The sequence below is a fragment of the Gymnodraco acuticeps genome, unplaced genomic scaffold, assembly GCF_902827175.1.
Source record: "Gymnodraco acuticeps unplaced genomic scaffold, fGymAcu1.1, whole genome shotgun sequence".
NCBI classification, from domain to species: domain Eukaryota; kingdom Metazoa; phylum Chordata; class Actinopteri; order Perciformes; family Bathydraconidae; genus Gymnodraco; species Gymnodraco acuticeps.
Genome location: NW_022990947.1, coordinates 2,578,348 through 2,649,553, shown reverse-complemented (window position 1 = coordinate 2,649,553; position 71,206 = coordinate 2,578,348). Strand labels below are relative to the sequence as shown.

Below are 71,206 nucleotides of genomic sequence, written 5' to 3'. Positions count from 1 at the left end.
GGAGTCGACAATCACAGTGGAGGGAAAACACACAAAGGGAGGAAGTGAGGTAATCTGCAACAAGAAGGAAAGATTACTACAAAATAAAACAGGATACAAGACTGAACTAAAAACATTAACTTAACAGATCTTACGAGACATAACAATCTGCGCAAATGGTTGACATTGAACATTAAAAAGATAAGGCAGTTCAGGGAGAATCAAAGGAAGGCAGGCAGCTTTGCATGACATTCTTCTGGACGTGTTTCATTGTGGTGATAGTGAGGGTAGTCAATCCCTTTTTTGGCAAGACAGTAGTGACGGCCATCTTGGTGACGTGTGTTGTTGTGCGAGACCAGAGATGTAGTTCATTGAGCGTTTCACACAAAAATGTGTTACTTCACAGTTTTACGACACATAATCTTTCTCTCTCCATTGACTTCAATACATAATTTTTCCGAAATAAGGTCCCATGGAGGTCCACCGGAAGGGGAGGGACTTCGCCTCTCTATTATAACTACTTCAGGCACCTTCACTCAAAACAAGTCATTTGTTGTTGTAAACCCTGGCTTCTAATGAACTGATACTTCAAAATAACCAGTAAGAAACATATTTTGTAAAGAAAAAGCACGGCTATTAAAATGTAGTGTAGGCTACAGACCAAATGTTGGTATCCACAACTATCATACTTATGCCTGCTGTTCCCCAATTTATATGTTGTCTTTTATTGCAGCCAAAGAAACTAAATGTAAATGTGGATGGAATGTTTATTATTATTATTAGCCTGCCGGGCAAGTAACCACTGCAAAAAATAGTTAGCATGAGTTTTGGTATTGATAATCCTCTGCAAAAACCCAAATTGATATATGTATGATATTGATAAAGACAACATTATTGCAACATACACACACACTTCAATTCTTTTTCTTGATTTTGAAATTATCACAAGGCTGAAGGCTTTCAATCTTCTAAAGCGGTAAAGTAAAACTATTTTGACAAAATACATCCTGTGGTTTCTATGATGAAAAGAAGCCCATCCCTTAAAACATGTCCACCTTCATATACACATGCTGACGCAGTCACACACACAGTGTATACACACTGTCACATGGAAGAAGATCATTTATCTCTGCGGTTCTCTCCATGAAAGACATCTATGGGTGAAGCATGGTCTCCCAGGGCTTTGTTATGGGCAGGGTTCGGCTCTTTGTGTGCGCCACCTTCAAAGCAAATGTACATGAACACGAACATGAGGCTTCTTGGGTAACCGGCCCATTGAAGAGCAGCACAATAGTGCTACAATTATCCACCGTGCTCAATGCTTCTGCGGAATCAGTTACATGGCTTTGTTTGTGTTTGTGTGGTTTGGTGTGTGTGAGTGAGTGTGTTTTTGCATGTTTGAGGATGTAAAGTTTCATGTGTGTGCATAGCTTTCTGTTCATATTATTCAATATTAATTTGTGTTAGGGTGAAACACCGATGGACCCAATCATCTTGTAAATAATTTCCCTGAAACGTATATTTTATCTTGGTGTGATGTTTTATCCTTCCTTTTTATTCTCATATTACAATATTAAGCTAAAAATATCTTCTATATTTTGATCTTGTGCTCTTTTCAGCTTTCATTTTCGTTTACCTTGTGCCATTTTCTCAATTTACTTTCGGCAATGGGTGTGTGTGTGCATGTCTTGTATTTTTGTGTAAGTGTGTGTAGGTTACTTATACCTCCCAGTAGGAAACACCTTAACTGCAAGGCTATACTCCCTTTTGATTGTGTGATCTCAAGCAGGGTCAGGTTACCGAGAGCGTGCAGGCGGCCCTCCTCAGCTGAGGAAGAGATCTTTCCTCTGACTGACTCCACACACATAAAAAAGCAACCTGTAGGAGCTTCGGATGTGATTTAGCTGGAGGTGCTTCTCCATCTTTTTCACACCCTGGAACATGAGAGGTGTGTGAGAGGGTCAGAGTGCAGACAGGTAGGTTGTTCTTGTGTGTATGTGTGTATGTCCTCAAACACAGGTGAGTATTCCTGAGTGTGTCTCCACAATCTACACACCCACCTACTCACTGAAATGTGTCATTTTCCCCACACGTAACCTCAGCTGGCCTTCTGTCAGATTCGCATATGAATGTACGAGAACACACCCCATATGTCACTTTGATAAGGAACCAGTTTTGTGCATGCACACAAAAATGTAATAATTAAATTAATTAATACTCTAATTAAAACCAAATAGGAAACAACATTTGAATTCATAGGTGAATCAGTCACATTCTAGTGTTAAATAAAGAGAACTCTCAATTTGTACCTACAGGTGCATGGAGAAGGGGTGGAAAATATGCCAAACAAAAGACTCCTTACACACTGTCCTCTTCAGTTGCAGAAGTGAAACTTTATAAAAAATATCTCTGAATATCTCTGCAGCTCATGAGGACAGTGTGCTGGGGTAATTTGTTCAACATTGTTTTCTATCAATCTTAGTTAAAGTGTTTGTGAACTTCTTATGAAACCCACTGTACTATGAATAATTGGCTTAGAGAATTGGTATGGTGTTGCATGATCGCTCGCAAAAGGGTATGAACACACACCAATGGCCTGTTTGAGAAGGAGGAAACTCAAGTGCCCACTTTTGAATCTTCTGCATTTATGTTGGTGCAATGGTTGAAATCAGAATATTTTGTAGCAGAGGAGGATTCTCTTTCCTCTCCTTTCTCACTAAATCTTGCTAGTTTTGCCCCTCACCTGTTAAGTTAACTACATCTCTCCTCTCCTCTCCTTTCCTCTCTTGTCCTCCCCAGGCCTATTGTACAGTTGCCCCCGCAGATCTCCTTTCAGCTAGCTGCCCTACTCAGGTGAGGGATACAGTATATTGAAGGAGATTTTGCTTGTATTTGATTCCGCTTCTTTTCATAGTGGCTGAAAGCCTGGCCTCCATCCTGCCCCCCCTCTCCCTCCCTGTCCTGTCCAGTTCCCAGGGGACCCCCACTCTCTCCCTGGCTGGCCTGGGTGGAGCGGCCTCAGAATGGGGCAAGTAGGGATCAGACAAGGGTATCGCTTACAGCCTCCCTCCCGCACTCACACAGAAAACAGAGCACAGACAGCGACAGCGCACCCCCCAACCTTGCCTGTCTCCCTCTCACAGGTGCACATAGACACACAGAGTGCCGTCGGTGCACGCTCACACGTACTTGCACATGCACATCTTTTCCTCCATCTTACCAATTAGAGATACATGTACTATCGCACTCCCCCCCCCCCCCCCCCCCCCCCCCCCCCCCCCCCCCCCCAACCCCCCCACCCTTCTTTTCAATCTGTCCCTTTGAACAAGTGATCCAGGAAAGAGGCAGTGCACAATGAGATTGTGGAAAGCCATTTCTGAGCACTGAAAAGCAAGTAATTGAGATTTGGCGACTGAGAGCGGCACAGGAGTTTAGATGGAAAATGGCACAAGTGCATTTGCATGGACAACGACTTGATGCATACACATTGATCAGATAACATCCTGGTCAAAAGTTAGACAATGCCAAAGTCTAACTTTCTGGCTTCAAGTTCAACTGGTTCACTGATTTAATCCCAAAAGTTTCAGGAATTTCCCTTAGAAAGTTAGGCCTGGACTGTTTTTACAATATTTTTTAATGAACTGCAATTGAAAAGGCAAGACAGGATATACAGTATTGTAATGTAATATTTTGATATGTCCATATTCGGGGATCACCTGTGACTTGAACTTTTTCAACAAAAAATGTTTTTGACATTAACTGCCTTAACAATCTGTTTAACAGGTGTTTATAATATTTGCTGGATTATCTTCTTAAACTCTAGCTGTTACTACCCACTGTCAAAACTATAAACAGCTACTGAAATGATGATAACAAATCATTGCTGTGTATTTAGGGTTAACCAATTATGTTTGGACAGTTATTGCCTGTTTATCAGTGCCCTGAGTAACCAGAGTCTTGAGGAAAAGCCCACCCAACTGCAAACATCACCCACCATAGGAGAGGTCATATCATGTATTTCTCCATGGTCTCCTTACGCTCAACAATAGCTGCAAGGCACTTTCAGGAACAACAAGCCCCCTGCTAGATTAAGACAACAGCACACTACTTCCCGCAGTGAAGGAATTGGATTAACACCGAGCTTTGTCAATAGACAGGAAATGTAACAGTGGGTCTATGAACCTCAACCCTCCCAAAAATAACTTAGATACCTTCACTCAGGGTTTCATTCATCAAGAGCTGCTTAAAAATTGTATTGTATAAAGTATCATCACAATATCTCTTAATCATTAAAACACAATTAATTGTTTGGTTTTTAAATGGAAATGCCAGCCCTAAAGTTTATATTGGGTGAGAAAGACTTATTTTATGGTCTTAACTTTATCCATTTCAGTATGCTGTATTTGTTGTCTGTTGGTTGGTTATGCCTGTGGGGCATCTTTAAGCGTAAAGGACCCTCACTGAGATACAAGATCCCAGCAGGATAACACAGCTAATATAGCCAGACATTTCCTACTGCTGTAACGGATTAGCAAGCCTCTCTGCAGGGAAACACAAACACATAGACAATAGTCGTTTGACTATGAGATCAGGCTCATATTCCACCTGTGGCATTCACTATTCCTTTTAATTAGTTATTTTCTCTTTCTCTGTTAATTGAATTGTATTTCCCTATTGCATAAATACTTATTTCAGTGTCATTAAAAGTGATTAATTAGAATTTTTATTTTTTATTTTGTGGATTTTTGAACTAAATTTCTTTCCGACCATCAAATTACAGGCTGTGAACCATAAAGTGGTGACATCGAATAAATCACCCTGTGGTTAAAGTCAAATGTGCCACTGAAATGCTAATCCATTTTCATTGTAAACGCGAGAAATATCCAAGCTCATGGATTCTTGTTTGTTTGTAGCTTATTTGACTGTCCTTATCTTCCTCTTCCTCCTCCCAGATTGGTGCTGCACTCTGACTGTTTTCACACCATTAAGGCCAATCCACATCCTCTTCTATGGAGGGAGGGCAGGCTCCCCTGGAGATCAGTGACGCCTCACTGACCACATCAATCAATCATTCTCCCTCTGACTACCTCTCTCCCGCTCCCTTTTGTGTCTCTCTGTATGTCTCTGTCTCCATATCTCTCTGTCTCGCCTTCACAACTTTAATATCTGTCTCATTCCTCTTTCCCACACATGACATGGGAACTACTTATCATAAAAACACAGATAAATGTAGAGCAATACTTTCACAGGAGTCTGTCTTGGAAGCTTATGGCACAGGAATTTTAACTATTAACAAGTAGCTGTTCTTTAAAAAAAAAAAAACATTAATCGATAATTCACATTTTGTTTTAAAATGATTGACCTGTAGACATTGCTGTCTTCGTCTCTGTTCATTTGCTAATTATCTGATATGTCCTGTATTTTGTACAGGTGAATCTTTCACGCCACAGCAAGTTGTTTGACTTGCAAATGTCTGCCTCAGGCAGTCATTCATCTTGCAGTCTTCCAGAAAACTCTATACTTATCCTAGTAATGGGGTCAACTACGCAAAATGTGAGAGAAGTGAGGCAACAATAGAGATCGGTTGAACTTGTGCGCCTTGTATAGCAAAGGGTTTTTGTCCATACATTGCCCTCATGGGAGGTAATGTACTGTGACACAAAATACAGGCCACATATGTGTGTCCCTTATACTGTGATCATTATATGGACCTTTTCAGTCCTTTTGTGAAAGGCTTGGTTCAGTCAAAGTTCACTATGGACCCTCAAGCTAAGATTGTAGTTGAGGTTACCATTGGGAGGGGGAATAACACACGTTCTGTATATGTCCACTTCTCTTTCTGTCTGCCTATATCTGTGTATGATAAGTCTTGTGATAACCTATATTTTCAGTCAAAAACTCCAGTAAAATACAAAACCAACAGTGAATTTGTCCTATTAAAGTATTGTCTGTGAAGCCAAATCACAATTTGTCTGCCACAGAGCTCCGTTATTGTGAAAAATTGTAACCCACTGCCGTAAATGACTGCCCTCGCTCCACAATCTAATCGGCATAAAACAGTCCCCCGAAAACGTATATACTGTATTTGTGACCCCTAAAATGTAAGTGGGATTAAATCAACCCGGGGCTTAAATGTTTGGAAGTTTTGAAAGTATTATAAAAGTGGACCAACACGTTATGGTTTTGTTCCTCTTGCCTGATCTCTCGACAATAAGAACAGTGTCGATTATAACTCCAGCCTTACCCTTTAAATGTGCCTCTGTTCAAGTTGGCACATTCATAGATATGCCAATCTGGTTGTCTATAAGTCTGCTTTCCCAGTTTTACTTTTCTGCCTTTTAGCAAATGTTGCTTCTGGAGTCTTAACCTCCAGCATCCCTACAACCTGTCACACTGTCTCTCACCTGTCTGTGTGCACACCATCTTGTCTGCTACCCAGTGTGCCTTTCTCAATCTATATGTCTGCCAGCAGGGGAAAGGTCAGTACCCAATGGGCCGGGTGAAAACAATGCCCTCAGTACCCAGGACAGGGACAGCTAGTGTCCCATTGCGGACATGCTGCATGTGATGTGTGGCAACCCCCCCTTTTCATCTCTCCCTCTTCCTCATCTCTGCTCTTGCTGTTTCTTTCTTCTCTTTTATGCCGCCCCTTTCTGCTCTTCGCCTCCTTTTTTGTTCTACTTTTGGCCACTTCTCGCTTTTTTTCCTCTACCTTGTTGTCTGTCCTTTCCTGCCTTCCTTTCCTCCCCTCCTATCCCCATCAGGAGGAACCTAATAGGAAATCAAAGTTTCTGGTGGAAGAATGGAGTGGGGCTTAGCATTACCATCCCCTGGGTCCTCCCTGCTGAAAGAGAAGTGCAGAAAAGACTCCACACTGGCACTGTGGAGCGGAAGGTTAATGCAGCAGATAGTCTTTCCCTTACTCCCCTTCCATTTGTCTTTATCCATTATTTTCTCTCTCAGACACACATACTCTCCCTATCTTTTAATTCATACTGCCTCCACACACATATGCACACACACTCACAAGGCACATGCACTTTTCCACTCAATGAGCAAATGAAATAGCAGGTGAACTCAGCTGCCCCCTGCTGAATGGTGTTTAGCCGGGTCGGATTTGCAGCCTGCTGCTGCACCATGCGTCCTTTGGGATGCGGTGTGTATGGTTGTGGAATGGACTGTGTGTGTGTGTGTGTGTGTGTGTGTGTGTGTGTGTGTGTGTGTGTGTGTGTGTGTGTGTGTGTGTGTGTGTGTGTGTGTGTGTGTGTGTGTGTGTGTGTGTGTGTGTGTGTGTGTGTGTGTGTGTGCCACCCCCAGTCCGGCACGGCACGCACCCCTGCCCTTCAAAGCACTGCCTATGTGTAGCAATTGACTCCATGGCCCCTGTGAGCTCAGGTACGGCTGCCTTGTCAAGCATGACAAGAAGCATTTACAAAGCCTGTCCCTGAGCATTACATACAACATTATGTTTCCCATATTGAGAAACATCATTATGGGAATGATGTTTGGGAATCACAGTGATATTTCATATTGAATATAAATCATTGTAATTGTGGCAACACAAATTAGTTGGATAGATAGTGTTTCAAAGCCTTTTATGCTTAAACGTTGTCTTGGAAAAAAATTATCTTTGTATTAAGGTAAGATTACAGTTAGAAGAAAAAGAACAGAATCCATACTACAAATATATTAAGATTAAACATATTGTTATATCCATTTGTGGAAGCAACATAAACACATTTTTAATTCAATGATTCATTTTCAGCATTTATAAATGAGAAGATGACTTGCTTTCTAACAAGACTTTTATACATTTGAAAACTTTACTGAATACATTTAGTTGTTAGAAGGACATGGTCCTCCTGCAGTGCCCCTAACCATCAAGGGGTGTCTTGGTGGTCTTTTTGTATGTTCTCTCTCTTTTTTCGTGCCCAAGCTTAAAAGAGTAACCCTTAAGTAAAGTTGACATTTCTAAAGCTTGTAGGTAGAAGGTGTTTAGAATGATTTAGCAGACACTTATGTTATGAATGTAGGGCGCCACACAGATAAATAGACTGTCGGAAAGCATCACGTAAAAGTACGGGCTTAACATTAGTCTTGTATTAGCTTAAGCATCAGCCTATACTGTAGGCTGAACAGTGATGGGCCTGCTGTGTCAAGCTGCTTAAACACTCCGAGGTGGAAAAGATTAAACAGCGTGAATGCCTTGGGGCACGAGGGAGCGCTGGAGGAGAGGGCAGGCAGGGTAGAGAGCTGTATGGAACAGGGTGGGGCAAAGGAGGCAGAGCAGGAGGGGGTGGCAAAAGATAAAAAAACACATGATTTACAAAGGAGTCAGGACAGAAAACCATGAAAAATGAGTAAGACTGAGAAAGAGATGATGCTGTTACTGAATGCAGATTAATATCAAATAAATTCCAACCACCCAAATTTCCTACTTTCTGGTCCCTTCATAGCTCCCCTCTGCTGCCTCTTCATCCGCCCTCTGTACTCCCCCACAGAAGAGTTCAGATTCTTGGAAGGTGTTGGGTGTCTACAGTGTCACAACTAAACAAAACCATTTGAAAACAAAGTGGGCCGGTGAATGTGCCGGCGCAATCCGACCCCTTTCCCTTTGTGGCCGTAGAGAAAAACGGCCTCTCAGAATCAAGGGGATTGAGGGCAGGCAGGGGGAGGCACACCATTTCAATCCACAGGTTACCCCCCTATCCACCCACCCAGACCCACTTTTACGGCCTCCTCTCCACCCCACACACACCCACACTTTTAAGTGCACCCTTCAAAGGTGAACCTGCTATCTGAAACAGAGCTGTCCATGTCATAGTACCTCCAAGAACAAGATACTCCCTGTTTTTCTGTTTAAGCCACTTTCTTTTGCTCTTTCCCTTATCACAATTGAAACATTGTAATTGTCTTGCAATGATCTGAGTGCAATTGGCAAAAGTCAAATATTTGCCAATCGGAGTTGTTTGGACCTTTTTAGAAGTGGTTATTACAGAACGTAACGAGAACTAATCAAATATCAAAATTGATAGTTTGACATGAAAATAGGGTTAAAATGAATACGTATGAGTAAGTGACAACATGTGACATTTGTATGACAGGGTGATGAGGAGGTTTTGAGTCATTCTATTGCGGTCTATGTAATATGAGAATTTTGTGGATTAACACACAATAGCCAACAATAGAAGTGATTACTCAGTCCTATGCCTAAACAATGCATGTCTTGTGTAATAAGATGAATGTCTGTGACATCTGTTATGTTAGGTAAGAATCAAAAGAAAAAAAGCGTTGTGTGATGCATGCATAACTAGAAGTGCTGTCAACTAATAAACATGAAATTAGAAAAGATAAACTACAACCGTTCTTGGTATATCGATCACAGATTCAGCCTGTATGAATTTAACGTCTTTTTGTTTCTCTCTCACTCTATGTTGACATGCATTATTAAGTGCTTTTATACATTTTTAGCTGTGAGAAACACAAAGAACACAGGTCATCTGGCTTGTCTACGTCTGTGTATGTGTGTTGGTGTGATGAACTGTCTGTCAATCAAGTCAAACTTAATTATTTCATCGCCCCGCTGGGTGTGAGTGTGTGTCAGGAACTCTGACCTGGAGACCTGGGGTTAGATCACACACATACACACGCACATGCACACGCACACACACACACATACACACACACACACACACACACACACACACACACACACACACACACACACACACACACACACATATACATATATATCCACCACCCTTGTTTTTCCAAGGATGGCCCATTGGCCACTTGCCACTTTGCCGACCAGGTAAGTCAATTATATTTGTGTTTGTACGTATTTGTGCACACACACTTTGCAGACTAGAGATTGATCTTTGAGTTACCTATCTATGATTAAATGTAGAATTTTTTATTTGTTTGCACATGTTTTTTGAATCCATACACTGTGCAGTAAATGGAGGGAGTTAGCACTGACTATTAGATGGATTTTTTTTAGCAACCATTAACAATCAAATAGAGCTTACTCTGCATAATCTTTTTTTTTACATATCGTTGCGTATCTTTAAGTGAATATTAGTGATATAAAGAACTTCAACATTCAAAAATATGTTCTTCAGTTCTCCTGTGAGTGATTGTGTGTGTGTGTGTGCGTGTGTGTGTGTGTGTGGTGTGTGTGTGTGTGTGTGTGTGTGTGTGTGTGTGTGTGTGTGTGTGTGTGTGTGTGTGTGTGTGTGTGTGTGTGTGTGTGTGTGTGCGTGTGCGCGCGCGCATGTGAGAGATGAAATGAGTGGAGACGGACAGGGGCAGGACCCCTGGGAGATCAAGTAATCCTGCTTGCAGCACAATGGCCACCCCTGGCCTAGAGTCCTTTCTGTCAGACCAGTGGAGGCAGGGGACAGACAATAACACAATAACACGCTCCCATGTATTACTGGCTGGTTAAGTCAGCCTGTGTGTTTGTCTCTAGTCAGTTTGTCTGCATTTCAGACTTACAGGATTGATTGCTTTCAACTTGCAAGAACACAACATTGCATACGCAAATTGTTCACCATACAGTGAACAGACCAACAAGTCCTCCAACTCATACGACCAAATGGGCCGATTGTTCGGGCCCTTATTACGACCAAATATGTTGTTTGTTCAAGCGCTTAATACGTCCTATAATTACATTTGAAAGTTTTCACCCTCTAGTGCAGGGGTCTTCAACGTTTTTCAGGCCAGGGACCCCCAAACTGATGGAGAGCTGGAGCAGGGACCCCCCTACTATATGTATGGCATACAATTGTGTTTTATATTAAACAGGGCCTAGTGCCGTGTATAAACATAGCTACTCTGTTATTGTACATTCAATACTAAGCTATTCAAATAATACACAGGTTAATATATTTCAGAACTAGTTGTGCGTTGAGGGAGGCACTTACAAAACTAAAATTCCTCCTGCATTTCCTTATCATCGACAAAGCACACAAACGCCAGAAGCTGGGCGTCCTTAGACACATCTGTTGACTCGTCTAATTGTAATGCAAATGCATCTGCCAACCTCAGCTTCTCTATCAGTTGCACCCTCACATCAGATGCCATCTCGTCTATACGGTGAGCTATGGTTGTGTCCGACACTGGAATGGTTTTCAGTTTGTTAATGTCAATATAATTCCCATACATTGTTTTACACATATCGGTTGCTGAAGGCAATATTAAATCTTCTGCAAGTTTGTATAGCTGTTTCTTCTGGGCAATCCGAAGAGCAATTTGATAAGAGCGTTTCAAAGCTAGCTCACCAACTTTGGCTGATTTTCTGATCAATATCTGTTGATCTTGGAGGGATTTGAGGCTAGCTTGGAAGTATTCAACAGGTTTGTCTTTTAAGTGGCTGTGTGTTGTCTCCAAGTGACGCTGCAGCTTTGATGGCTTCATAGATTCATTTGAAAGAACAGTAGAGCAAATGGCACACATTGGAAATTCAATGCCATCTGTCTCCTTAAAGGTAAAACCAAACTTCAGATAATTATCTGCATATTTTCGGGTCTTCTCTCGTTTGCGCTTACCCTTATTAGCTGCTACATCAGTAGCAGGTTCCGCCTTGCCACTTGCATGTTCACTGGTGGTTTCTGAGGTGGATGGTATCTCTCTTGTGCTTGTGGATTTTTTTGGTCGAGTTACAAAACGATCCATTTTTATATATATATATAAAGGTATGGTCTTCTCAATAATATCGCAGCATGCGTCCTTATACGTTCTCGGCCAATCACGGGGAACCTGACAGAGCCAGCGTGTGTCATGCGGCCTCGTGATTGACACAGCAGCCATAGGGGCGGGTCCTCCCCTTTGTGTACAGGAGGCCTGGTGGGACAGGTCCGGGGTAGTCTCCTGCCGTGAGTGAACCGGCGCCTAGCTTGAGATAGCTTCTGTGTGTAGCTGAATGTGTGCATTGCTGACTGAAAGATAACGTCTTCTGCCTCCATTTCTCTGTTCGCTACAATATGTTGGATTGATGTTAATGTGCATTTAAAGACATTTCAATTTGTGGGGAAAAAACATTTGGAAAATCTTTTTTTTTTAAGAAATATAAAAAATTGTCTAATCAACCAAAGATTTCGCGACCCCCCTGCAGTACCTCCACGGACCCCCTGGGGGTCACGGACCCCCTGTTGAAGACCTCTGCTCTAGTGCTCCTGTTGAATGCTAACGTTACAGATGGTCGTTTATTCACAAATAACCCTCTCTGTAAAATCCTAAATTGTAGGATAGTTTGCCCATCAAAACGCTTTTTGATTAGATTTCTAGCGAGAAGTGTATATTGTACTTTTAGAATACGTGACGTGGATCATAAATATATTAGCAATTAAACAACATCTTCCATTTATTTTCACACAATACGTCTCCTTGCAGTATCAATACTAATTCGGCTGACTTTTCTATTTGATCCAATTGGTAGATAGGTTATATTTACACCATAACGGTGCACAGCTGATAGAAAGGGATTTTTTTGTAGTTTTTAAAGATATTATTTACTACCTTTCCAACTCCTCATGCAGTTGACTGTTACAGGTCTATACAGGTTCATGGTACAATGCATAAGCTTCAAATCGAGAGACTGAAACTGTATTTTCCTTTACCGTTCTGTTTTAATTTCACAATAAAGTTAATAGTAATATTATGTTTGATATTATTATGTTTTATTAACTACACCACTGGTTTTTTAACCCGCACCGCCTAGTGGTTAAAGCACGTTATTGCATTTTGTTGTTGAATACGTTTTATTTGATGAAAACATTTAAATATTAAGAGTAGCCTACATACAAAATTGGGGGAAAGTAGAAGGCATGATAGAAATACAGAATTGAAAATATCAAGAAGATACTGTAGTGATCTCTACAATAAAACAGTTTAGTGCAGGACGTCCATAGATATTAACAGGAGGATGTGCAAAACAGACAAACTAATAAGGCTTTATTTAAAGGTCACATGTCATGGCCATTTCCACTGATCATAATTCCATTGTTGAGGTCTACTAGAATATATTTATACTGTGCAATTTTCCAAACTCACATTGTTTCGCATACAGCATCTCTGTAAACTACGTGTATTCACTCTCTCCACTAAACGGCTCGTTGCAGCTCTTGCCCCCCCCCCCCTCCCAGTGTGCTCCGATTGGTCGGGACCAGTCGGGACGTTGTGAATCGCGCTAAGCTCCGTGGAGGTGTGATTTCCTTGTTTAGCGATACACAGCGAAACACAGCCAAACTCACCCTGAGGCCTGAGCACACACAAAGTCACAGCCGAAGTAAAAACAATAAGTGTGGCTTGATATTGAGTAAGAAAAAGGTTGATAAACGATGTGAGAATGGGTCTGCAGAGAGAATTTCGCCGCGATCCCAACTGTCTGTTATCAGCCAGGGAGGAGAGATCAGCAGAGCTGCATGCACTGAGTGTGTGAGGAAGTCCGTGGATTGGTCAATTTGGACCAATCAGCAGGGGCTTAACGTAACGGCTCCGCGGACGTAACGTATCGGCTCCACGGATTGGTCCATTTCGTTCCGGGTACGACATGACATCAGATGTCCCCGGAAGAATCAAATGGATGATGAAATTTCACCAACGAGGCGTGTTGGGGAGGTATTTTCTGTGTTAGAGTTTTACTCGCCACAGGGTGTACTTTGAGGGTTTTGACTCTGCACACCGTTTACATGCATAAAAACCTTCATAACACACAAGGGGACGGGTAATAACCGGAAAAGCATGACATATGACCTTTAAACATTAAAGAATACTTTAAGTTAACGTCTTCTTTTGAATAAGAAAAAAACGTTGGGGTTATCCACAGATAAATATGAAGTCTGACAAAGTACTTAACGTTAAATATATTGCATAGTTTATTTTGGCACTTGACAATCACCTTTCCTGAATTTGAGTCAGGTGTAACTAAAGTCTGATTTAAGGGTTGTTTATATTTCACATCATTAATCAGAATCTGCAAAGTAACTAAAATACATGTAGTGGAGTAAAAATACCAGGTTAACCTCTGAATTGTAGTGGAGTAGAACAAAGTAGTATGCTGCTGTAACGGGCTGGACCCGTCCAATTCCAGTTTTGGAAAGTCTGCCGTGGTTCCATTCCATTTCATAGAGCTGTTTGACGCTCAGCGTAACTTTGTCGCACTGCCACTCCAACATCCAATCACAGGGCTTGATGACTAATCACGGGGTTTGTAAAGCAAGGTGGATGTTGTAGTCCCAAATGATAGCTGGGGATTCTGGGTAGTGTAGTGTCTTCGGAAACTGTAGTGTCTAAACTCCCCCCCCCCCTCCGCGGCATTATGATGTCCGTATTTTCACTGAATTGTCGTCTTGAAAAGGGTACTCACAACAATTCCTCAACAACTTCATCTTCACCTGTTGCACTTGTCATTTCAACGTTAAAACAATAAAACGGCATGAATTGCTTCGTGGCATTCATCGAGATCCTCTGTCTCGAGCCAGTTAACTAGCGGGCCTTCTAGAATACCCTGGGATCGAGGGAAACTCTGAAAGAATACGCCCATTGGCTACAAATCAATATATGATTGGTTGATCAAACTGTCAGTCCAAACGTACGCTCTCATTCAGTGCAACGGCCAGGGCTTTCTGTCAAGGATGTAGAATACCTTGGTTGAAGGATATTCTACCCAGAGACCCAGAACAAGATCTGATTGGTTGCTTTCTTTTCTAACACAAAACCACTCAAATGCGTAGTGCATGGTCCGAGAAGGACAAACAAATCAACGTAACACTGTAATAGTACAGATCAACAACACAGATACGATTCTCATTTATTCATTTTATATACATTTTATTTATATAATTAAATCGTTTTTTTGTTTGTTTTATCTGAGTGTTCCAGGGTATTCTCTGAATACCTTGAAGGCCCTGACGGTTCACCACTGCTAAACTCAGAAAAAACTATTTGTTTCTCTGAATCGAAGGTTAAAAACACAAAAGTATTGTACACAATTTAAACCAATCAATATTGTGTAATTAAAGGATAAACTGATGTTTTTTAGTGGATGAGTAATGCAGATATCACTATGTAATTATTTGACAGTGAGGGGAATATATCCGGTTTTATTATGAAAACTTCGAGACCGGAAAAACTGTTTTCACCCACGCTAACTTTACATGGAAGCTGCATACACGTTATCCTGGCGAGACCTCAAATCATCTTCGTAATATCTATCAATAGATCCTACACATCAACTGGACGTGGATTCTAAGAGTACAATATACACTTCTCGCCAGAAATCGAATCAAAAAGCATTTTAATTGCCAAACAATTCCACAATTTAGGATTTTCCAGAGAGGGTTATTTGTGAATAAACGTCCCTCCGGAGCGTTTGCAATGAACGGGCCGGGAGCATGTTGTTTCTTACACGACCACTAGAGCACCTCTAGTGGTCGTGTAAGAAACAACATACACTTTAAAACGTGTCTCTGGGTCGTAATAAGGGCATGAACAATCGGCCTATATGGTCGTTTTTTGTAGGAGGACAGGCTGGAACAGACGCTCTGTGCCTGGTTAACACTTTTTACTGTCTTTCATATTAAAAAAGGAAATTATCGATTTTATGCTAAGATTTTCTATTGTAATATCCCTCACTGTGTTTGTTACCCCGGTTTCCTTCTCTAAGCTCAACGGTTGGTCATCTTTCCCAACAGAGCAGCAGGATCTTTGCCTTTTGAAAAACATTTATTGTACAATGACCTTACTGACCAACATTAATTATCTAACCTAAATCATCAGCACCAAGCTGGCCGGCTTGAACAAATCTTAGCAGTATGATCTAATACACAGTGCCTCTGTGAATAAACAATAACAGAAATCCCCTCTTTTAATCACATCTAAACCCAAAACTCTGCCCTTCATTTTCCCACAGGAGAGAAATAAAAGCTTGCACAATAAAAAGCACCTATATGTGTCTGGCTCCATAAACTCCTCCACATTTCACATTTGTAAACTTAATTGATGGAGAGTTCCAAGAGAATGAAAATTAAAACACTGTCACCTTGTTTTTGAAGATGAAAGATGCCGAGTAAAAGAGAAGTGAGCCAGGTTTTATTGGATTAGCAACCGACACAATCGCATCGGTGCAGATTTGCCTCTGTGCTCTAAATGTGATTGTGGGCAATAACATGTCGATTAAGGGCTGTTGCTGGACTATTGGAGGCTTTGTGTGAGTCTGCAGAGGAGGTGATTGGATTAGTGAGGGCCGGAGTGGGAAGCCTGAGGATGAGGGAGTGAATACCGATGAGAATGTCCAGAAGTATCCCCTCGGAGAAGTAACTTTTTTACACATATTGGTTTTGCTTCAAAATCATCAGAAAGAATGAGGAGGATGTAGTTATTTTATTGTTGTTGTTTTGTAACAAATGACTGTTTACATCTGTGTTTAAAGACAACCTTATTTTGCCTATGCTGCACTAATCGAGTTTGGTTATACGTTTTTCCTCTTGTCTGCTAGCAACAAGCACCATTCTGCAGAGAGGAAAAGAGGCCCATAACTGTTCAGAGAGAAATATAGTTCCAGTCCTGCAGAAAGTTCCCATCTTCAACCCCTTTGTAAGTCATACCACTTTTACAAATAAATATTGTGTTCCATTTGCAGTTATAATCTCCCATTGGAGCCATTTCATGTAGATTTGACTTTCCCAGATCTTGTCTGTCTGTTTCACTTTTATAAATGGAAAAAGACGTTAGGATAGAAACAAACTGAGTTTAACAAGTAACTTCAGTGAACCTTCACTTATTCAACGGAGCAGTCCTAAGAATGGCTTTTTCCAACAACAGCCCCACAACATCAAGGTTTTGGTTAATGATATGCTAACACTTGACCTGGAAGCAATTCCCACAATATGTGAATAAGCTAGCCTGGCATGCTAAATGTAATCATTTATAGCAAACAAACACACTTTTAAGTCTGTTTGTTTGTTTTTGGTTTGAAAAGAGGAAAAAACATGGCCTTATCTGTTGACACCAATATTTCTTGTTGGCAGTGTTTAAAACATTACCTTTTTCTCTGCTATAGGCCTACCTCATTTCACCTCATGTTACTTATTTCCTGTCTCCACCTCCTGATCTCCTTTCTCCATCTGTCTTCCCCCAGACGACCATGAAGACCTCTCTGATTTCCACCTGACAAATTGTCTTATCGGTCAGCGAGCCGGTTGGGGCGAATGAAAACATGACCTTCTCAGACGGGGTCCATAACAGAGAACTCTGGGTGCACTGATCAGGACTGATAAAAGCTCAAGGAAGAGGATACTGCTCTCTCACACAGAGACTTATCTCCAGGTACACTGATCAGCAATGATAAAGCCATGGGAGGATAAGGGAGAGCAGTGGAGTGGCAAACAAGCACCATTAGGGTTATTCTATTCATACCTATGCAGTTAAGTGGCTAACTAGACCCATTAGTACTACTCAGACTTTTAGAGTGATGGTTGGCAGACTGACTGACTGACTAACTTACTGATTGACAGGAGTGGACCAGGGCTGAAAGGAAAGGTCGGGGAGAAAACAAGGAAAGACTTGTAATCGAGCGAGATAAAATAACATTTACAGATGTACAAAAATAACTAGGTTACAACTGGTTTCGTTTTATTAGGAATAATACAATAGGAACAATTATGCTATTAGAATTTAGGATTTAGGTGTTGGATAGAAAAGAGAGGCAGGTGTAGGTTGCAGTGGGACGAAAGCTAAGGAGAGGGAGAGGAGTTCATGCGGATACAGTGCAAAGAGTTGGCTAACCTTTCAGATCTGTCCCATTGTGCCATGTTAAAAGCATCAGCGTCCATTGTGAGAGCACGGGGGCAAAGTTTCCCTGCAAGCGGAGGAATATTGGACGGTAGAAACAGGAGAGAGAACAGGAAAAGCAAACGACAGAAAGTTTTAAAAAGTATCAATCGAGTGGAAACAAAAAGAATGATGGAGAGAAAGCGAGGGGGGTAAAAGTAAAACAAGTTGGGGTGTGTGCACAAGATAAACAGCCCCTCCTTTTTACCTCATGCTTGGCTGCTCCAGGACGGGGGGCGAAGTACAGAGAGAGAGAGAGAGAGAGAGAGAGAGAGAGAGAGAGAGAGAGAGAGAGAGAGAGAGAGAGAGAGAGAGAGAGAGAGAGAGAGAGAGAGAGAGAGAGAGAGAGAGGTTAGGGGAAGAATAGAGGGTCACACTAGACAGTGGGGGCTTTGTGGGCACTTATCAGAGACTGATGGCAGAGCAGTGGACCCAGTGTGGAGAGACAGTGAATTGAATAGAAAGGAACATAGGTGTGTTTGTGTGTGTGTGTGTGTGTGTGTGTGTGTGTGTGTGTGTGTGTGTGTGTGTGTGTGTGTGTGTGTGTGTGTGCATGCGTGTGCAAGTGCATGCGTGCGTGTGTGTATTAGCATGATTGCGTGCATATGTGTTATCATGCCTGTACGGTTGACTGTGGAAGAGATCAAGGAAAGGAAGAATAGAATGATGATGCAAAGAGAAATGAGACAAGAAATTATGGAGATGAAGAACGGCAAGCACAACAAGCATCAGCAAAGTTAACCTGTAGGTCACTTAACCAACTTTAATGCACCTTCACCAGAGACTGAGGAGAAGAGAAAAAGATGGATGGAGGGAGCACGGGCACACCAACAAAGAGTGAGAAGGTCAAGAAGAGGTATATGATATGGAGGGAGAGTCGAGGAGGTAAAGGGCCATAGAAGATTGTGTTACATAGCAGAATGTCATGCCCACCAAGGTGGATTTTCAAAGAGAGTGACTCTTGATCTGAAAAGAAAAGTTCATTTTTATAACTGTCAAGATTCCTGTTTACTTTTCTTGTTGCTCCCTTTCTAACTCCATCGCTCTCCTTCACGTTCCCACATACACACACAGACACACAAACACACTCAGTCAGCGGCAGCTCCCAGCTCCCTGCGGTGCGCCCGCTGAGAGGGGTCATGTCAGACATCAACTCCCGTCGCGTCAGCTCTTTTTCTCCCACAATTCAACACAGCTGAGGCTGTCACTACACTAACCTCCCTTCCCCCCCAAAAAGGCCCAGACACTGGCCCCTAACATTCATGAATACACACACATTTATGATGTACACACATGCGTCGAAATACGCACACACGCAGACACACACACGTGCACACACACACACATTCATTCACACTCCTTATCAAACACACATATTTGGATCCCAGAGGAGACAGACCCCCAACTGGTGTACACCAGCAGGGTTGCTGATCCTGTGCTGACATTCCCATCTCAGGCGTCTCAACCTCGCTGTCAGCTCACAGAATAGAGACACCAGCACACAAACACAAAAACACACACACTCACAGTTGTCTCAGCTAGTCTGCCAGCTAAAAGAAAAGCTTAACGAGTTTTTAATTCTCTCCCAGTCTAGCCCCTCACCTCTCCTCTCCTCCCTTCCCTTATTTTCCTCTCTGCTTTTCAGATACGGTAAATTATAGTCGATCAAAATTATGCTAAATCTCATAGATGCCTACCTTAACTTAGTAAAGAACGCAAAAGCAATATATGTGTAAATATGTGTCATTTATCAAAAATGTTAATTTTAAATGTCCATATTTTGAGCATGATCACACCAAGAAATCCAGATAGGACTGCTTGGCAATGTTAATGAAATGTATTTGAATCTTAAGTTATTGACAAAAGGGTAATAAATAATAAAGCTCACAAAATGATATGTCTAAACAACAGAGACATAACTAGCATCATTGGATTCAAAGAATGGTAGACAGGAGGACAATGCAAAGGCATGCAGCACAACAAAGCTCTGTCGGAACAACGTTCTGTGAGGCAGCCTGGGGATCAGTCATTGTGCCGCTGTCTTCCTGCACGTCTCCTTCTGTTTAATTAAAACACTGTGATAATGTGACACACCCAACAAAGTGGAAGCAGCCACTGATCTCTGCTGCCATAGAAAAGAGTGTATAACAAAGGGAAAACTTGCAAATTCAAACCTTTTTTTCTTACAAACAAATAATAACGATCATCAAATAATAACGATCATTAAAGCAATATACGTACATTTGCTTTACAATAGAAGTGAAAATAAAAGTGAAAATGATGTGTCACTTTAGGATGTTATCAGGATTTAACAAACCAATGAGCAGTGTACAACATATGCATGACAAAACTACATGATATCAAATGTATTCAAATTCTTTGATTAAGGAGTTGAACAGAACAATAAGGAGGAATGCCGCCCTCACAAAGCTCAGTGTGACGGATGTTCTGCAGCCAGCAGGATCAGTCAGTGTCTCTGTGATTGGTGGCTTGTCTCAGCAACATCACCTCCAGCAACATGGGAATTCTCCCCTGCTGCTGTTTTTCTTCTCCTGCAGAGAAAGAGAAGTTACATGAGTGATGACTAAACAAAATCAGTGCCAAATAAGTCAATTGAGTTTAATAAGTTATCAGACTGCAGATATGGAGGAGGATTTGAGAGTGTTTTAATGAGTTCAACATGTAGTGTGCAAATGTTGGGGCTATCCAAAGGAATTGTTGCTGCCCATATAAACTACTGTATATGTGTGGTACATTGCATGCCCCAAACTCTGTGGAACAAACTAAAGTCACTTAGCTCTGCGTTCCAAAGTTATACTGGTTGATCTTTACATTACATTACATGTCATCTGTTAGATGCTTTTATCCAAAGCGACTTACATACATTCCGTACTGTGGACAATCCCCACAGGAGCAATTTGGGGTGAAGTGTCTTGCCCAGGGACACAACGACATGCTGACTGCAGTGGGACTCGAACTTGCTATCCCCTGATTCGATGTCGGGCACACTACCCACCCACTGAGCCACAGCCTTCCTCAAACAGTAGTATGGACAGTTTTATCCATTTACGTGTACTTTAGTACTTTATTTAGTGTACAGCAAAGTAATTTATGTGTAAACATTAAACAAAGTTAAGTTAAGGACAAGTTAATTAACCCAAGCTGATGTTCACATTAATGTGTTGAGCTATGCTTTAGGCCCTAAACACAACAGAATATAACTCAAGCGTTGAGTTATGTTCTGTTGTGTTTGGCATCATTTAAGTGGTAAGGTACCACAGGTGGTTCAAGTGATACTTCAGCCAACAGTTCTTATTATCTCTGAACTTTTTCATTTTAAATTACATTGCACTGGTGACAAGTTTTCTCTGTAGAACAAAGTGTTGAAACATTTATTAACACTTCTCACACAGATCCTGAAGCACTGCTCACCTGTATGCTACGTATGTTCCAAATACTTACACATACAGTATATAATAATGTGCTATTTTATTAATATCTGTCCAATTATTTTTGGTCTCTGTGCAGGTTCAGTAAAATACCAGTATGAAAGGCACTGTGAGACATGCAGAGTTTCCTAAACAGGCCAGACAATCTCCAGCAGCGTTACTGTAACAATGCAGGTATGATTACTTGCTTCTAAATGTTGTATTCCACTATGATGTACATACACAAATGTATATGTATCTATCTATCTATCTATCTATCTATCTATCTATCTATCTATCTATCTATCTATCTATCTATCTATCTATCTATCTATCTATCTATCTATCTATCTATCTATCTATCTATCTATCTATCTATCTATCTATCTATCTATCTATCTATCTATCTATCTATCTATCTATCTATCTAGTGTGTGTTTGTCTCTCTATGTATTTTTGGGGGGTGGGGGGGTTACATCCCAGACGTGTTACCACGGTGACAAGGTGCTCCCTGCCGCCGTCGGGTCTCGGCCAAGTTTGGGCGCCTTGGTGACTGGGTGGTGACAGACTCTGTGACGAGTCGGCTGGGACACCACGATTGGGTCAACCATAAAAACATGGATATGAAATGCATGCATGTCACATGCAGGCAGTTAGTATAACACATGACACATAATAAACACATAATATATGCAGATGCAAGCTATTTGCATATTTCATGCATAAAGTGTAAAACATGTTTTATTATCAAAAGCACTCACAAATACAGTATGTGGGTTAGTGTGCGTGTGTGTGTGTGTGTGTGTGTTTGTATTTCATGTGGATATTGATATTGAATTCAAATGTGTTTTCAAAAGCAGTAAAACGTCACATCACCTGCTTCCCTTTTGCACATTGATTGAATCCAGTCAATTATCTCAGTTAACGCCTCTAGCCAAAATGTCATCACCCTCAAATCTAAGCTGTGTGTGTGTGTTTGTGTGTGTGCGCACGTGAGTGTGTGTCTGTGTGTGTGTTTTAATGCACATGCTAATGAATTGCCTCGGTATCTGGACAGCCTGGTGATTTATATTTCTGTGTTGTTACATATGCGCCTACTTGTCTGTGTGCCTTTCCCAAAGTAAACGGACACATGTGCAACAACCCTCACAAAACAAAAGAAATTAAACAACAACAAAAAAGGACTGTACAAGTGCAGATGTAAGGCGCACACACGCATAGACACATGAATAAAAACCTTGACCAGGAGGACAGGAGAAGGCAAGGAGCCACAGTTTGAGCTTCCTGCTGTGAGGGGTCATGACCCCTATCAGACTCTGTGTCAGTCTGCCTTTTGTGCCCTGGGTATAGCAAAAACATACACACACACACATGAACTCACATGGTCTCCATGACAATGATGGGGGCGACAGTAAGGCGGCAGGGTGGCGCTATGGTGTTCTGACCATAGACCCAACCCAATCATAATATATTCACTGTATCTGAGCAATGGCTACAGGTGTAAGTACATTAGTGGGGACATTTTACTGTATCAGAGAAAAGTCAGTTAGGACAACCGAGGGGTCTAATGCAAACAGTCTGTATATTATTTCATATTTGTATTATATTATACTGTTTTGATCAGGTAAAACCCCAGATTAAAAATACTTTGGGTGGGTTAGGGTTTGTGTGTGTGTGTGTGTGTGTGTGTGTGTGTGTGTGTGTGTGTGTGTGTGTGTGTGTGTGTGTGTGTGTGTGTGTGTGTGTGTGTGTGTGTGTGTGTGTGTGTGTGTGTGTGTGTGTGTGTGTGTGTGTGTGTGTGTGTGTGTGTGTGAAGTAGGAGGGTATCTGCTATTGACTTTGACCATCAAGACTAAACGATGAAAGGAAAAGTAACACATCATTGTAGATATTTTAATCATTACATTATATGATACTCTAACAATTCACATTATGTAGTTTTTTGCACAATTCTTGAAAGCAAGGTTACCTGAGAGCCAGAAGAACCTGGCGTTTTGAGTGAGTGAGGCTGCTTTCAATAAAACTGTGCAAGAAATATTTTGAGTCTCATAAACTTCATTATCAATATAATTTGAATAGTTTAAATAGACCTTTTTCAGATTAAAGGGGATTTTACATAGTTCTTGTTTTTGAATAATCATATTCTATTACCTTCTTTTCTATCCTGTTACATACTATGTTCTCTCTAATAAACTTGTGTTACCCTGTGTTACCCCCTTTATTGCTGCTTGAATAAGGAAGGCTGCTCTGCATCGCAATGGGATAATCTTCCCCCCCCCCCCCACCCCCTTAACCTGTCTGCCTTTTTTCCCCTACTCCCCCCCCCCCCCTACCCGACTTGTAAAGCGACCTTGGGTTTCCTGAAAGGCGCTATAAAAATATTATTTATTATTATTATTATTATTATTATTATTATTATAAGGACCCAGCACACGACACGAGTTTCTGCAGGTAGACCTCCTCACAGACCCTGATCCCATCTCAGAGAATGTTCAGCTGCCGCCCCCTTTTGGTCAGAAAATGTATCACAGTTTTGGTCTCACCAGATAAAAAATGTTGGTAAATTTCACATTGTGGCATCTAGTGGACAACTTGTGTAGAAGAACTTTGTTGAAAAACATTATATTTGAACTATTATTAAACTGACTTGTCAAACATAACTAATAACGTTGATATTTGCTGCTATCCAGTCAGGTGTGCACTTGCACTTGACAGGCACGACTAAATGAAGTAGAGCAATTGTCATACATAAGATTGTTGTATTGTTTTAGTTTGACCAGTCAATACATGCTGTGTGAGAAATGTTTACTGCAAAAAGACTGAAAATGTACCAAACTGGATGACGAAAAAAATTGACAAATGAATGAGAAAATATATAGAGATTGTTTTTTGATTGACTTCTATTATTATCTTTATCCACAGGAGAACAACTTGGAATAGCTGAAAGACTAGCTAAAGTCCCAGTATTCAGACACCTCTCCAACAGATCATCAGGTAATAACACTTCAAACAGGGCAATCAGAACACAATTTAATCATACAGTAACTAATTCAATTTCAGAATTATAAGGTCAGCTTTACATTTGGACAATATTATTTATCCCAATCATGGAAACATTATTACACTTACAATGTAAAAAGCTTATAAAGATGTCTATCTTTTACATTTTCTCCCAGGGATCAATAGAGTTGTTATCTATAATAATGCATCATCATTTACTGGTTGAGTACAGTCAATTAGTAATGTTAATCTTGATCTGCAAAGCCTAGCAACTAATATTATCCCAGCTATGTTTAGTGGAGTAAAACATAGGTTTAAACAGTTAATGTAGTGGAGTAGAAGTATCAGTAAATAGCAGTTCATGGAAATATTCAAATTAAGCCAAGCCAAGCCTACCTAACAACAATTGTTCTTAAGTAGGCCTGTTGAGTAGTTACTTTCCAACGCTGCACACAAATAATGTGGCTAAATCAGGGTAAATCCAGTCCTACAAGCTCTCTTTGACCTCATATAATTGTACCTTTCATAATTAAATCACTTTTAAATAGTCACCACCGCGCTGTGTGCACTGAGATGAAAGGTTTCATAAGCCATATTGGAGCGACTGTCAAGATAGTTCCCCTCCTACTCTTATAATACCACTGTGGAATCAACCGTTTACAACTCTGTTACAACATGACACCATAATACCTTGTATTTTAGATTACACCACGTTAATCCCTTAAAACCAGGGGGAGAATAGAAGCAATAAATGCATAGCTGGTCACTTTTGAGCCGGAAAAACATTATGAGCGCAAAAACGGAAGTAGACCACAGTGTATTGTCTTGACTCCTCCGTCAGTTTCCCCCCAGCCTTCTCTGACCAATCAGCGGAGCCGTCATTGCATCCTCCAGGGCCGCTTGAGTTCGCGGGAAACCGGCTCTAGTCGAGATACGAGAAAGGACCCAGGACAAAACGACTGTCTTTGGTAATCAATCAGTGTGTTATAATTCCATCTATTTAAAACCGTTGCGGTTAAAACAGGGAAGTGACACAGCTCAAAAGTGCCGTGTTTCTATCCTAACCCTGGCTGCTTTGCTAACACCCGATGCTTGTTAGCTAGGTTGTCTTATTGGCTAACAGGAACACTGTGCTTCATGCGACAGGACAGAGATAATACTACTGACTTGAAGGAGACAAAGGGCTGCCGCTGTCAGACACGCACCAGACTGTTAACATGTTCAACTTAGACCGTTTTCGTTATGATAAGAAGACGACAAAAGACAACGAAGAGGATAGTGGGTCCCAAAGTCCCGAGTCTGAGAAGGAGAACAAGCCAGGTAACGATAGCTAGCTGATGTAAAGGCTAGGCTACTGTGCTGTTAGCTAGATGTGTCATATATGCTATCGTTAGCAGTAGTTAAAATAAGATGGTATTTATTATCATGCAGCCTTTTGTTACGGGTCAAAGTGACTCTTTCCCACAGTGGGGTAGACGTCCATCAAAATGCATTCACTACCTAGTAGATGTTTCTGATTTAATGTGTTTTCATTGAAATGTATGAATAATATCTCAATTGTCAATATATCGTATGTAGTTCAAGTCGTTTGGAAAGGGAATTGTGTGTGGGCATAGAATACTCTAGTATACAAAATCCCCAACCCTAAAGGAGGTTCTGACATTATTCTCAGCAGTCACTCTCACTGTTATCATCCAACCAGAGCTGCACTGAAATAATAATGAAATCTAGTTTTAAATTCTACAGTATCCAGATATCATGATGGACACTCATTTGAATATGAGAGACAAGCAGGTGAACATTGACATGTGCCATAAAAACCAAAATAGCTGAATACTTTTCTGCTAACAGTTAGTAGTGTGCATTACTGCTGTGAATGCATCTGCTAACTTGTTTTAATATTTTGCCTTACAGCAAAGATGAAACCGGTCAAAGCCCAAACAAAGTCCAATGCCCGAGGAGTGGTTTTTGAGGAAGTCCTTACAATTGACCTAGAGGAGGATGAGCTCATCTCTGAAACAAAAAACAAAACATTAGCTAGGAAGTTCAAGTAAGTGTAAACTAAAATATCTTTTCACATTCATTCCGATTCATTCTGGTTTACAGTTTTGTTGTCTTTATAGAAACCCCATAGGAAAATCATCAAAAAATGTGGCATCAGATCACACAGATGACGAGGACTGTGAACTGAAGGAGAAAACTGACAGATTACTGGAGATGTTTCCTCAGTTGACAAGAACGCAGGTACTGGAGGTGAGTCGAGATTGAGGATTTTTAAGTTTTTGGCATTGACCAAATTAATTTGATTCCAAGGAAAAGCCCATTTGCAGGATCTGTATTGTGGTCTTACTTGATTGATTTTAATATACACTGATTTAAGCTTTATGTGTTTCATTTATGTAATGGCCAGCAATAACATGGACACTGTTCATAAAAAAACAATCCCTTTTTGTATTTTTCTGATTTGTCTCATTTTCAGGTAATTAAGAACACAAGCACATTGGATGGGGCTGCAGCTGAATGCATTTTAAGATTTGGTGATAAAGAAGGTAAATCATTTATTTGTTATAAGGACGTGCTTAATTCCTGCATGTCGTTGTAGCATGAAGAAGGTTTAGTTCATAGTTAGAGAAAAGTAATCTGCGGAAGTTTTACTTTTTGTTTATTTAATATTCATTTATATTTGATGCTTGCTCCGAACCAGAAACACAAGTAACACACAGTAAAAACTCCAAATAAAAATAACCTCTCCCTAGCTTGCAACTTTTCTGCTCTAGTTGTATATTTTGAGAGCACTGGCTGTTTTGTCTCCTCAGCCCCAGACCAAGGCAGGAAGAGAAAGCAGGATGGATCCGGCAGTTCTCAGGACAGTGGTGAGGATCAACCCAGCAAGAAGAACAGGCCATTAGAGGTAAGATAAAGAATGATCATTTATGGTTTAAAGCAATCTACACAACAATTAAAGTTCCTGTTATCTTAGTAGCCATTTCATCATACACTGCAGAGAAACACAACTTTTGGTTTGTTGCGCTTCGTGTAAAAGAAGGTTTTATATATATTACATTTTCTAACGGGCAAACATTTGCAGATATATAGATAACATCAACAGAAATTATTATTTGACCGGTATGTTCCACAAAATGATTGTAATATTAGTCATGTCTTAAGGCTGATATGATAACAGTCTGCATGACCATTTTGGCTCACCCTCCACTTCAAATGCGGGTCTCAGGTTTTTATTGATTTAAGGTGGTAAAAGGGGTTCCCATTTGCTTGTATTTACTCTTGCTTGTATGTAAACCAAAAAAGGTTTCTGATGAAGAAGATGAGGGAGACAAAAGTCCAAGCCGAGAGAAGAAGGACGCCATGGTCAGAAAACTGCAGAAAAAGTTTCCTGACCAGGACAAGGAGGTGAGGACTGAAAGACTGTCTGTGAAGCATTCGGACATTTCATTACAGACAGTGGTATTGTTTTCACCTTATGAGTCTATGTGTGTCATCATTGCAAAATGTGCTCCTGAATACATTTACTGTAGCAAGAACTACCACAGAGCAAGTGGTACTTTAGCCGATGTATATGACACTGGACTTACTTTGTGAGCCGTGGTAGGGCTGTAAGAAGTGCCCCCCACTTTATGCCCCTGGCACAATTTGGCATTATTGCTGGTCTGATCCCATCGTAGTTTATTTGTAGTGTTGATTACAGGTTTAGTACAACCTGATTCCCCCCTTTCAAACTGTTCAGGCATTGATGATGATGACATGACAACTGTGGGTGTGCTGGGCTGCCGTATAGCTCAGTTGGTAGAGCTGGTGGCCCGTGTACTGTCATCCCCTCTGTCTCCCCATTTCAAGCCTGTCTCTACAATAAAGGCACTGGTTGCCCTGAAAAAAAGAATACAAACTGTTCTCAGCATCCAGGACAGACCACAATGAAAACAAATTTTGCAAGGCTCATTTAGGAAACGGTGGATCTTATGTTTTACTTCTGACTCTTGCTGATGTCTGTCTTGTTGCAGGAGCTGCGTATGGTTCTGCAGGAACACGACTGGAATGTAGAGGATGCTCTGCAGGTTCTACAGATGTTCTCAGACCCTGGTACATACAAAACAGCTGTCATCTGAATCTAGCCATCTTTTAACTGTGTGTGTGTGTGTGTGTGTGTGTGTGTGTGTGTGTGTGTGTGTGTGTGTGTGTGTGTGTGTGTGTGTGTGTGTGTGTGTGTGTGTGTGTGTGTGTGTGTGTGTGTGGTGTGTGTGTGTGTGTGTGTGTGTGTGTGTGTGTGTGTGTGTGTGTGTGTGTGTGTGTGTGTGTGTGTGTGTGTGTGTGTGTGTGTGTGTGTGTGTGTGTGTGTGTGTGTGTGTGTGTGTGTGTGTGTGTGTGTGTGTGTGTGTGTGTGTGTGTGTGTGTGTGTGTGTGGATTCCAGCTAAGACTTTCTTTATTTCTATTGTCAGATGAATCCAGTTTCAGCTCTCTTGACTCGAATGAAAACAAATCCAGGAAATCCAAGAGCAAGCAAACGTCGAGCAAGGACCACAGGAAGTCGAGGTTACACAAAGATCACAGAGACAGTAAAAGTAGAAAAGATCGAAAAGACTCCGAAGACGACATATCAAGTGAATCAGAGGAGAACAATAAAGGTGATCAAGATGGTGATACAGAAGTTACACAGGACAGTGAGGATCCAGATTCCGACAGCAGTGTAGATTTGAGAAACAAAAGAAGCACTTCAACACTTGTAAAAAGTCCTGACTTGGTTTCTTCATCATCCTCTGTCAAGAAATTCACTACCTCTGCATTCCTGATGCCATCCTCCTCCACCTCTACTGCTCAGATGCTTTCCAGATTTGCCAGTGGGACCAGTATAGCTAAGAAGCAGGCAGCAGAGAGAAAGAAGAAGGTTCTTGCCTCAGATGAACATGTCAGTTCTGAGGGTGAAAATGACGATGAAGAGGAAACGGTAAGCAGTGAGTTTGAGGACTCGGATGATGAGCTGGATTGTAAAGGTGGCATGACGGATCTGAAGAAAGAGATGCTCCAGTTCTTCCAGGACGCAACGATCGATGAGCTGTCGCTAATCTCTGGGTGCTCTGTTAAAAAGGCCAAGAAGATTTTTGAACGGAGGCCCTTTGAGGGCTGGCAAAGTCTGGTGAGAGAATGCTTTTGTGTGTTTCCGAATGAATGAGGCAAGAAACATCAAATAGACACGCAGGTGTTTCTCGCATGTCATATTAAACAGTTTGCTAAAGTTATCAATAGGAAAAGTTGTGAATACAAAGAACAGTCGGTCGTAGAATTTTCCATCCAAACACCTGGAAAATGTGTGACATGTTCATTATTGTACTTATTGAGCGCACTACTCCACGGTCTTGTAGAGACAAGACATTTGCACAATGTATTGAATAGCTAAACAATTTTTCAGCTCATAGCACATCTTTCATACTGCTCTCGTTTATTAGATTGAGTTTTTTAACTTTCCAAACACTTCATTATCTTTTAATATATCAAACTTAACAATAATGTTAGCAGTGTTTTAGCACCTTTTTATGAAGTGTGTTTGGCCCTATAAGGGTCAGTGATTCTTGACTGTCAGGACATTTAAGGACTACTAAAAGATTGTGTTAATGGTTCCTGTGTAGATACTCCTCATATTGTGTGAGTCGTGACAGTTTGCTCTTTCCTCTTTTAGGTTGATTTCTTCACTAAGGACAAGGGACTATCGGAGAACTTACTGATGGGCTGCAGAGTTGTCTTAAAAGAGCGGAAGGTTGTCCTGGGGCTGATGTCCAAATGTCAAACCATTTCCTCAAAAATGGTCAAACAGGTCACTGCGGTAATGGAGAGGGGCACAGCGGCCCTGAAACAGCCCAAACTCCTCAACAGAAAGTGAGTAAATGCACATAAACAAAAAACCATAATTCATTTGAGTGTACCCACCATGATTTAGAGCTGTTCCAAACTCTCATTCGGCACATGAGGCTGATAGGTGCATTTATTTTTCTCATTATATGTTCTAAATATCCTGGGTTTCATTTTTTGAGAGGGTCATGGTAGATCCCTCTAACAGTGTCACTGATCAGGGGTTTTTCTAGAAAAATATAGTATGAGGACAGTACTGTGGTGCTGATCTTGTAAATAAGAAATATGAATTCTCGCGAGAACATGACGCCCGTATTAAAGATGGCGCCGCAGACGTAAACAACAACACCATGTCGGAACTCCATGAAAACAAAGCTGTCTGACGGTCTATTTGACACGATTTTCATATTTTTTGAGTAATCATACAGTTGTTGATGACCAGAAATATTGTTTTCTGCTCATCACTGTACATTATTTTTTTACGGGGAAAATCGGCATTTTGCTATGAGGGCACACGCCAAAAGTAAGAGGGCGTGGCGCCCCTGTCAGCCGGTTTAGACAAAACCCAGCTGATATTACAAGGGTCGCATCTTTTAATATTTGTTAACATAAAATATGCATTAGGACTTAAAGGTGGGGTAGGTAATTCACTTCAGAAACACTTTTTGTTATATTCCATGGAATGCTCTTAACATCCCGATAGCAATAAATACATTAAATGCTTTGACATTAAATACATATAAAATATTTCATCTGTGGAAGCTGTGGCGCTGTAAAAAGCACGACCAATCATTTTAGCCGGCTAAAATAACTGGATGGCCTACCTGCCTGTCAGCCTTCCATCTGTGCACAAACTTATCTCGTGCCCTCATTGGTCATGTCCGTGTGTGTTGGAGGAGGGGCTCTGTAAGGTAGTGTTAATTTCGTCAGCTATTTTTTTATTTAGTTTTAGTCTTAGTCCTGTGTTAAATTTCCTTTTTAGTTTTAGTCATATTTAGTCACCTTCATCCTGTTTTTATTTAGTCAAGTTTTAGTCGACTAAAAGTCTGAGCATTTTAGTCTTATTTTAGTCAAAGAAAACTAATTATTTGAGTCTACTTTTTGTCAATAAAAACTGTTGAGTCTTTTTTAGTCATCAGATTATATAGAACATTTCAGTCAAACTAGTCAAAACCAATAATTTGTCATTTTAGTATATATAAATAAATAAGATTATATCTTGTCCTTATTTGATGAAAAACACAGGTTGAATGATTATGCAGCTTTGCAGAGAGTATCTGGTCAGGTTTGTGGTGTTTTTACCAGCTGTGTTATGGCCACATTGCTTCCCTTCTGATAAAACAATGTATTCGCTTTTTTTCTCCGCCTCATTGTAGCGAAAATGGGCCCAAATATCACATCGTTTCTTTCTCCCAAGCAGTGGTGGCTTTAGACTTTTTCGTTGTCAGTCATTTTGACGGACAGGATTGTAACATTTCCGTCATAATCCATTATTACCCGTCGAGTGCACAATTTATCAATCACTCGCGCTGACGGGGGGGTATTCGGTTAACGCGAGTGCGACCACTGCTCCCAAGCCCTGTTGTTGCCATTTTATTTTCTGTTAAATAAGGTTAGTTAGACCATGAGTTAGACCCGAGTCTTCCTGACAGTTCATATTGTGCCGCTGCCCGGTGTAATTCAAATCTACCGCCGAGCGCACCACAGACACACAGCTGCTGCCCTGCCGCAGCACCGGAAATGGAACTGCTGGGAGAAAAACTGACTATCAGAGATGTAACGTTATCTTTGATAATATTTCGTCTCCTCATTTTTCGTCAACGAAAGTAAAGGGAGATTTTGGCATAGTTTTTATTTAGTAAACTACATTTTCGTCTCGTCACTTTTCGTCAACGATATTGCATGATGATTTCGTTACAGTTATTGTTTACTGCCGTCTCGTCATCGTCTTGTTTTCGTCATGGAAAAAAAGGTCGTTGACGAACATATTTCGTCATAGTTTTAGTCAACGAAATGAACACTACTGTAAGGAAGTCTGGGCATATTTTTTTCGGTTGTGTACTTTCAAATTCTAGCGCACTTGAGCTGGTTTCTCCATTCTTACCTACCCTACCTTTAAGGATGACATACAGTATGTGTTGTTTATTTAATTGTTGAATCAATTTCTTGTTCTCAGTCAGTTACCGTTTATCTTTCAGTAACCAGCTCAAACCCTATCAGCTGATTGGTCTAAAGTGGATGCTGCTTATGTATGAGCACAAACTGAGTGGGATCCTCGCTGATGAAATGGTAAGACATCCAGCCTTCATGAGATGTTGATCAAATTCATAAACATATAAATGTTAACATTTTCTAAGCCAGCAGGACGGCGGGGGCTTACAACTTGTCACCACTCAATGAGTGTTACTGTGCCACTATCAAAGAGTGTTTTGTCTGGATATGTAGCCAGGTGAAACAAAATGTAGAAAAGGAGAGAACCTGCAGCAGACAGTTCATCCTGTTGATTTAGTCCTAAGACGGTTAAAGAAGTAAGAACCTTTTATTTGTGTGGAAGTGTTGACATCTGTCAAGGTTTTTGCTGCTTGTGTGATCTGAAACAGAGATGTTCAAATATCTTTTTTGTATGTCCACCTGGCTCTTTGTTTACCTCTTTATCTGTGTTTGTTATCTGACTGTCTTTCTCTCTCTCCGTCGCTCAGGGTTTGGGGAAAACTATCCAGGCTATAGCATTTCTGGCCGAGCTGTACCAGATGGGAATAGAGGGTCCTCACCTCATCGTTGTGCCAGCTTCCACCCTGGGTAATGATCCGAAGCACTTTGCTACCTTCCTGAATATTGTGTCATTTGAATAACACACTTTTAGATTATAATGTTAAGCGTAGCTGCATGTGGTTTTTATTTTTATGGAAGAGGACCAGTAAGAAATAAAGTTGTCAACTCTTGTGTTGCTTTGGTGTATGTAAACGTTTGTTTGCGTTTGCCATTGACACTACCTTTGGTGGTTTCCTTTTCTCTGTTGCAGATAACTGGGTCAGAGAGATGAAGCTGTGGTGTCCACGCCTCAAAGTTGTAGTCTATTGTGGTATGACTCCTCTTTCATCTTTTCACATTGAAATCTCTCCTATGGTTTTCCATGAACCTCGCATATGTGTGAACTGTGTTTAATGTTATCAATCATAGTTGTGTATGCAGTACACAGTCTCATTCAGGGACATGTCACCATTTTTAGCAGTATGTAAATGTTTACGCAGGATCCTTAGAGGACCGCCGCTACCTCAGACACGTACTCCTCGATGACAAGACTGAATACAACGTCATTGTGACCACGTGAGCAAACGCACTCTCTCAATCATATTTGACAGATTTCAGTGCTGGTGGTGGAAATAACTTTTCTCCTACACCTCAACATAACTCAACATTGTTTTATTCTATATTGTTTGATTTGTTTTACAGATATAACATGGCCATAGGAAACGATAACGACCGCGGTGTGTTCCGTAAACTGCGTCTGAAGTATGCATTGTTTGATGAAGGTCACATGCTGAAGAACATGAACTCTCTACGATACCGCCACCTTATGTCTATTAATGTTAGTTAACTGACGTTTTTTACAACCACAATCAGCATGTTTCTGTGGTATCTCCCTTTCTGTCCAAAGTATTGCACATCACAGTGTGGGATGTCTCTTTGTCCCTCTCTCGCTCCGTAGGCAGAACATCGCCTGCTGCTGACTGGAACTCCTCTCCAGAACAACCTCTTGGAGCTCATGTCTCTTCTGAACTTCATCATGCCTTCTTTGTTCTCCAGCTCCACTCACCAGCTCTCCAAAATGTTTTCAATGGTCAGTGTTTGTGTGAAAACCCGGTTCTGTTTGAAGCCGAATAACAACAAATAACTGCACGCCAACCAGATGGGGGGAACATGGTGTGACGGCTTTAAATGCTGAAACGCTGGTCAGATTAAAGCAACACCTGACTGAGCAGGCTGCTTGAAGGAAGTGATCTTCACTTTGACAACTTATCTGCGGTTTCTTTGAGTCCCTTTTTTCAAATCAAACTTTAGCAGCTATTGTTTCACTAAACCAGACCAGAACAATGTAATGCCAACTACCAAAGGAGTCAATGTTTTCTGTTTTGTTACAGAAATCCCAGGAGGAGCAGAGCCGCTTTGAAAGGGACCGTATTTCTCAGGCTAAACTCATCATGAAACCTTTTATCCTCCGAAGAGTCAAGAGCGAGGTGAGTTACAGCTACACATTTGTGTTGTGTAAATATAATGAATGTGAGAAGTCTGTTATGGGGGTAAATCTGGCAGAATCTTTTTGTTTTTCAGTCATCAGTTTTTGGTCTCAAAACCTGATGTAAAATATTGGCAAATAAATGAAATGCTTTCCCTGCATCCAGCTATGAACTGAAATAGTAGACTCCAATGAACATGTTGATTCCGTCTGTTAGGGAAGAATCAATTGTCTTAAACACACTTTAGCAAACATAGATTTTGTAGAACGTCTCTATTTGCTAAATGATGGTCACATGAGGGTAATTGTAGTTCAAACCCTGGGTAAGAATTGTAAATATGTAATGTACTTTCTTTTGTTTCAGGTCCTCAAGCAGCTGCCAGCCAAGGTGGAGAAGGTCGAGTCCTGCCCGATGAGTGAGAAGCAGCAGGTTCTCTACCAGAACATGTTCAAAAAACTCAAGACTACCATTATAGGAGAGAGTAAGCCTGTTTCACTGCTACCTGTTGAACATCCGAGTGTTACGGTATTTTTGTCAGATAACAGAAATAAATGTATGGTTAATAATTGTCCTCGTGCGTTTTTTTCTGCAGAGCGCGAGTTGTGTAATGTGATGATGCAATTGAGGAAAATGGCCAACCACCCTCTGCTTCATCGACAATACTACACCACAGAAAAGCTCAAAGCAATGAGCAAACTCATGCTCAAGGTGGGTCCGAATGCCGGGATGTCTTTTCCGCTGGGTCGTATGGCCTCCATGTTCTTTGTTTTGTTTGTTTGTGATTCCATTTGTATATCTGTCCTTTGACCCCTCCTTTCGTACCACTTTCTTTTCCTACTCCTTGTTTTCTGCCTCTTCTAAAACAAACATTCTCTTCCCTCCCCCCACAGGAGCCAACTCACTTCGATGCAAACGCTGTTCTGATCCAGGAGGACATGGAAGCGATGTCAGACTTTGAGCTACATCTGCTGTGCAAGCAGTTCTCCTCCATCGGCTCTTACCAGCTTGAAACTGAACTCCTGCTTGACTCAGGGAAATTTCACCACCTCACAGAGCTGCTGGCCTCACATAAAAACAAGGTAAATAAATATGTGCAGAACCATGTCTGCGGTGCATGCAGGAAGAGCGCAGATGCATGTATTGAAGAGTAAACATCTTATCATGGACCAACACTTTTCTACTACCTTACAGGGTGACCGAGTGGTATTATTCAGTCAGTTCACCATGATGCTGGATATTGTCGAGGTGCTGATGCGACATCTTAAGCATCGTTATATCAGACTGGATGGATCTACACCCATAGCCGACAGGTCAGTGTTTTACAGTAGAACTATGAAACACAATCCTTAAAATGTGTAGATATTGGTTAGACTTCAGTGGATTCAGTAAGTCTATCACATGTTTAATTGTAGCTGTTAATAATAAACAGTCTTTAATTCAAATGTTTCTTTTTCCTGCAGGATTGGGTTGATTGATGAGTACAACACGGATCCTGACATATTTGTGTTCCTGTTGTCAACACGTGCTGGTGGCCTGGGCATCAACCTCACATCCGCTAATATTGTCATCCTACATGACATTGACTGCAATCCCTACAATGACAAACAGGCAGAGGACAGATGTCACCGTGTAGGCCAGACCAAGTAAGATTGGATTTATGTATCTGTTTATTGGAGTGTTATCCAATGAGGTCTAGTTACCAACTTACTATATCAGCAATTTGACTGAAAACACTTCTGCAGATTCTGATGAAATCTCAGGCTGATGCATTAAGTATTCTTTGAAAACACAGGACCTCCTCCTTCCAGAGCAATGCTTCATCTATTGATTTCCTGAATGACTAATATAGCTCTTTGTTGGTATCAGGACTGTACAGGTGACGAAGCTGATCAGCAAGGACAGCATAGAGGCCATCATGCTGCAGCTGGGCCAGAGGAAACTGAAGCTGGAACAGGACATGACCGCTGCTGAAGGTAAGGAGATTTCTACACATACATATGTGACCTGCTCCATCGAAATCAGTCACATTGACCCGAAGACACATTTTGAGTTGTATACACTGTTGGAAAGAGGAGATTCCTAGCTTTCTAATGATATCTGGATTGTTTTTGTTCTCCAAATATTAAGCGAAATATGTCACATTATATAATGACTGTCACCGAGTCATCATTTTGAGAAAAAGGCCTTTAAAGTTTCCTCTTCTCTGGAATCCATCGATCTGATTGGTTATTATCGGAGCAAATGATCAAAGTAGTACGGAGGGAAGATATTTTCGTTTGGATTACTGGTCTGGGGGAAGCTCGCGCGTGTGTGTGTGTATACGTGTGTGTGTGTGTGTGTGTGTGTGTGTAATTTTGCGTATTGCGTTTGTTTCCCGGGGAAAACCCTCACGAGAAACACCGGCTGTTGTTATGCCTGCAGTGACGTTAAATTACTCCGTTCTCCGCTTGTAATTATGCCGTTAAAAGCTTCAAAGCTGTATTTATCATCTGAATTTGCTGAAACAAGTTTAATATTCTGAAAGCCAAGACTTTGTTTAATTGAAATCAGATGAAAACAAACTGTAACGGACCCTGCCGTGTTATCTATGATTACTCTACGCTTACATTCATAATGTCACCGGAGGGAGGGGGGGCGGCGCTGCGGAAGAGCAGATTGCCTGTCATCTTCCCTTTACAAGCTTAAAGAATGTATTTATCGTGTGAGTTTGGAAATAAAAGTTTAATATTCTGAAAGCCAAGACTTTGTTTGTTTAAAATCAAACAAAACACCCAAACCCCGAAAAAATAGTTTTTTACGCAAATCCACGTTTATTTTGAAATGAGCCGTTGCGACTTCCGACTGATTTCGATAGAGCGGGTCACATATGCTTTATTGACCGCATGGTCATAATCTTAATGAAGACATCTTCTAGATTTTAATTTGATTATGTAACCTAAATAATCCAAATCCAATGCTATAGCACAAACTTACTCTAAAAATAACAGACTTAACAAATCAATGACAGCAGGTAAGGAATGAGGACGAGCGGATTCCAGCACTGCTTTGCCAACAATAAAGAAATGTCCTAAACTCTGCAGAGATGCCGAGAATTACTTGTTGGGAAAGAAAAATAGTATATCAAAATGAATGTTATACTCAAAAAACAAACGGCAGTTCCAAATTTAAGAACTGATAAATATAGCAGGATTGAAGTGCAAATACAGTTTGAGCAGATTTCTTTAAACTGTAACTGTTCCAGAACATTTCTGGGATTGATAATATGTTCATAATAGTTCAGGAAAAGCACGAAAGGAATAACTTCTATCAGGTCCTACAGGCATGCAATGACTATTGTGTATACAGAAATAACTATTTATTTATATATAGAAATAATTCTTGCCTTACAATATGTAGGAACAATTTAAACATTGAATTGATAAAGTAAAGCTTTGTATGAAAAATGTGGATCAGAGAAGATGTAAGGCAACTTCCAGGTGCCTACTTGCGTTGGCATAGATTTGCAGGCAATACATCAAAAGATTAAGAGCAGTGACCAATCTGTGTCTCAGCCATATTTCTGGGCACACAGTGAATCAGGGGACTTGCGTTTATCCTAACCTTTTGAATGATATGCAAATAAGACAAAAATATAAACAATGTTGTTGTCTTCAGGTGGTGAGGGGACCATACCAGAAGATATGGCGTCTTTGCTCAAAGCCTCACTGGGACTGTGATACACAAACGGATGAACCGTGAGCCTGAACAAATAGACTTTTTATGGCATCCCTGTGATTCTGGGCAGACTTCAGTGTTTTGACTGAACACATTTTTTGTATCGATACTGGAAAACTACTGAGAACCATATGCCCGCCATTAAAGAGAAAAAAGTTCTGATATTAAGATCTAATCTACATGCTTGAGCTGTGCCTAAAATATTGTTTTTTTACATGCACACACATCAGTTGTTCCTACTTTAAATACGAGAGCAGTATAGAGGCACAACTAAACTGCTGCCTTCTTAATGTTTGCATATGTTACACAAGGATTCTCTGTTAAAACTTGATAGAAAGGGTTAAGAATTTCAGATCAAACCGTTAGTAATGCAGCAAGTGTTGGAGTACACTGCACTCGAACAAAATAATGTTCTAAGTTCCCAGAACACATGCAGTCTTATATCATTATACTCACATCAAGGTGGTGTTGCTGATTGGGTAAATTATACATACTGGTGCTCTTGGATGGAGGAAATGTTGAACTTCTAGTACAGAAGATGTAGGATGAAAGATCTTTTAACATTTTTCCTACCCGACAGTGTTGCATTGTGCCTAATGTAACACTCTTAGTTGCCAGCTTCTAAAAAGAAGAGTTGTTTACATCAAATTTGTTTTGCTTATTTGGTCCACTGCAGCAGATTAGAAAACTATACATAAATTGTTCCCATTTACATTAATTTGCTGTGTTACCATATTCAAGATGGCAGTTTTTCATCAGAAAGTCAACCAAGAATCTGATTAATTGAATTCTCTGTTATATGTCCAGTTTTCACCTTTCTTGGCAAAGACCGAATTACATTTGTATACAGATGTAACATGGTTGTGTGGTTGTAGTCGGTGCAATTATTCCAGGTTTTTTTAGTTTAAAACTAGAAAAATGTGAAATAGAATGTTTTACATATGAACGGTGCATTAATTGGTTTCTCTGCTGTTTCTACTCCTTTTTAAATATCTTGAGCTCAGTGAAGGAGGAAAGGATTTGAACAAACAGCTGCTGCATCCATGTACTGTATTCAAAGTGGCTAATGTATTGTGAGTGTAAAAGCTTTAATAAGTAATTTGTATGTTTCTAAGGTCTCTGTTTAAAAGTGATTAATAAAAAAATTGAATAAATGGTTGTGTGGTCATGCCTACATTGTTTAATCAGGAAAACCCGCAAATGGAAAGAGGGGGAGAAATTGTTTAAATAATGTAACGTGAAGAGTTACCTAGAACAAAACAAAAAATTATATGGTGCATCTGCTACTTGAAATGGTGATTGTGTGTAGCCCTTTTGGTTATCAATGCATTATTGATATATGTAATTGTATCAGACTTAAGACAACCATAGGCGAAAATCTTTATTTTGGTTTGTGCATTCGATGCACAAGACGATGACTCTGAAAACAACCTACCAAAACCTACTGAAGTGGCATTTCATATCAGGGGGAGTTGGTCTGGCATTAAAAATGTTGACAAATCATTACAGTTAAAACAAAACGTAGGACATTACAGTTTACTAGCTGCTACTGAAAGACATTTGATAATTAAAAGTGCCCCTTTTTGTATGAAGGAAATGCTCAAATCTACATTAACGCATTGTAATCTAATAATTACTCAGCATTGGGGGAATATCGTCCACATCTGAAGCCTGTCAAGTGAGCATCACATTTGATGGTATAGGTGAAATAGAGAACTCCTTTGCTCAGCTGACAGCTTAGAGAGTGAGTTCCTCGCTCAGGGAAGACAACACATCTACCCGCTACATCATTGTAGAGAACGTCTCGATCCCAGACTTCAAACCTCAACGCCTGACCAAGTTCTACCGATCCAAAGTCATAAGTCACGTTCCACACCGGGTCGTTGTTGTCCATCACTGTCTCCGTCTCCTCGTACATGCCATTGTAGAAGATCTTAACGTAGGCGTCGGTTTTTGTGAAGGTGTCTGCCCTCAGGCCTCCCGCTCTGTGGATCTCTAGCCTGAGCGTTCCTCTGCCGGCTCTTAGAGGGCAGCAGTTGTGGTCCAAGTTGGAAGTCGGGGAGCAGTTCTTGAAACCAAGCACTGCCTCCTGCAGCTGGTTATCTTTAATATACTCTGTGACGAGGCTTCTCAGATTATCACTGATCTGGGAGTCATCCACCAGATGATGCAGGGGGAAGATGGCGTAAGAAACCACGTCTGGATTATCGTGGAGGCTGTTCATCCAGCTCTGGTACGCTTCAGATGGGTCCTCCTGGTAGAGGATGTCAGGGAAGTACCTCTCCCCTCCAATAACCTCAATCTTATGGGTCATGAAGCCTTGGTAGAAGCCCATACTCATGTTACCCTTCAGGAGGTTATCGCACTTGTTGGATAAGGATACATTGCCAGGGAGGAAACCTAGAGCCATTCGGAGTTCAAAGTTCAGGCAGTTTTTGATGTCGGACTCGGAGAACCCTTTCAGAGTGGCCAGGCAGGTCCTGAAGGCAGTGATTCGCCTCACCTTGCCACCAAGCTGGACCTAGGAGACGGAACAAATATGAAAATGTTCATCATATACACCCTGCATCCTTATCTTCAGCAGTATTTGCAATTCTTTTGAAAAGACATTCTGCAGCACAAGTACCAAGACAGAAAAAGAACACTGTTCTCCACTGACCTGGTGTATGTAGTGTGTTCCATAGGTGTCTATCAGCCGTCTATATAGGGCTCTGTTCTTGGTCGTATTCAAGCTCTGTGGGAGTCTCTTTAGATGCTTTGTGAACTCTGCACTCAGCTCGGGGTGATCAGCCAGCCTGTAGCTGAAAAAACAAAAGGCATGTGCAGTTCAACCATAAAAACAAGACTTTAATCTAAAGTCTATTTAAAGAAAAAACATCTGCACACATCTTTAGCCTACAGTGTATATGGAAAACATATATTTGCCTTCTATAAATACAGGAAAAACATTAAAAGCTAGTATCTGCAGATTGCATTTACTGTAATATTATTTGGCTACTGGCCTTGCTGCATATGAATGACTCCAGGTATTTACACATCATCAAATTGCATATTCTTACTAATCACCAGTGGTACACCAGCCTCCCTTCTCTTTACCTGTAGTAGGTGCAACTGATTTCATGGGTGGCAAACGTGGCCTTGTCCACACTGTGCTGCGAACGAGCAAACTTTGCCAAGTCTGAGCGGCTTCCTCCCAGCACTGCCTTGCCAATATTATCTAAACTAAGACCCAGGCCCCAGTTGTTGTTAACCAGCGAGTTGGAGCTGCGCAGCAGGGATTCCACAGAGTGGTGGAGGGCACTGGAAAGCTGCTTACTGCAGCGGCTGAAGGGACGCCAGTCGAGCACTGCAGCTGGGAGCCTCTGAATCTGAGGAGGAGAGAGATGGCAGGATGATGGGTACAGTGCAGGGAAGAAGGAACACAAGAGAGTTATTGGTAAGAATTAGGTGAAATGAATTGAGATTGATTGAAGACACCGTGGAAAGAATTAAAAATAGAAGGCTGAGTTTTGGAGTTTTCACCTGTCCCTCTTGGAAGCGGTTTGGACACAGTGTACAGGTGTGGTTGTCGGCCAGATGAGCTTTGACATTGATGACGTATGCCCCAGTTCGACGCATCCGCACCACATCAAAACCCTCCCCAGCCAAGTTGTGGCCCGGGACAAAAGGGGCCTTCTCACACTCTGAGCCTGAGCCTATACGACAGCCCCGGATGCTGCACACCCCCAACAGGACCAGTAAATCCAATGTAAACAGGAGGATGTCGCTCCGGTGGTATCTTCCAGCGTGCATGGTTGCCTAAAGGTATCGACCATAAACTGTATAAATAAAGGTAACGTGTTCAAAGTGAGAAAGTAGTGGTTAAAGTGTGCATTTTAGAGATTCCTTCTCTGCTATGAAATACTCCCTTTAACAGGAAACAAGCAGCAAGTTTTGTCTGGCATTAAAAAAACAATCTCCCGAGGTTTGTCAGTGAACCTACTGCAGAATAGTTGCAGAATGATGTGTTACACACTAAATGCAGATATGGTTCTAATCCTCTCTGCTTTAAAAACTGGAGTAATCCTCCCACAGATGTTGGGTGTCAACTCCAAAAAAACATGCACAACAAAGACGTACTGTACAACACAACATAGACATGTAGCCTTACCTTGGACTGTATTATATGTATCGCCTTTCAGATTGTCCGTCTCGTCTTTTGGGAGCTTTCACTCTGTAGCTTTCTCTGTCTACTGAAAGTCCTCCCCAGATTTTAACAGCCAAAAAAACACATTTGTTGTGTCTCCTTCTTTTTACTAACCCAATTGGTGGTGCAGCTCACTCACTGTAAAAGATGAACTGCAAACTGACTAAACTCTTGATCCTGCTGGAAATGAAATCCCGGTTGAGAGAGCTTTGGCTTTACTGCCCGTGCTGAAAGCCTGCTGGGTGCACTCTTTTGTCCGTCCTACGCCTTATGAAAAAGGCCAAGGAGGGAGTTACCCTACTTCAGAGTTGTGTCCCTCTTTCTCTCTCTTTCTCCCCAGGCCTTAACAATTTCCTCAGCATGAGTGGGTTTGTTTTTATGTTCATGACCCAGCTCTTTGAATCCTGCACAGCTGTCTGTGTGTCTGTGAGTGTACATATGCTATTGTGCATGTGAGGGGGAGGGAGAGTTGTGTGTAGTCACGAGAGAAAAGAAAGGACACTAGGATAAGCACTTATTACGGGAAATGGCTATGTGTATGTTCGTGCATGTGTGTCTGTCTGTTGAAGTGACTGTTTTTGTGTGTATAATGTCTGAGCTGTCCTGTCTATGTGCGGATAACCTGACCAACAGTGTGAGGTCAGCCGTGGCATTGTCTGTTCTTGGATGTGGGTGGAATGTTTGTGTTTTCTCAAAAAAGTCAGGGAATATAACAGTGTTTCTTTGCGCTCTGTGCCAGAGGTTTTATTCAATGTTTTTCTATTTAGAGAATCAGTATGTGCAGTACAAGGCAAGGCAAGTTTATTTATATAGCCCCTTTCAATACAAGGCAATTCAAGGTGCTTTACAAAAATGAAAGACAGTCAGACGCATAATAAAAGATAATAAAAGAAACCTTAAAAGAAAAAATACATGAGTAAAAAGTACGTGAATAAAAAGTTACAGTGCAGTTTAAGATATGAATAGTTCACACAGAAGTTCCACTTTACTGATGCCTTTCTTTAAGGGTTCTCCGAACATGAGCGGTGTACGCTTGTATGGCACATACGTCCCGAGCAGCATACACAGAGAAAACCAGCCAGGACAAAGTCCCCAGACACTGATTCCCTGGGGTTACTAGCCCCAAATGTTCATGAACCAAAAACGAAACACAACGGCTCAGTTTCAATTAAAAGCAGCGACAAAAAGATAAGTCTTCAGCCTGGATTTAAAAGTAGTCAGAGTTGCAGCGGACCTGCAGGTTTCTGGGAGTTTGTTCCAGATATTTGGAGCATGATAACTGAACGCTGCTTTACCATGTTTAGTTCTGACTCTGGGGACAGAAAGCTGACCAGTCCCTGAAGACCTGAGAGATCTGGATGGTTCATAATTTAGCAGGAGGTCAGAAATGTATTTTGGGCCTAAACCATTCAGTGATTTATAAACCAGCAGCAGTATTTTTGAAATCTATTCTTTGACACACAGGAAGCCAGTGTAAAGACTTCAGAACAGGAGTGATGTGATCCACTTTCTTAGTGTTAGTGAGGACTCGAGCAGCGGCGTTCTGAATCAGCTGCAGCTTTCTAATAGATTTTTTAGTGAGACTAAAGACACCATTACAGTAGTCCAGTCTACTGAAGATAAAAGCATGGACAAGTTTTTCCAAATCCTGCTGTGACATTAGTCTTTTAATCCTAGATATATTCTTTAGGTGATAGTAGGCTGATTTAGTAACTGTTTTAATGTGACTGTTGAAACTCAGGTCAGAGTCCATGACTACACCTAGATTTCTGGCTTTATCTGTTGTTTTGAACATTGCAGACTGAAGCTCAGCGCTAACTTTTATACGTTCTGACTTGGCTCCAAAAACCATTACCTCAGTTTTATCTTTGTTTAATTGGAGAAAGTTCTGACACATCCAGTCATTGATTTGTTCAATGCACTTACTCAGTGTTTGAATTGGAGCATAGTCTCCTGGTGAAATTGTTACGTACATTTGTGTGTCATCTGCATAGCTATGGTAACTTATTTTGTTGTTCTTCATTATCTGAGCCAGTGGTAGCATGTAGATGTTAAAGAGAAGAGGCCCCAAGATGGAGCCTTGAGGAACCCCACATGTCATATTTGTCAACTCAGATTTGTAAGTTGTTTCTGTCCTTTAAGTAGGATTCAAACCAATTTAGAACTGTTGATGAAAGTCCCACCCGGTACAGGCTTATGCATGCTTCAAGAGTGTGAGTTAATTTCAACTGAGACTGTTGCATGTTGCATGTTGTGCATGTGTTTTTGTTCTGTTGTGTTCAGTCATGTTTTCTGTGTGTAGCACAACGAATTAGGCTGCAACTGTATTTTTCTCATGCAAGCCAATGTTGCATAATGAAAATTTATTTAGGAGATATAGCTCCGTATGTTAAGCGTGCAACATACAAAAAGATGCAAGCTTGTTAAACAGCTCTATTATTATTATTATTAGGTTTATTATTTTGTTTCACTAACCCCTGACCAAGGTATTTGTTAGATCATTTTTCTTACATGAACAGTGTAATAGAAAAATATTATACTTGCTTACTTACTTTAATAATATAATTGTGTGATTCTTATTTGCTAATGTTTATCTATATTTACTACTTCTTAGCTAAGCTTGGGGAAATTCCTTATTAAGAAGATGTGTTGCAATGTTGTTAGTTACACTCCATGTGCACCAACAGTATGACCTTCAACTCAGTTGAACTGAGAACATCCTGATATGCCCTCCCTATGACTGACTGAACTTTCTTGCAAGAAATAAAATACGACAAAGACAGCTGACTGGTTTGATTCTCTATTCACATTTGATAAATAAATTCCCACCACAACAGATATACAAAGCATAATACAAACATTAAGAAATATATTAATTTAATGGTTTTATGCCACTTTTTTATTAGTAAGTGCATTGTAGATAAGACAGTATCTGACATTCGTAAATCCTCACAATTTCAGTAGCATGATACAGAAATTACAGAGAAGCTAAACAAAACCTGCATCTTTCTTTTATTTAAATAATAAAGAAGAAATCCCCCAAAACATGTTTACCAAGTTTCTATAAAGGATATACTTGTTTATTATAAATGTTACAAGGTTCAAAGTCATATAAAGCAGACGGGTTCCTAAATGTTATTTACTACATGACATTTTGCATCTCGTCCTTAAGAGGGCAGTACTGATTCACTGTACACTTTGGATAGTGTTTCAAAAGAAAGGGTCTGGAGCCTCATGTTACTTTAATCCATCCGGATCCAACATAATATGACGTTGTTTTTTGTAGAAAATGCAAAAATGCTTACTTGTGATTAAAACATTACCAAAAATGTTTATGAATTGTTAGAACTATTACATTTAAAGTCCTTAGCAGTTGTTTATATGACATACTTATGTGAATTATTAAATGTTTTTCTAGCATATCAAAAGAATAATAATTAAAACACAGTCCAACTGATTCAAACAGGAAGCCCTGGCTTAAACATTGGATAATTTCCCGATTATGTAAAAAGGATGAAAGTGATTTCTCAGGTGAGAGTTAAAAATAAAGTAAAACATTTAATTAGTCAGACCAGATTAACCGGCACCTCTAGGTACCAAGCCTTTAAACTTTGTGTGTTTATCTTAAGCCACCTTCTGTGTGTCCCTCTCTCCTCCTTCAGTACCGAGACCTTCTTCTCACCAGGACTACTGCCAATGTCCCCAGCAAAAATAAACTACCAATCACCCCAAATGCTAACCCTGCCTTTTCACCACTAGACACCTGATTCAATTCTGGGTTAAGCTTCAGAACAAATATTTTGATTTCCTCTGTGTTGGCCAGTTTCCACGCCTTAGTCTGCCCTACTCTGACCCAGCTCTTCTCTCCTTCAGTCATGACCATAACCGTGTTTGTTGCCTGCATGCTGACAAGTGGAGGTTTGGTGAAAGGAGGCAGACGGACCGGAAGCAGCTCCCCACCTGTAAACAGGCCTGACTGGACACAGTAAAGAATCTCGTTGACCCCCTGCCAGCGGGTTGTTTGACTGACAACTGAAGAGACCTCCGAATGGCACAGAGTGCCTGGTGCCAGTTTCATAGTCATGAATCACACAGATCACTTGGCCATCTGAGAGAAAATGTAATGGGATGCAGTTTGGGCAGATTTTGGCTTTGGTGAGGGGGTTCAGATACCCTGAGTTTTCTGGGGCCTTCCCGCTAACAGAGCACCAGTAAGTGTTGATGCGAGCAGAGCGAACATGGTAATTGTCCTGACAAACTTGCCGATGGCAAGTAAAAATAAGTTTACACGAATAGCTTTGGTCATGGTCCATAGGTCTTGTAGCCCTGCTGTTTAACTTCTGATCTCAGTAAGATGGCCGCGTAAGGTGAACGACAGGAGAAATCCCCTGTGTCAGGGTTTTTATGGGCCAGGGCATCACATAGTGGACCTGCGTCTGAGCTGTCATTAACACACTCTTGGTAGACACCTCCAAAACTGAGGTTTGTAGCAGGGCCCTCACATGATGCATCATCAATGTTGGCTTGGAAGTTAAAGTTCTTAGAGTTGACGTCGACGCACCCGGGCCGTGTGTTGACCTTGAAGTATCGCTCTACGGCCTGACTCACTGCAATGGCCACTTTACCAACTGTAGGCTGAGGCAGATCAGGGAAGGTGTTGGTGTTTATAAAGTAGTGTAAGGGGAATCCAGACCGATCAATAGCAACCAGGTTGTTCCTGGTACTTTCCTGCCACTTCTGCAGAGTGATGCCAGGATAGAAAGGTATGCCGCCACCATGGTTTTGGAAAAGAGAGTACTGAATATTGGACTGATAAGTTTGAAGTGAAGAGCTTTGCTGGGTATTTTGGCTGCTTATGTCAAATTTGAGTTTGGCAGGCCCGCCTGCGCTTTGACATTGGAACTTTCTGACGAATTGCCCGACATATATATTGAACGGAGGTAGTCTTCCTGCACCAAAGTGGCCCCAGCGTCAACACTAGTGATAACATGGGTCCCATAGTCCAGCACCATCCTCTCTGAGAGATAGTCTGCGTTTCTTGTTTGGTTGTTTTCAATTGCATCGGCTATTTCTTTGGCTTGTTGAGCAAAACGTGCATCCAGAGTGAAGTCAGGATAAACCTTTACTGTGTAGATGAAGTTACGAACCTTTGAAGAAAAAGACAACATATGAATATATTATAGTTTGTATTTACTTTAACTTATTCACTTACTATTTATATTCTTTACTTGATATTTAGGGGAAATCTGTCCAGAACTACAGTTGAAAATGGTCTCACATTTGTAGATTTAGTGTTTTTTTTTTCTAAATCAAGCAAGCCATGATAGAAAAACACTTTATAATGTAATATTTGTTTCATACACAATTGATATCCCAAATACATGTGCTTTTTTTGTATTTGTCCGAACCATGACAATATAAACTTACTTGCACTCTGGTTGTTGTTGAAGAATCTTTGACCTGGTGGGTTTTCATCCTTTGGTTCTCTTTTGAGAATTTTCCATTTAGCGCAGATAGGAAAAACATTTCTGCATTAATGCTGTGAGATGTAGAGATCTTCTGCTGATGATCTCTGAGCTGGTCCCCACACCCGTCTCCTTGTGGTGGATGACAAACACCTCATCTGGGATTAGGTTGAGCCCGTCCTCGGTGGTTTGGCACTGGAAGTAGCCGATGTTAATGACTCGACCTGTAGCCATGTTTCGGAGATTGTCCCAGTGTCCGCCCAGCAGCACCTCCAGTGCTGGGACAGAGAGGTTGGTAGTGGCACGGCATTCTCTGAGCCAGTTGGTGGGGCGGCCGATGGGGACAGCAGAGCAGACCTGAAGGAGAGAGAGAGCCAGGAGGCTCGTTGTTACCTTCATGGTGACTGTGTCCTAACGGATCAGACAACTGACTATCACATGACAAACATGTTTTAGAACCATTTGGGTGAAAATTACATTTTACTTTTGTTTGTAAGTGTGCCTTTTGGTTTTACCCCAAAGAATATTTAAGCGTGCTATTTAACAAAAAAATTACAAAATGTGATTAAATCGGGATGTTCTTCCTAAATTATTACCAAGCTTATTCTCAATTGAAATAAAACTTTACGGTTTAAATAACACATACAAAATAAATGTTAAAACCTACAACAAGAGGCAATAACATATGTTTCATATACTGCAATTACTGTGATGTATGTTAAATAATTGTTCAGGTTATTTAAAGATGGGATTTCTCAGACCTTAGACTTTGAAAAACGTTTGCATTTCCAAAGGGGTGATTTTTGGTACAGAATAGGAATAATAAAAATAATACAGGCACATTATTAACATTGAACAATGGAGAGAAAACAAAACTCCCTGATATGCATATATCAAGGAATGAAACTTGTTTTCCATATTCCCTTATATATATATATATATATTAGGATCAGGCCATTTGTAAGTGCGACAATAAGGGAGTGTCTGGAACTCCCCTGAAAGTGAAATAAAGGTATCCAGGTAGACCATGTCACGAGATCAGCCTTCAGTATCAGCTTGATCAAAACAAAACTTAAGCTTAACAACAGCAACCCAAAAGTCCCACTGCTTTGGTTGATAAATTCTCTGTTTCACATAGTTTAAATACTTGTAAGGTAAAGTTATTTTCTTCACAAAACTTTATTAAAGGGAACAGAAAACAGACATGAAAACAAGATATACTGTAATTAAAAGGAAGTGGCAGTGTTTTTCACATGTTTGTGAACAGTCACATGAGTGAACTTCAGGGACGTGCACAGGTACGGGATATTGTTGCCCGGGCAACGGCCCGTTTCCCCTTTTTGGCTGACCTGCCCCTCTGGAGAGAGCGAGAGGTTTTTTTTATTTTTCTGTTGTGGTCGAATCAACATGATAAGCCCACAATTAGTATTGTAGTGTCTCGCTGCGGGAAACACACCAGCTTCATTCTTCTTCGGCTGAAATGCTCCTCTCGAGCTCTGTTCCTAAATATCTATAGACCACCCAAATACTGTGCAAGCTTTTTTGATGACTTTACTGAACTGCTGTCTATAGTGTGTATTGACTTTGACCGTCTAGTCATTGTTGGTGATTTTAACATCCATGTTGACAACCCCCAGGACAGAGGGGCTAAAGAACTATTTTGTGTTCTTGATAGCTATGGACTGACTCAGCATGTGACGGAGCCCACGCACAATAAGGGGCACACTCTGGACTTAATTATCTCAAAGGGTCTGAATATCTCTAAGGTTGTGGTGACTGATGTTGCACTCTCTGACCATTCCTGTGTTTTCTTTGAGAGCTCTATTTCTGTTCACAAAAGTGTTCAAGAGGTAACCACAAAGCGATATTTAACTAAAGATACTAGGGAAATGTTTACTCAGAATTTTTCTTCCACACTTGCCCCTGCCAACATCTCAGTAAATGAGCTAGTAGATCATTTTAATTCAAAAATTAAAAATGTTATAGATGCCATTGCTCCAACTAAGGTAAAGGAAGTGTCTGGCAAGAAAATATCTCCATGGAGAAAGGCCATGACCGTGAAAACAGAAAAAAGAGAATGTCGAAAAGCTGAACGCAGGTGGCGAAAAACAAATCTCCAGGTTCACTTTGAAATCTATAAAGAGAGACTTGGCCTTTATAATTTGGAATTGAAAAACGCACGACAATCGTTCTTCTCTGACATCATTACCAAAAACAAAAACAACGCACGTGCCTTGTTTGCTACCGTCGACAGACTAACTAACCCCCCAGTGTCAGTAGCCTCTGAATTTCTATCCACCAGGGCATGCAATGATTTTGCCTCCTTTTTCACTGACAAAATTCAGAAAATCAGACAAGCAGTCAGTGCCTCTGCATCAGGAACAGCAAATGTGTTGTCCCTATGTCCACCTAACATCAATTGAAACACCATGACACAATTCCATCAGATTAATGATAAAAACCTAGAGGACATTATTCAACTTCTGAAATCCTCCTCTTGCTGCCTTGATATTATTCCAACAGGATTTTTTTTTCAAAGATGTTTTGCCTTGCATGGCCTCAGATCTACTTCATATAGTAAACAAATCTCTTCACTCAGGTATTTTTCCACAGGCCCTGAAAACTGCAGTCATTAAACCGCTCTTAAAAAATAATAATCTAGATGCTTCAGTAATGAACAATTACAGGCCCATATCAAACCTGCCATTTCTAGGTAAAATCATTGAAAAAGTTGTTTTTCAACAGTTGAGTAATTTCTTGCATTTAAATAACTGTTTCGATGTGTTCCAGTCAGGCTTTCGTCCAAACCACAGCACTGAGACTGCTCTTGTAAAGGTCTTTAATGACATCCACTTAAACAAAGACAGTGGCAGAACTTCAGTGTTAGTATTATTAGATCTCAGTGCTGCGTTTGACACTGTTGACAGCAACATATTACTAGACCGACTGGAAAACTGGGTGGGACTTTCGGAAACAGTTCTGAATTGGTTTGAATCCTACTTAAAGGACAGAAACAACTTTGTTTCTATAGGTAAATACACATCTGAGTTGACAAATATGACATGTGGGGTTCCTCAAGGCTCCATCTTGGGGCCTCTTCTCTTTAACATCTACATGCTACCACTGGCTCAGATAATGAAGAACAACAAAATAAGTTACCATAGCTATGCAGATGACACACACATTTACGTAACAATTTCACCAGGAGACTATGCTCCAATTCAAACACTGAGTAAGTGCATTGAACAAATCAATGACTGGATGTGTCAGAACTTTCTCCAATTAAACAAAGATAAAACTGAGGTAATGGTTTTTGGAGCCAAGTCAGAACGTATAAAAGTTAGCGCTGAGCTTCAGTCTGCAATGTTCAAAACAACAGATAAAGCCAGAAATCTAGGTGTAGTCATGGACTCTGACCTGAGTTTCAACAGTCACATTAAAACTGTTACTAAATCAGCCTACTATCACCTAAAGAATATATCTAGGATTAAAAGACTAATGTCACAGCAGGATTTTGAAAAACTTGTCCATGCTTTTATCTTCAGTAGACTCGACTACTGCAATGGTGTCTTCACAGGTCTCACTAAAAAATCTATTAGGAAGCTGCAGCTGATTCAGAACACCGCTGCTCGAGTCCTCACTAACACTAAGAAAGTGGATCACATCACTCCTGTTCTGAAGTCTTTACACTGGCTTCCTGTGTGTCAAAGAATAGATTTCAAAATACTGCTGCTGGTTTATAAATCACTGAATGGTTAAAAAATACATTTCTGACCTCCTGCTAAATTATGAACCATCCAGATCTCTCAGGTCTTCAGGGACTGGTCAGCTTTCTGTCCCCAGAGTCAGAACTAAACATGGTAAAGCAGCGTTCAGTTATTATGCTCCAAATATCTGGAACAAACTCCCAGAAACCTGCAGGTCCGCTGCAACTCTGACTACTTTTAAATCCAGGCTGAAGACTTTTCTTTTTGTCGCTGCTTTTAATTGAACTATTCATATCTTAGACTGCACTGTAACTTTTATTCATGTATTTTTTTCTTTTAATGTTTAATTGACTGCACTGTAACTTGTATCCTTGTATTTTTTCTTTTAATGTTTATTTTATTAGCTTTTCTTTTTAATGACTGATTTTAAATGCCATTTTCTTAATCTCTTTCATTTTTTGTAAAGCACTTTGAATTGCCTTGTGTTGAAAAGTGCTATATAAATAAACTTGCCTTGCCTTCTACTACTACTTCTTCTTCTTCTCCTTCTTCTTACATGTAATTGCCCGCATGGTGAACTCCCTCGACGGGGCCGCTCACTCTCTTTTCTAGATCGCCCCCTCTCTCTTCTCTTGATCGCCCTCTCTCAGAGAACACTTCACTGCCCACTTCATTGTAGGATTTCTGCCATGTCTCTACTTTAATTTGACCATCTCTGTTATTATGTTATGGAATACTAAATAAATAAGTAATTAGATACCTTACACATTACTGTGCTCATAAAGAATGATACCAATAATGCGTATTGAACTGGTTTAATTAATTAGTGAGTTTATTTAAGGTAATTATAGAAGCCCTATTTTATCAGTATGTCTGCAATGGTCAAACTACATTGAATTGTCCCCATTTTTTCTTTAGTAGTTACTAACATTAGATATTTTAATGAGATATGGACCGCAGAACCAAAAATGTCCCTGGTTTTCATTTAAAAAATCAAGTCACCGAATGCAAGTAGTTGCCTTAGCTTATTTTGTTATGAGATGATGATGTGAATTACTGTTCAAATTAGTTAATGTAATAATCGTTTTGGTCTTATATATTTTTTCGGGGGGGGAGGCCCTTTTTCCAGTTTGGAGCAATAGCCCCTCCAAATGTCTGTGCACGTCCCTGGTGAACTTCACTGTAAATGTCCTGGGAATGTCTGACATCAAGTCACTAGGCAACAGCAAAGCAAACAGCCAAGCCTGGAGGAAAGCAGTAACACGTATGAACCTAGAATCAGATACATTAAATGCACTATTCATTTGGAGCAATATGAGGAACTCAATACATATTCAGTTTTATATAACCTAGGAAACTATAGCTATGTATTCAAGTTATTTGTTATTGGCTTAAAATGTGACATGGTATGAATCAATAATGTTCACACTAATCTGATCTCACCCCCACGTACCACTTCTGGCAATACATTTTAAGACTGAAGACTTTAAAACAAAAACTACACCCTGTAAAGTATAACCTAAATAAAAAAACGTGATTTTCTTGAGTTTATCATATACATCAATACCAATTTAAATATAACAGTGCAAGAAATCCAGTTTTTAATTCTGTAAAATACATCTCAGTTCCCAACTTGTTGACATGTTATTTTGGTTAGTTTGTACTAACTATTTGTTGAACTGAACTGTTGTTTCAACATTATTCTTTACATTTCTTTGTTTTTAGTAACTCCTGACCAACGTATACTGCCCACTGCAATAACACCTACAATAAATCACCTCTGGCTGGAAGAGAACTCTCTGCTCCATAGTTTCTCTTGGAATAAAACCCCATTTTACATTTATATAATCTGTTCAATATGTAATATTAATATTCCATCTTTCATATATTTATATATATATATATAATACCTTGTTAAATTTAACATGTATATTTTCTACTTTCTTGTTTATTTCTAGTCTTTTCATTTTAATTGTACAATGCCTTGTCTTTTTATGCTGCTGTAACACAAACATTTCCCAAATTGGGATCAATAAAGTACCATCTTATCTTATCTTATTTAGAGAATTAAGGGTTTTTCTTACCTTAAGAGACAGACCATGCATAAAACAAAAAACAAAGTGTGCCACTTTTATTAGTTGTGAAGTGCAGTGTAAACAAGTTTAACTGACATTTATGAATACTTACAATTTCAATAGCATGATACGAAAGTTAAGTACAGTACATAATAAATCCTATATCTAATATTCCTTTTATTTATATATTGGATAAAAAAGGTGTTTAGATTATCTTAAAAAATGATCTGTTAAAAAATGTGTATAGACAACATGTTTTATAAATGGTACAACAATGAAAAACATTATATAAAGCATACAGGTTCCTAAATGGGGTTTTAAAATGTTTATATACTCCATGACATAATGCGTCTCGTCCCTTTTGAGGGCAGTATTGAATCATTGTAAAAAGGATGAAAGTGATACCTGAGATGAGAACTGAAAAGAAAGTAAAAAAAGAAAGTCACACCAAATTTCCCTTGCTTGTCTGTCAAGCCTTTAACGTGTGTTTATCTCAAGCCTCCTGCTGTGTGTCCCTCTCTCCTTCAGCACAATTAATCTCACTATGTATTTCCTCATAGCCTCTAGCTGTCCTAACCCCAGACAGCCTCCTCCTTTTCCTCACAAGAACAACTGCCACTATCCCCAGCACCATCATACCAATCACCCCAAAGACTATCCCTGCCTTTTCACCACTAGACACCTGATTCAATTCTGGATTAAATTTCAGAACAAATTCTTTGATTTCCTCTGTGTTGGCCAGTTTCCACGCCTTAGTCTTCCCTACTCTGACCCAGCTCTTCTCTCCTTCAGTCATGACCATAACTGTGTTGGTTGCCTGCATGCTGACAAGTGGAGGTTTGGTGAAAGGAGGCAGACGGACCGGAAGCAGCTCCCCACCTGTAAACAGGCCTGACTGGACACAGTAAAGAATCTCGCAGCCGTCGCTCACTGATGCGAGGTGCTGGCTGAACTTAGGAGGGCAGCGATGTTGACCCCCTGCCAGCGGGTTGTTTGACTGACAACTGAAGAGACCTCCGAATGGCACGGAGTGGCTGGTGCCAGTTTCATATTCATGACTCACACAGATCACTTGGCCATCCGAGAGAACATTTAATGGGATGAAGTTTGGGGGGCAGCTTTTGGCTTTGGTGAGGGGGTTCAGGAGAGAAGGGCTATATATGCCTCCAAACAGATACCCTGAGTTTTCTGGGGCCTTCCCGCTAACAGAGCACCAGTAAGTGTTGATGCGAGCAGAGCGAACGTGGTAATTGTCCTGACAAACTTGCTGATGGCAAGTCAAAACCAACCAACATCTATGGCTTTGGTCATAGCAATCGTAGGTCTTGTAATCCTGCTGTTTAACTTCTGATCTCAGTAAGGTGGCCGTGTAAGGTGAACGACAGGAGAAATCCCCTGTGTCAGGGTTTTTATGGGCCAGGGCATCACATAGTGGACCTGCGTCTGAGCTGAGATGAACACACTCTTGGTAGACACCTCCAAAACTGAGGTTTGTAGCAGGGCCCTCACATGATGCATCATCAATGTTGGCTTGGAAGTTAAAGTTCTTAGAGTTAACGTCGACGCACCCGGGCCGTGTGTTGACCTTGAAGTATCGCTCTACGGCCTGACTCACTGCAATGGCCACTTTACCAACTGTAGGCTGAGGCAGATCAGGGAAGGTGTTGGTGTTTATAAAGTAGTGTAAGGGGAATCCAGACCGATCAATAGCAACCAGGTTGTTCCTGGTACTTTCCTGCCACTTCTGCAGAGTGATGCCAGGATAGAAAGGTATGCCGCCACCATGGCTTTGGATAAGAGAGTACTGAATATTGGACTGATAAGTTTGAAGTGAAGAGCTTTGCTGGGTATTTTGGCTGCTTATGTCAAATTTGAGTTTGTCAAAAAAGTTTAAGCCCGCCTGCGCTTTGACAGAGGAACCTTCGGACAAATTGTCTGACACGTATGAAGAACTGAGGTAGTCTTCCTGCACCAAAGTGGCCCCAGCGTCAACACTAGTGATAACATGGGTCCCATAGTCCAACACCATCCTCTCTGAGAGGTAGTCTGCGTTTCTTGTTTGGTTGTTTTCAATTGCATCGGCTATTTCTTTGGCTTGTTGAGCAAAACGTGCATCCAGAGTGAAGTCAGGATAAACCTTTACTGTGTAGATGAAGTTACGAACCTTTGAAGAAAAAGACAACATGTTAAGTTGGTATTTATTTCAACTTATTAAATTACTATTCATATTTTTGAGGGGTAACATTTGTAAAAATCTGTCCAGAACTACAGTTGAAAAAATAGCCATCTGTCTCACACTTTCAGATTTTAAGTAATGTTTTAAAAAAAAGAAATTCTATGATGGTGAAATAATTTTTATATCTGTTTCATTCACAACTGCCGCTGTAACATCTAGTGCTTTTTATTCAACTAATGACGATAGAAACTTACTTGCACTCTGGTTGTTGTTGAAGAATCTTTGACCTGGTGGGTTTTCATCCTTTGGTTCTCTTTTGAGAATTTTCCATTTAGCGCAGATAGGAAAGATATGTCCGCATTAATGCTGTGAGATGTAGAGCTCTTCTGCTCCAGCCAGGAGTTGATGATCTCTGAGCTGGTCTCCACACCCGTCTCCTTGTAGGGGATGACAAACACCTCATCTGGGATTAGGTAGAGCCCGTCCTCTGTGGTTTGGCACTGGAAGTAGCTGATGTTCATGACTCGACCTGTATCCATGTTTCGGAGATTGTCCCAGCCTCCGCCCGGCAGCACCTCCAGTGCTGGGACAGAGAGGTTGGTGGTGGCACGGCATTCTCTGAGCCAGTTGGTGGGGCGGCCGATGGGGACAGCAGAGCAGACCTGAAGGAGAGAGAGAGCCAGGAGGCTCGTTGTTACCTTCATGGTGACTGTGTCCTAACGGATCAGACAACTGACTATAAGGTACAGCCAGGTTCCTCCTCTCTGACACCCTTTATCACATGACAAACAGGAACTTTGGTTTAAAAACTGATGGGGAGGGGGCTGGCTTTACTTTCGTTTGCAGGTCTGCTTTAAAAAATTCGCTTTTTAATAGAAAATAGCCAAAATGTTATAAAAACTGAATACTCTTCTTACATTTTTACCAAGCTTATTCTCTTTCCCAGTAAAGTAACTTTCCGTATAAAAAACATTTTAAAATTCACAACAGTATTCGGCTTTCAAGGTTATCTTATTTTCTTTACAGAGTTCCTCTTTTTAAATGGACCAAAAAGGAGATATGAGAACAAAAATTAAAAGGAAGTGGCAATGTTTTTTGACATGTTTGTCACATGAGGGTACATCACTGGAAATGTCCTTAGAATTTCCAAGTCTGAGTCACAAGTCTGAGCCTAGGTTAAAAGGAAAAACAGTACATAGGAATAAACCAAACATCAGATAACAATAAATGCACTATTCATTTGAAGCAATATTAGTAAAAAAAAAGAAGATTCTGTTCTATATTAAGTAGGAAACTTCACTATTTTCTAAATGTCTTTAATATTGGCCTAATATGTGACATGTTATAAATCAATGTCACACTTCTGTGACACAACCCCTACCACGCACCACCTCTGGAAATTCACGTTTGTCAGGATCGTTCTGTGTTTTGTTTTGTCTTGTCTTTTTCTATCTTTGGTTTCCTGTTTTATTTTTTAAAAGTGTTCACCCCCTGTCTTGCCTGTTGCTTTCTGTCTGATTACCCGATTGTGTTCACCTTGTGCCCCTGTGTTTTCTCCTCCCTCCTCACCTGTCTCTTGGTTCAGGGATTTAAGTTCTGGTCTTTCTGTCTATCATTGTTAGTTCAAACCGGAGAGACGTGATGTAAGAATTACATATTTATTGTTTACACGTCATATGAATGAAATGATTGCCACGATAATACAACAGGAGAATGTAATGGTGTTTGGCGAGTAGGCCCCGGTTTGCAGGATAATCATTCAGGAGGGAAAGAACCGCTCCGATGAAATCCCCGGGGTCTAGACACTGGTGGTGGTGATGAGTAGGTGAGACCGGTCTGAAGGAGGAAGGTTTAGCTTTGTCCTGAAGGAGACGGGAGGCGAGAGGGGTGGAGGCGGGTTGCGTGTGATCATCTGCAATGACAACTGACAGGGAGGAAGAGCAGGCATTTAAGGAATTTAGCATGTGCAGCGATTGGCTGCTGAGGGGTGACGCCCTCGTATTTAATGAGGGGGGAAGGGAGCCATAGAGTGACGTGTAAGTGACTCGTGTTAGGTCTTCCTTATTGAACTTGCGCTAAAGCTTTCATTTCCTTGTTTGTCTTGACTGTGTTCACGGGGAAGTGTTCTGTTTGTTCTAGTTAACCTTTAAATAAAGGTATTATCTGTGAAATCTGCATTTGGGTCCTGCCTGCTTCACTCACCCTGACAATGTTAAGACTAAGAGGAATACAAAACAAAATAAACTACACTATATATAAAAAATTACTCTTGGCAGTGAAAAAATGATTACAAATATTAAAATACCAATGCAAGTCAAATGTAAGAGATCCTGTTTTAAAACGTGTTTACATGACATTTGTATTAGTACGTAATAATTATTTGTTGTGTACTACACAGTTTATTATCCTACTGCTTTGATGTTTTCAATTGAGAGCAAATTTATATTTATTATAGAAATAAAAATAGAAGTGGTTACCTGTTACAAATACCTTGGTATCTGGCTTGATGATTATCTCACTTTTAAACGTCATGTCAATAACCTGCTTAAAAAGCTGAGGGTTAGGCTAGGTTTCTTTTTCAGAAACAAGTCCTGTTTCTCACTTGAGGCCAGGAAAAGGCTAGTCACTGTGACCTTTTTACCTGTGCTGGACTATGGTGATTTGATTTATATGAATGCACCTGCCCATTGCCTGGTTAAGTTAGATGCTGCGTATCACAGCGCACTGAGATTTGTGACAAACTGTAAAGCATTAACCCCATCACTGTACCCTGTATGCAAGGGCTGGTTTGCCTTCGCTAACTGTACGGAGGCTCAGTCACTGGTACATTTTTATATATAAAGCCATGTTAGGGAAACTTCCATCCTACATCTGCTCCCTGATCTCACGGCGAATTGTAAGTGGCTACTGCCTGAGATCGCATGCTGTAGTTTTATTAAATGTGCCAACTGCTAGGACTGTCTTAGGGTCCGGGAAGATAGCTTTTAGATGCGCAGCTCCTCTGTCTTGGAATAGTCTGCAATTGAAATGGAAACTAAGCAATCTGGTGCCACTAAATGTTTTTAAAGCTCGGTTGGATGCTACTCAATCGGAAGATGTTGGTACCTGCTCATGTGGATAGTTATTGTAAATTGTAATCCCTGTAATGATGCTTGTAAAATTTCCTTTTTGTTGTTCGGTTTATGTTTTATGTTTCATGTGGAACCTACTTGAGCAGGTCTCCCTTGAAAAAGAGATCAATGATCTCAATGGTATACACCTGGATAAATAAAGGTTTGAAATGAAATGAAATATTTTAGTGTTCATAATAGCCAAACTCATTATGTGCTCGTTTAGATAATCAGTGTTTTTCTATTAATCATCTTCAAAACATTTTCATGTTTCAACCTTAATTTCTATGTGTGTATATAATATATATATCGCACAATATCATTTAATTTGACGGATTCTGTACTGATTTTTTCAGATGTTCTATACGGTTACCACATTCTTCTTGTTACAGTAAGTATAACACTAATGAAAACTGACCTGAGGTGAACCTTGCCAGGCCTTCCCTGCTTCCTCTGCAGAGAATACATTATTACTGAGTCTGACCAGTAGATGGCAACACAAGCCATAAAGCTGCTCAACTCTACAGCTGTGCGGTTACCACATTGCACACAACATGTATTACACTTGATCTACTACTTCATCAGTACTTTATATCAAAACGGCAATGAGTTGTGTACTTTTTATTTGTTTGACTCATTAGCTGAACACCATCCATCTGCTAATCTGTAATTGTCCTCATTAGGCCCAACTCAATCAAAGAGAGTAATCCAGGGGCGGACTGGCCATTGGGAATACCGGGAGTTTCCCCGGTGGGCCGGTGCTGTGTGTGGGCCGGAGGGCCAAAAAAAAAAAAAGTCCTTTTTTTTGCCTAAATGCTACCGGCCCACATTTGTAAGTGTTCCGGCCCAGCCCAGCCCAGCCCAGTGGGGTGTGGCCAGGGTTGGGTTGTAACGGAATACATGTAACGGTGATCAGAATACAAAAATCAAGTAACTGTATTCAGCTCGCGTTACATTTGAAAAACGAGTAATATGATTACAGTTACTTTCGTAAACCTGAAGTGAATACATTTTGGATTACTTATTGGAATTATTGGTGGAAAGATTTCCTCACAACATTTAATATTCATTACTAAAGGTACAGCCGAATCATCACAGTGCACAAAACCGCGCAGATGGACCAAAAAGGGGAGCGTTTGAAAAAAATGTGCGGGTCCGCTCAGTGAAACGATAACAACGTAACATGGAGGAACAAAAGTCTGCGTTTAAATCGTGTGTGTGTGTGTGTGTGTGTGTTTATAGAGGTGTGTGTGGTTAAAACACATCAGCCACACCGCTCTTTAGCCTTTCTAATGATTCTGAAGGTAAACACAGTGAAGGCGGTGCGTGAAAGGCACTGCGCGCTCCTCTTCTCAGAGGCTGAGTTAACCCTCCCGCTGCCTCCTGGTGCTGCAGAGATTTCATGAAGTGAAGGAGGTTTTCCTTCTATAAAACAGCTGCGGGCAGCAGATACTGTGAGAGCCACAGACATGAATACATAGATCAAGGCAGACTGGTGCACACACTCTCCTGTTTTGCCAATCCGGTGCTTAAACAAATATAGCTCTACACCCCTGGCCGAAATGTCCTTAAAATGAAGTCCGAGTTCGACATTTTAATTCATGTCATGCCAACACTGGCAGGACAGAAGGCGACACGCCCTTTCTAAGCCATGTCCTCACATCCCAAGCTGCATCCCCAAAAAGTTCATTATGTTGTTACAACAGGGTTCAGGGGGAGTGGCTGTACCCGTAGGCTAGAAAAGGGGGAAGTGACGTCTGACTCAGAGGTCGCGTGGCTGTGGAGAAGAACGTGTTGCCCACATTCTGTTACTGAGTTTAGGCTAGTTAGCTATCAGGTTTATTGTTTTGGGTGCAGTCACTTTTGCCTCCACTTGCTGTTCAAATAAATGTTGAAGGAAAAAGTTAATTTGTTTACAGTTCTGTTTTATATGGAAGAAGACGAAGAAGAAGAAGAAGAAGATTTTTAAAACAAATTGTATTTGCATTTGTTTTAAACATACACCCACCCTGCAAAAGAGTCGGAACAAAACTAATACATTACACAATCAAATAAATAAATAAACAGATTTTTATGACTACTAAATAAATATCATTTGAAAACCCCATTTGAAAGCGTTTTACCCATTTAAAAACATCCTCTTTTACACACTTTAAAAACAAAAACTACACCTATCCTTTAAAACTTCAATATTAGAGAGTCATTCTCCTCCAGCGAGCACAGAACCTGCCCAACAGCCCACACATCCAGAAACCCCTGCAGATGATTGATCAGCGTATAGTACGCATGCTCCACCCTCAGACGCGCTGCCACCAACCCCCTCAGACAGAGCACTGCATCCGTCCATTCCACTCCAGCAAGTTGGTTCTTCCTACTTTTTCAGATTGCTAATTTTGCATTAGCAAACAAGAAATTCATCAATAGTAGGGTTTCTTTCTTTTTCAGGATGTATTTGGGGCCATGGACAAAAAGTGGTATGGAGAAAACCTCCCCGAACCCTTCCACCCACCCCTGTAACATGTTTTTAAGACCAGCCAATCGGGGACAGGACACGACTAAATGCTCCAATGTTTCTGCCATAAAACAGAACGGACAGCCTCCCCTTGTGCCTGGGTCAAAATGAGCTCTGTATTTGTTAGTGGCTATTGCACCGTGTATAATTCTCCATTGGATGTCAGCCATCCTTTTCTCAACCGGAGATTTATACAGGATCCGCCAGCTGCCCTGAGGGGAAGAGCCCAAGCCAAACACATCCGTCCACCTCGACTCTCTGACGCCTGCGAGCGAGCTGAGGTTTAACACCTTTACACAGCTAAGGTATAGCTTCTTCCCATTGCAGGAGGTGAAATTTGCAGGTGTTAGAGTCCCCAGTGATAGCAGGAGACCATCCTCCTCTCTCCATTCCCCCACCGCAGGACCCACACTCAAGGCAGGAAAAACATAATCATGTCCCTTTCTCCACTGGTCAGCCAGATCTGCATCCAGAGCAAAAGTCCGGTGGGATGGCGACAGCGACTGCCACACCTCATCTACCAAGTTCTCCAGAACTCGGGTTGATCGAATGCCCGTCACCTCAGCCAGTTTTTCTGTGGAGACCCCCGTCAAATGGCCAAGTTTTACCACTCCCGCTTCAATGAACGCATTTTTTAGGGTGGCTGAAGAGAAAAGGGTTCCAGAAAGAAAACCAGTGTCAAACAGTGGTTCCTCAAACAGCCACATCCCAGGCCGGGGGTCAGGTGGTCTGGTAAAACTCAGAATCTTCCAGGCATTGATGACTGAGCAGTAAAAAGGTGTAAGTCCAGTTATCTTGTACGCAGGGTCCTTCAGCAGAAACAGGTGTTTATCAAAACCAAAGCCCCCTGCCCTCCAGAGCAACAGCCTGGCCATAGCCAGCCAGCAGGGAGAGGCACCATACAGCAGCCGCTGAGCTGCCTGCAGTCTAAAAGCAGCAGTCCTTGCAGTAATGTCCACGAGGCCCTGGCCCCCCCTCCGCCACAGGCAGGTACAGGACCGATGCTGGCACCCAGTGATGACCCGACCAGAAGAAATCCACGAGGAGCCGCTGCAGTTGTTTCATGAGGCCCGGCGGTGGGGTTAACACCTGGAGTCTGTGCCACAGAGACGAGGCAACCAGATTGTTGGCTACAAGAACTCTTCCCCTGTAGGACAGCTGGGGTAGCAGCCATTTCCATTTGGCTAATTTTGCTTGCACCTTTCCCAGCAATCCCTCCCAGTTCTGTGCCACCATGTCCTCAGACCCCAACCAAACTCCCAGGACCTTTAAACCCTTGTTTCTCCAGCTACGGTTACCAGGAAGACTGGGCCTATTTTCTAGACTCCACCGACCTACCAAAACTGCCTCACTCTTCTCCCAATTAACTTTGGCTGAAGCAGCCTTCCTATACAAAGCTAAACTGTCCTGTAGCTCCTGGATATCTCGCTGACCCTGGACAAAAACACTGACATCATCAGCATAAGCTGATACAACCACCGGGGGGGCCTGAGCTGACTCTGGCAGACACAGGCCCCTCAGCCGGTTTCTAAGTCTGCACAAAAGCGGCTCGATGGCAATACTATATAATAGGCCTGAGATAGGGCAGCCCTGCCTGATCCCCCTTTTAACTGGTACAGGTCTGCTCAGCCCTCCCCCCACCTTCACAACACAACATGCATCACTGTACAAACACTTCACCCAGGACAAAAAATGCTCCCCAACACCAAAAGCCTGCAATGTGGCAGCCAGAAACGTGTGATCCACACGATCAAACGCCTTCTCCTCCTATTATACAATTTGTAAACATCAAAAGTGTCTCTCATCAAAAACAAATTGTCCACAATTGATCTGCCAGGGATACAATATGTCTGATCAGTACCGATAAGAAGTTCAATAAAACACTTCAGTCTGTTTGCTAAGACCTTTGACAGTATCTTATAGTCCGTACATAAGAGAGCCACAGGTCTCCAGTTCTTAAGCAGGGTTAGATCTCCTTTCTTAGGCAACAGTGAAATCACTGCACGCCTACAGGAAGCTGGAAGAGTCCCTTTCCCAAAGGACTCCATCAATACTTCTAGCAAGTCATGTACCAGAATACTCCAGAAATGTTTAAAAAAGTCTGCAGGTAAACCGTCTATGCCCGGAGCCTTGCCGGAGGCCATCTGTGTCACCGCAGAGGTCAATTCCTCCAGCGTAATGTCAGAGCCCAGGGTGTCACTTTCGGCTGGACTCAGCTGTGGAAGACCCTGAAGAAGTTCATCAGCAGCTTCCACGTCACAACCTTCGGCTTTGAACAGGTCTGTGTAGAAGGACACTGCATGCCTCCTCATCTCAGCAGGTTCAGAGGTTACCTGTCTATCGGGGAGACGCAGACATACCATCTGCTTCCTTTGGCCCACAGACCTCTCCAGGTTGAAGAAAAAGGTGGTTGGTGCATCAATGTCTCTCATGGAAGTAAAACGGGCTCTGATCAGAGCTCCCTTGGCCTTCTCCTGAAGAAAACAGTTAAGCTGTTGTTGTTTTAGGAGGGACTGTTCTATATTTCGAGCAGACACACTATCTAACTCCTCTATAGCTCTCCTAATGTTTGCAGTGGAGTAGGCTGTATACTGTTGGCAGAACACTCTAATCTGAGCCTTTCCTACCTCCCATCACTGACTCAGGGAGGGAAAAGACTCTTTCTTTGATTTCCAGTTGATCCAAAATAATTTAAAATTCTCACAAAAAGTCAAATCTTGTAACATTTTAACATTAAACTGCCAGAACGATCTAGGTTTCTCTGTGTTGGATACAACCAAATCTAAAGAAACTAGCTGATGGTCTGTAAAACCAACAGGTTGGATGTGACAGTTCACTGCACGAGTAATAGAAGAAGCAGACATGTAAAATCTGTCTAGCCTGGCTGCACTGACGCCCCCATCTAGCATTCTCATCCAGGTGTATTGTTTAACAGAGGGGTGCTTCGTCCTCCACACATCCACTAAGTCAGCCTCTCTTATCACCTGTGACAGTAAAAGGGACGACTGAGGATGCGGCTCCTGTCCTATTCTGTCTAAAGTGACATTAGTGCAAGCGTTCCAGTCCCCCCCCCCAAGTATAACACACTCCCCCTGTACACTAGTGTCTAGCTTGTCTTTTAATAACTGAAACACAGATACACGTGCAGGGCCCTGATTGGGTGCATAGACATTAATAAAAGTGAAAAAGAACTCTAACAGTTCCACTTTCACCATCAAGGCTCTACCTGCCACTATCTCTGTGCTGGATAAAATCTTAACATTTAGAGAGGGGGAGAAAAAAACAGCTACTCCAGCACTAAGGTTTGAGCCATGACTGAGTACATACTGACCCCCCCACCACATTCCCCAGTCCGTCTTCATTCAGGCTATCACTGTGCGTTTCCTGCAGAAATATCACATCTAATTTTTTCTGATTAAAGACCTCCAACACTAAAGCTCTTTTCTGTGCACTTCTACCCCCGTTAATGTTTAAAGAAGCAACCCTTAAAGCCTGCATTAGAGGAAGGAGATAGAGAAAAAGAACAGACAGGTACACACAGCAGAGAGGAGACACCCAGTGTTGCATGATCATTTTGAAACTATTTAGACCTTTTCAGTTTCCCCCCTTTTTTGCTTCCTTTCGTAACTTTTTTCATAGTAGTTACATGCTTCCTGAGACGATAGCCTCTCTTTACCCTCTAACCCTACAACTTTCAGAAGAGTGCTCACTGCTCACTGTATGAAGAAACTTGTTAGTGTCAGGGAAAAAGTCTCTCACTTCCACTGCCTTGCCAAAGGACTCATCTAAAAATACATTAATCTCTTCCAAAGAATATATCTCTGCATTCTGAGAGAGACTATCTGCAACTGAAACACAGTCAGAATCCCCCTCACCGTCTGTGTCCATCTCTGTCACCTCATTATTGTCTGCAGCCTGTTGAAGCTCTTTTTGCCTCCCAGAACCAGACGGCAGCTCCTGCTGTGTGCCAACAGCCTCTACCTGTCCCACAGCCCCGGTCCTCACCTGTCCTGCTACATCATCTCCCACCCGTTTACCTGTTTCCACATTTGTTCCTCTCACACTCACCACACTCTCTACAATCCCTGTTTCATCTCTCACGATATTCATCCCTACTTCATCCGCAGCCCCTGGGGCCCCGGCGGGTGCAACAGCAGCCCCCCGCGACACCGGCCTCCGCGGCCGCCGACCCAGCGGCCCCAGCGACCGGCTCGGCTGCCCCGGGCTCGGCTGCCCCGGGCTCGGCTGCCCGGGCTCGGCGGCCCCGGGCTCGGCGGCCCCGGGCTCGGCGGCCCCGGGCTCGGCGGCCCCGGGCTCGGCGGCCCCGGGCTCGGCGGCCCCGATCTCGGCGGCCCCGGGCTCGGCGGCCCCGGGCTCGGCGGCCCCGGGCTCGGCGGCCCCGGGCTCAGCCGCCCCGGGCTCAGCCGCCCCGGGCTCAGCCGCACCCGGCGGAGCGGCGTGCCGTCTCTGTGGACATGCAACACGTTTGTGACCCGACTCTCCGCACTCAAAACACTTTACGTTCCCTGAGCTCGCATACACCATATAAAAACCCTCTTCGTGCCTCACCCGGAAAGACACATCTAGTGTCTGAGTGGGACAATTCAGAAACATGAACACCTGTCTCCGCAGAGATTGGACATGTTTTAGCTTTTCATCCTTACACCCCAGAGCAACAGTGCGGAGAGTACTAGCAAACTTACCGAAACGCTTCAGCTCCCGTTCCAGCGCCTCATTCGGGATGAATGGAGGAACGCCAGACACAGTGATCCGCGTGGACGGTGTGACTTGAATATATTCCTCGTTTACCATTAATCCGCTCTCAATAAATTCCGTCACATATTTCTGGTCTTTCAAAAAGACCACGACCGCTTTGTTCATGCGGGAAGCATAGGAGATGTTTACATGACCGACCTGCTCCCCCACAGCCAGCAGCACCTGCTACACTGTGCTTGCGGCCTGAGCCACCAAACGCACTCCGTGTCTCAGAGACACCGGCGGCGCCCCGAAGGACGCCATCCCCGCCACGAGGCACGGAAAAACACTCACGAAAAAGTATTAACCGTACTTGCAAAGAGTACAAATATCCCCACGTAAGATCATACAGTTAAAGAAACGATTGAAACGGAAACAAACGAAATACAAGTGAAAATCCCTCTTCCCTCTTCAAAAACACACCTCCACCACAGAAGAAGAAGAAGAAGAATTAGTGATGTGTCGGTCGCGAACGAGCCGGTTCAAAGAGCCGGCTCTTTTAAGTGAACGACGGGAGCCGGCTCTCGCCCGCGAACGAGCCGTTTTTTGTTGTTGCGGAGGGATCTAAATCGGCATGAAGTCACATTATGCAATGTGCACATTATCCCGCTTATTACATGGCCACATTCTCAACAAAGTAACGACATGACTCCCAATATTAATTGAAATGCTTTTATGGATTTAGAAAATGATTTTATTGATTTAAAAAATAGTTGTATGTATTTATTTAAATTGACATGCATCCGCTAAGAAAAGCAGTCCGTTGTTACTGTTTGAACTAACGTAGCAACGGCAGGAACTGCTTCGATAGTGTTTTTGAGGAGCTTTTTGATTACAGATTTGAAAACATCGTTGCTTGCTTTAAAAGTAGCACAATTCATGATGTCAAACCTTGGAAAGTATCTAGATATCCCTGCCCTAATATGCCAAAGTAACTGGCAACTGAATATGTGTCGCCGTTTGATGTCTATGTCTGGGCCGCTGCGTAAAAAGGAGGGTTTCTGCCCCGTTACTTCTCTTCTTACTTCTATAAGAATAAAACACGGAGGAGGGAGATCTCTTTTTCTCCCCCTCTTCTGAGAGCCCATCAGCTGATCTCAGAGCACGCTCCCCTCTCCTGCAGGGGGGCGTGGTTGGTTTCTATAGCTAATAGTTACTGAAATAGAGCCCTGCTGTTTTGTCAGGGCCTTTTCTTTAAATATAATTTTAAAATGTCGATACAGTAGCCCCTTTTTTAAAATAGCCTAGTTTTTATAGGTGTTGCTATCTGTTTTGTGTAGCGTGGTTCTACAAGCAAGTCAGTGCATTCATTGGGTGGTATCAGAGAGTTACAAGGGTCTGTAAATGCAATGAAAACATTTGGCCACAGTAAATCATTTAAATTAAACATGTAATTTTCACTTTTGAATACTTCAGTACAAAGGATGTATTGAATAATTTAAGTGATATATGTGTACACATATACATCATTAATTAGTCAAAACAGGGCTACATTTGATTTAATTAAAAGGTATAATATGTGGTAAACTGAAGAGCCGTTTGGGAGCCGAAAGAGCCGGCTCTTCTTGGTGAGCCGAGCCAAAAGATCCGGCTCACCAAGAAGAGCCGGAATTCCCATCACTAAGAAGAATAGCTTGGTTTCAGTCACGTGACTTCTATGACGCGCGAAATTCAAGTAAAGGTCAGGAAGTGAAAACGCAATCATTCATCAACGCAGGAATCATGGAGGACACCGACTATGTCAAACAATTAAATGAACCTGCACGCCGCAGATATCGTGAAAAAATCACAGCACACATCGGATACGATCCGTATCAGCTGAAAAAAAACGACTTTTCTCGTGATTTATCCGATTTGCCCGCTGTCCAGGCGATGGATATCACCCGCTACCTCGTCCTTCATACCTCCTACTACACGGCTAGCCAGATGAAAGCGTATAAAAGCCTGGAAGCTTTCAACTACTTCGTGTGTGGATGGGTGAATGACCTCGGCACCAAAGAGGCATTAAACAAATGTCGCCTTGTTTTTGCCCGGGTGAGTGTTAACTACCTATACCTTCTTACCTCTAAGTAGCATTATTAGGAGACATCTAGCTAGCTAACTTTAGCTACATGGACTCATGTAAGGCAGTGTTACGGCTGTTGCCTTGCCTTCAGCATTAACTGGCCTGTGAGTGTGTTGTGTGTTTATATGTATGTTTGTTATGTGTTTAGCTTAGGATATATTGTGTTTTGTGTGTATAGACAGCTCAGAGCCTTTGAACAGCCTGCACGTTGTTTATATCACTCTATGTTGAGGTTAATATTAAAAACAACCTCTTTACCAAGACCATCTGGTTATGTGTTGCTTGTGATGTTGTTAAATGTATGTTACCAACTCGCAAGTTGTGAACTGGAGCTTCAATTGTGTAGGTCCACCATTCCCAGAGGTCTGGAGAAACACCATTTAAAAACGTGGATTGTAGCTAAAGAAGATGGAGAGGTTGTTACAGCACACTGTAACTGTATGGCTGGGTAAGTCATAAAATAAATATCCCAACCCAAAGCATATTTGACACAACACTTAAGCTCAGACAAAATAATGCCTGCTATAATATTCATGTTATACCATTACTAGCTTTTACGATCAATCTAGTTATTCTAGTATGTCTCTGTCTATACAGTTTGTCAGAATCCTGCTCACATGTTGGAGCAGTTCTGTTTGCAATCGAAGCAGGTGTGAAGATGAGAGAGACTGCATCCTGCACCACTGAGAAGTGCAAGTGGCTAATGCCATCACATGTCAAAAAGGTATTCAGACCCCAGTGGTCAGTCAGCTGTTCATGCAGTCCTTGCCTGTCTCATTGTTACACTGCACCTACATGTATGTTCACATACATGTTGGTCTGTCTCTCACATGTGCAGATTCCTGCTGCTCCAGTTGCGATGATAGACTTTTCATCCGCAAAATCCAAAAAGCAAAAACTGGATGATGCCATTGCTGGAAGGACAGGTGAGAAGCACACATTTCAGCGTCCCACAGTCCAGGGTTCAAAATTGGAGCGAGGATCAGAGAGGTATATGCAGTTTTTCAAGACTTTGAGCAGAAATTCCCCAAGAAGTGCTGCACTGATGTCCAGGGAACCATATTACAGAGAATTTGTCCCTAAATCTGTGAGCAAGCTACCTAAACCACTACCTCAGTATGGAACACCAGAGATGCTACAGCTATCCCCAACAGAGTTGCAGAATGCATGCCAGGACTTCAGACAGGAAGAGCTGACACAGCCACAGGTCCAGGCAGTAGAGGAGGAGACCAGAAACCAGAGCTTATCAGCAATATGGTTTAGCCAAAGAGCAGGAAGGATCACAGTCTCAAGACTGAAGAAGGTTCTACAGACTAGTCTTGCACAGCCATCAAAGTCCTTGATCAAGTCCATATGCTACCCAGAGGCATACAAGTTCTCTACAGCTGCAACAAGGTATTTATTAGGGATTAGGGAGCCAATCAGAAAAGCAAACTGTATACAGTTTTTCTCAGACGCGGAGGGATACTGACTTGTTGTGAAAAGTAACTTACAATTCTACCCGTGGTATACGCTGATTAGATCACGTATATCAGTAAGTTACAGTACAAGTAACTTATAACTAAATTCATTATCATTACAAAACAGGATTCACAAAATAGTCAATGCATAAAAATACTGTGTGTGTGTGTGTGTGTGTGTGTGTGTGTGTGTGTGTGTGTGTGTGTGTGTGTGTGTGTGTGTGTGTGTGTGTGTGTGTGTGTGTGTGTGTGTGTGTGTGTGTGTGTGTGTGTGTGGGTGGATGCAAATACGAGGCAACTGCCCGAAAGCAGTATGAAGGAGTACAAAGTCTGCACCACCAGGGTTTCAGCTGTAAAGACAGCGGGCTTTGGCTGAACCCTCAATGGCCATACATAGGAGCGTCGCCAGACGGATGTGTCACGTGCACCTGCCATGGAACTGGTATCTGTGAGATAAAGGTAAGTTATTTGTTCAGTATTGTGCTACAGTAAAGCGGGTAAGTATAGGATTGTGACGTGATCCTGAGTCTGGGGATCCTCTCCCAATACATTTTGAGCTGCAGACACTTATTTACAGTACAATATATTACTTTTCTTTTCATTATACTTTTTGTGCCCACACAGCAAACAAGAGGAGGCCAATATTCGCCTGTGTGCTGGAGAACAGGGCTTCTGTCTCGTCAACGATGGGGGCACTGTGAAGCTGGACAGGAGACATGCCTACTACCATCAAATACAGGCTCAGCTCCACCTCGTTGATGTTGACTACTGCGACTTTGTTGTCTGGACTAAAAATGACCTCTTTGTAGAGATAATTGTGCGTGATGTGGACCTGTGGGACAACATCATTCCCAGAGTTGAGCGTTTCTTCAGACTATGTGTTCTCCCTGAAGTGTTGGGACAGCAACTTACAAGGGGAAAGGTAAAAGTCATAAAGAGTTGGTGTGCTCATTTTTTTCCACAAGAACATGTTAGTGCATAACTATCAGGTGACTAAAAGCCTCCTCTCCCTGTCTGCTGTTCCATTTTTCAGTTTCAGTTGCAAGATGATCAGGAGGGAGAGAAGGCGTGATTACCAGCACCTGTGGTCTGTCCTGGTCCCGGAAGTTGTGGTTCTCTCCTTGTTGCATTATTATTACGTGCCGTAGTGGGTGCTGGTGTTTGGGTGTGTGTGGGTGTCTTTTTCTCTCTCCCTCTGATCTCCCCAGGTGCTCCCAATCTCCAATCAGCGCCTCCATATAGGACATGAGGAAGGTTGCAGTTGCTCTCCCCTTATCTTAAGCTTTGTTTGACAAGTTGGCTGGTGAGCCCTTTTTCGTTGTGTTAATTAAAAGACCACTTTATGGCGTCAGAGATCAGTTTCCTCTCCTTTTTCTCTCGGCCGGTTATGTTGTGTGTCGCTACTTCCCTTTGTACCCCTATATTTACAAGGGAACGTAACATTTGCACAGTGGCAGCTCTTTAACCTGCATTACAGCACCTTCATATTCACTGACCACACTCACTAGAGGAAGTAGGGCTGTGGGATATATTGCTATTGTAAAAAAGATGTTTACTGAAAAGATTAAATGATACTAAGACTGAATAATACATGGTTTCTTATTTACATTTACAATAACCCTCAATGGCCATACATGGGAGCGT

The 71,206-nt window shown here is 41.6% G+C and overlaps 3 protein-coding genes and 1 pseudogene across 7 annotated transcripts; 1 reads left to right on the top strand and 3 right to left on the bottom strand.

Moving 5' to 3' along the window:
• The first annotated feature begins 25,094 nt into the window (after nt 1-25,094).
• On the top strand, nt 25,095-39,208 carry smarcad1a (SWI/SNF-related, matrix-associated actin-dependent regulator of chromatin, subfamily a, containing DEAD/H box 1 a). Of its 3 annotated transcripts, none has more exons than XM_034234811.1 (23): nt 25,095-25,207; nt 26,154-26,289; nt 26,363-26,492; nt 26,719-26,788; nt 27,056-27,150; nt 27,549-27,650; nt 28,259-28,337; nt 28,695-29,389; nt 29,930-30,126; nt 32,298-32,388; nt 32,799-32,898; nt 33,122-33,181; nt 33,351-33,426; nt 33,553-33,688; nt 33,809-33,940; nt 34,242-34,337; nt 34,701-34,818; nt 34,930-35,045; nt 35,228-35,416; nt 35,529-35,647; nt 35,798-35,980; nt 36,204-36,310; nt 37,992-38,053. In XM_034234811.1, the coding sequence occupies exons 2-23, from the start codon at nt 26,159-26,161 to the stop codon at nt 38,051-38,053; spliced, it is 3,084 nt and encodes a 1,027-aa protein (XP_034090702.1). In that variant the 5' UTR covers nt 25,095-25,207; nt 26,154-26,158. The 3 variants fall into 3 exon arrangements, with proteins under 3 accessions (XP_034090702.1, XP_034090701.1, XP_034090703.1); XM_034234810.1 differs by lacking the exon at nt 25,095-25,207 and adding an exon at nt 25,457-25,559 and having other exon boundaries at nt 37,992-39,208; XM_034234812.1 differs by lacking the exon at nt 25,095-25,207 and adding an exon at nt 26,012-26,033.
• A 210-nt stretch (nt 39,209-39,418) lies between these two features.
• prf1.5 (perforin 1.5) lies at nt 39,419-42,488 on the bottom strand. Of its 2 annotated transcripts, none has more exons than XM_034234830.1 (5): nt 42,202-42,488; nt 41,574-41,869; nt 41,148-41,419; nt 40,711-40,852; nt 39,419-40,572 (listed from the first exon to the last, which is right to left on the bottom strand). In XM_034234830.1, exons 2-5 carry the CDS (start codon nt 41,841-41,843, stop codon nt 39,685-39,687), a joined length of 1,572 nt encoding a protein of 523 aa, XP_034090721.1. In that variant the 5' UTR covers nt 41,844-41,869; nt 42,202-42,488; the 3' UTR covers nt 39,419-39,684. The 2 variants fall into 2 exon arrangements, with proteins under 2 accessions (XP_034090721.1, XP_034090720.1); XM_034234829.1 differs by having other exon boundaries at nt 41,574-41,849.
• A 2,638-nt stretch (nt 42,489-45,126) lies between these two features.
• LOC117558566 lies at nt 45,127-57,406 on the bottom strand (annotated as a pseudogene).
• LOC117558564 (macrophage-expressed gene 1 protein-like) lies at nt 53,524-66,078 on the bottom strand. Of its 2 annotated transcripts, XM_034234823.1 has the most exons (3): nt 65,986-66,078; nt 55,915-56,322; nt 53,524-55,648 (listed from the first exon to the last, which is right to left on the bottom strand). In XM_034234823.1, exons 2-3 carry the CDS (start codon nt 56,197-56,199, stop codon nt 53,978-53,980), a joined length of 1,956 nt encoding a protein of 651 aa, XP_034090714.1. In that variant the 5' UTR covers nt 56,200-56,322; nt 65,986-66,078; the 3' UTR covers nt 53,524-53,977. The 2 variants fall into 2 exon arrangements, with proteins under 2 accessions (XP_034090714.1, XP_034090713.1); XM_034234822.1 differs by lacking the exon at nt 65,986-66,078 and having other exon boundaries at nt 53,526-55,648; nt 55,915-56,410.
• Between the last annotated feature and the right edge of the window lie 5,128 nt (nt 66,079-71,206).

What these genes read in the sequence shown, in the direction of transcription:
- smarcad1a (XM_034234810.1), top strand. Translation starts at nt 25,457, where the DNA reads ATGTTCAACTTAGACCGTTTTCGTTATGATAAGAAGACGACAAAAGAC. An exon ending in CAAAGTTGTAGTCTATTGTG is followed by an intron (nt 33,182 to 33,350) that starts GTATGACTCCTC and finishes ATGTTTACGCAG; the next exon opens with GATCCTTAGAGGACCGCCGC. An exon ending in TACAACGTCATTGTGACCAC is followed by an intron (nt 33,427 to 33,552) that starts GTGAGCAAACGC and finishes TTTGTTTTACAG; the next exon opens with ATATAACATGGCCATAGGAA.
- prf1.5 (XM_034234830.1), bottom strand. Translation starts at nt 41,843, where the DNA reads ATGCACGCTGGAAGATACCACCGGAGCGACATCCTCCTGTTTACATTG. An exon ending in ATCAGTTGCACCTACTACAG is followed by an intron (nt 40,853 to 41,147) that starts GTAAAGAGAAGG and finishes TTGTTTTTTCAG; the next exon opens with CTACAGGCTGGCTGATCACC. An exon ending in GAACACACTACATACACCAG is followed by an intron (nt 40,573 to 40,710) that starts GTCAGTGGAGAA and finishes TCCGTCTCCTAG; the next exon opens with GTCCAGCTTGGTGGCAAGGT.
- LOC117558564 (XM_034234822.1), bottom strand. Translation starts at nt 56,364, where the DNA reads ATGAAGGTAACAACGAGCCTCCTGGCTCTCTCTCTCCTTCAGGTCTGC. An exon ending in CAACAACAACCAGAGTGCAA is followed by an intron (nt 55,649 to 55,914) that starts GTAAGTTTCTAT and finishes TTTTCTTCAAAG; the next exon opens with GTTCGTAACTTCATCTACAC.